This window comes from Panicum virgatum, chromosome 9N (genome assembly GCF_016808335.1).
Source record: "Panicum virgatum strain AP13 chromosome 9N, P.virgatum_v5, whole genome shotgun sequence".
NCBI lineage: Eukaryota > Viridiplantae > Streptophyta > Magnoliopsida > Poales > Poaceae > Panicum > Panicum virgatum.
In genome coordinates, this window is record NC_053153.1 from 63,172,448 (window position 1) to 63,238,833 (window position 66,386).

At 43.1% G+C, this 66,386-nt stretch overlaps 6 protein-coding genes, 1 long non-coding RNA gene and 1 pseudogene across 13 annotated transcripts in view; 6 read left to right on the plus strand and 2 right to left on the minus strand.

The window, feature by feature from the left end:
- Positions 1-2,494, plus strand: part of LOC120689504 (branched-chain-amino-acid aminotransferase-like protein 1) — a 7,967-nt gene extending 5,473 nt beyond the window's left edge. For 3 of the 4 annotated variants that reach the window (XM_039971782.1, XM_039971783.1, XM_039971786.1), the window contains 6 exons: positions 94-147; positions 276-359; positions 447-518; positions 1,247-1,327; positions 1,614-1,649; positions 2,087-2,494. In XM_039971782.1, coding sequence (XP_039827716.1) covers positions 94-147; positions 276-359; positions 447-518; positions 1,247-1,327; positions 1,614-1,649; positions 2,087-2,215 — 456 coding nt within the window. In that variant the 3' untranslated portion in view covers positions 2,216-2,494. Of the gene's footprint in view, positions 1-93; positions 148-275; positions 360-446; positions 519-1,246; positions 1,328-1,594; positions 1,650-2,086 lie in introns of all 4 variants that reach the window. The other variant, XM_039971785.1, reaches the window with a different exon arrangement.
- A 13,500-nt stretch (positions 2,495-15,994) lies between these two features.
- LOC120688368 lies at positions 15,995-28,869 on the plus strand. 2 transcript variants are annotated; one of them, XM_039970667.1, is made up of 14 exons: positions 15,995-16,197; positions 17,096-17,177; positions 17,879-17,982; positions 18,145-18,271; positions 18,690-18,784; positions 19,284-19,407; positions 20,300-20,380; positions 21,191-21,289; positions 21,366-21,521; positions 21,594-21,648; positions 21,723-21,796; positions 22,116-22,166; positions 27,235-27,402; positions 28,064-28,869. In XM_039970667.1, the coding sequence occupies exons 1-14, from the start codon at positions 16,160-16,162 to the stop codon at positions 28,514-28,516; spliced, it is 1,707 nt and encodes a 568-aa protein (XP_039826601.1). In that variant the 5' UTR covers positions 15,995-16,159; the 3' UTR covers positions 28,517-28,869. The 2 variants fall into 2 exon arrangements, with proteins under 2 accessions (XP_039826601.1, XP_039826602.1); XM_039970668.1 differs by having other exon boundaries at positions 15,996-16,197; positions 18,225-18,271.
- An 849-nt stretch (positions 28,870-29,718) lies between these two features.
- LOC120687879 (rhomboid-like protein 19) lies at positions 29,719-33,804 on the plus strand. The gene is made up of 8 exons (XM_039969957.1): positions 29,719-30,042; positions 30,455-30,579; positions 30,961-31,021; positions 31,381-31,547; positions 31,924-32,035; positions 32,136-32,338; positions 32,897-33,031; positions 33,253-33,804. The coding sequence occupies exons 1-8, from the start codon at positions 30,010-30,012 to the stop codon at positions 33,380-33,382; spliced, it is 966 nt and encodes a 321-aa protein (XP_039825891.1). The 5' UTR covers positions 29,719-30,009; the 3' UTR covers positions 33,383-33,804.
- Positions 33,805-34,085: 281 nt separating this feature from the next.
- Positions 34,086-36,787, minus strand: LOC120687881 (probable glutathione peroxidase 4). The gene is made up of 6 exons (XM_039969959.1): positions 36,602-36,787; positions 36,384-36,460; positions 36,221-36,282; positions 35,052-35,170; positions 34,509-34,676; positions 34,086-34,410 (listed from the first exon to the last, which is right to left on the minus strand). The coding sequence occupies exons 1-6, from the start codon at positions 36,653-36,655 to the stop codon at positions 34,381-34,383; spliced, it is 510 nt and encodes a 169-aa protein (XP_039825893.1). The 5' UTR covers positions 36,656-36,787; the 3' UTR covers positions 34,086-34,380.
- A 904-nt stretch (positions 36,788-37,691) lies between these two features.
- On the plus strand, positions 37,692-39,016 carry LOC120687882. Its single transcript, XR_005680901.1, has 2 exons — positions 37,692-38,307; positions 38,449-39,016. It is a non-coding gene; the product is annotated as an uncharacterized LOC120687882 (long non-coding RNA).
- Positions 39,017-41,237: 2,221 nt separating this feature from the next.
- LOC120687878 (protein HUA2-LIKE 3-like) lies at positions 41,238-54,781 on the plus strand. Of its 3 annotated transcripts, none has more exons than XR_005680900.1 (12): positions 41,238-41,773; positions 44,515-44,591; positions 46,257-48,314; positions 49,437-49,881; positions 50,425-50,533; positions 50,741-50,853; positions 50,943-51,124; positions 52,072-52,540; positions 52,627-53,242; positions 53,678-53,858; positions 54,339-54,384; positions 54,458-54,781. XR_005680900.1 is itself a non-coding variant. In XM_039969955.1 (12 exons), exons 1-11 carry the CDS (start codon positions 41,648-41,650, stop codon positions 54,362-54,364), a joined length of 4,392 nt encoding a protein of 1,463 aa, XP_039825889.1. In that variant the 5' UTR covers positions 41,240-41,647; the 3' UTR covers positions 54,365-54,384; positions 54,458-54,781. The 3 variants fall into 3 exon arrangements, 2 of the variants coding, with proteins under 2 accessions (XP_039825889.1, XP_039825890.1); XM_039969955.1 differs by having other exon boundaries at positions 41,240-41,773; positions 53,688-53,858; XM_039969956.1 differs by lacking the exon at positions 41,238-41,773 and adding an exon at positions 45,366-45,524 and having other exon boundaries at positions 44,545-44,591; positions 53,688-53,858.
- A 304-nt stretch (positions 54,782-55,085) lies between these two features.
- On the plus strand, positions 55,086-56,607 carry LOC120687880 (coiled-coil domain-containing protein 1-like). Its single transcript, XM_039969958.1, has one exon. It carries the CDS (start codon positions 55,460-55,462, stop codon positions 56,303-56,305), a length of 846 nt encoding a protein of 281 aa, XP_039825892.1. The 5' UTR covers positions 55,086-55,459; the 3' UTR covers positions 56,306-56,607.
- A 630-nt stretch (positions 56,608-57,237) lies between these two features.
- LOC120692598 lies at positions 57,238-59,845 on the minus strand (annotated as a pseudogene).
- Positions 59,846-66,386: the final 6,541 nt, after the last annotated feature.

The following is a 66,386-nucleotide window of genomic DNA, read 5'->3' on the forward strand; positions in this document are numbered from 1 at the left end:
ATCTGACTCTGATTCAACATCAATTCAAATATTACTCTGTCCTTTGAATTAACAATTATGCATGACCAATGTTATTCTTGTGACTTGTTTCAGAGTATAGATTCCAAGATACATCACAACAATCTTATCAACAATATTCTGGCAAAGGTTCTTTTTCCTTACGATTTGACCTCTTCCATAGTTAGCTCCCTGTGTCTACCTTAACTAAAGTGGTACCTTTTATATCTTTTTGATATTATTACTATTAGTGCTCAGTTATTCATCGTCTTATGCAGATAGAAGGTAATTTTGCCCAGGCTGAGGATGCCATTATGCTAGACAAGGATGGTTTTGTATCAGAGACAAATGCAACAAACATTGTAAGCATACCTTCAGCCCTTCAGCATATCTACAAATAGACATTTATCATGTGATTGTTCTTATACTGCCACTGTGTTTAACTGCAGTTCATGGTTAAGAAGGGAACTGTATTGACTCCTCATGCTGACTATTGCCTTCCAGGAATTACACGCGTGACTGTAAGTATAATTGGATTCCAGCTGGAACAACTGGGGCCAGTCTATACAAGTGCCTACTTTCAATTTAGAGCACACAAAAAACTGTATTTTTTTAAAGATATTTTTGTTGTATTTGGGCACCAATACTCTTTCCAAGGCTCAAGTGGTTTCACAGTATTCAAATTCTCTTGACGGTCAATACTACTAGATATTCATATAAAATATTTTTTTCTTAAAATGCAGGAATGGTTCTTTCTGCTTTCATTTGATATAGGGATTTTGACATAATAGGAAGTTGGGTTGGTTCCTTTAATCCATTATTTTATATGTTCGAATTATTGGATTAGATGTTCTAACTATCATCATGGTGAAATGTAATATATTTGAAATACAGAAGTAAAAAGTCCTCAGTAGCCTTACTATGTTCCTCTGGGTACTGCTCATTTGCAGTATTTGGAGGATCGAAGTATAGAACACTAAAAGTAGTTCTGTTTTCTGTGTTAAACAAAGAAGAGAAACTACAAGTAACATATGTTTGCATCTGGAAAAATATTCTGATTTATGAATATGTTGTGTTACTGTGTCCTTGTGGCATTTCCAGTTCTGTATATTGGCTTTAGCTATCAGAAAGTGCTACATTAATGCATCAATATGGAAATATGCACAATTCTTGTTATTTGAAACAGTGTGTTTACTAAGTTGAACATGTATCTTTCTAATATTGCTCTTAAAAAATATAAAAACAACAGGTCATGGATCTTGTGGTAAAAGAAAACTTCGTATTACATGAACGACGCATCAGTCTGTCAGAATTTCATGCTGCAGATGAGGTATGGTACTTTACTTACAGATATCAGTTATGTATTTTCTTAAAGTTACGTGCAAATTTTTGTGCCAACTTATATGATCTTTTAACTAGAGGACTCTTAGTCGTAACTTCCTGTTGATGAACATGACAAGATGTAGTGTACTTTCTCAGATTTTCCCTATCGAGAGGCTTCCATGTAGGATTTGCCCTGCACATAAAACTTGATTTTTAGAATTATGCCTGTATTAGCATTAGTCTGCCACACCCATGATATGCTGAGCTCTTACAGCTGTCGTTGTCACATGCAGGTGTGGACCACCGGAACAATGGGTGAAATTACACCGGTGAGTTGACTTTGTTTTGCTACAGTCATGTTTGTGTTTTTCCTAGTCAGTCGATTGTATGGCTGTCAAATGGTTCTGAATTCTGATAAGCTTGAAAAGTGAAGTTGGATTAGGTGAATGATAGTGTGCAGAAACACTTGCATATATTCTCTTCCGAGGAACATTATTTGCTCATTCTTATTGGTTATCAAAGAAGGTTTGGCCACCCTAAATAGATGGCCCTCCATTCTTTTACATGCTGACAAGTGACATCAAGTATTACTACGCCTGAACTTGTAAAGTGCTTTTTTCAGCAACTCCCCTTTTGCTACTTTCATATATGAGCATGAATGTTCTGATATGATTTTTTTTCCCAACAACTGTTCTGAGATGAGTTGTTGCCATTGTTGGCATATCCTATAGCTGCTTTGTTGCTCATACGTTCTGCTCTGATATAGGTTGTAATGATTGACGGGCGTGAAATTGGTGATGGGAAAATAGGTCCAGTCACAAGACAAATCCAGAAGGCATACAAAATCCTGACAGCAGGGCAAGGGGTACCAATACCCAGAAACGATGTGGCATAATCGTCACTGGGGCATTCCTTATCTAGTTATCTACCATGAGGACCAACCCTCAGGGAGCCTGATGGCATTCATCTAGAACACCAATAAAGTAATAACTGCCATATGGCGAATTGGCGATGCACCAGCACCATGCGTCATTGTTGTACCAAACAGGATACTGTGTATTATTATCTACAGCTGAAGATCATGTTATTCAATGAGTCATGGCATTGGCATGCGCTTGTATGTGTCTAAGATGGTTAATAGTAGGTTGCCAACTCAATTTGTTTTTGCTGTTCTTATTTCTGATCCGATTTATCATCATTTTCACTGCATACTTGGTAACATTCCAATGCTAATACAAATTTATAAACTTCTGAACCTGAAAACTTGTAGTGGGAAGCTATGGCAAATATTGGCAACAAAATGAGTCAATGACTAAAATTGTTTTGCGCCAGACACATAGTTGGTCAAATGTTGCTTCCTAAGATGTGACAAGCTGCGACTATGAACAAAACAGGCAAACACGCGCTCATCAAAAGAAAAAGGATTAAGTTCGTTAATAATTTGAAAATTGTGTATACCGGATGGGTTCCCTTGTGATTAATTTAAAATAATAGATAAGGAGAAGTCAAAACACATAATCCATCTGCTCTTCGCTAAACTACTCTGTTGCCCGCCGTAATGAGACTGAAACAAGCTAGGGAATACTCCATGTCTACTTGATTGTTCCATCTCTTAGGCTATCTCCAACCATTCTCCCTCTCCAACTCCTCCAAAACGTACTATTTACTATATTTTACTACCTCCCTCTAAAAGATTTCTCCCCCCTATAACTCCTTCTCTCCAACCATTCCCCCCATATCTATTCCCTCTATATATTATCACTCATTAACTAACTATTTATTTATCGTTTTTTAATTTAAAAAATCATACAGTATTTGTACTGTCATAATACGCATTATCATCATGTTACGGGGCTCAAACGGGATTAATATCGTGAAGAAACGGTGTGATTAGAATATAAGGGGAGTTAAAACCCACCCTATATATGAGGGGAGTTTCAACTCCCCCCGTATATAGGGGGAGCTTTGGGGTCCCCCCCAAAGCTCCCCCTACGTAGGGTGGGGGGCGGTTCCCAGGGAACCGTTGGAGCAAGCCTTAGGGTGCATTTAGATGTCCATATTTGCGGGCTTAGTATTGAATTGGGTCCAATACCAATTCGGCCATGGTATTCAAATGACCACAATTCGAATTCTATTATTTGGATGACTATTGCATTCCCTTTTGGAACTGTTAGAAACAGTCAATTCAATTCACTTTTGGATGTGCAAAAGGAAGATATTGGAATTTCTCATCCATCTGACACTCTGCTCGGTCAAGCTGAAGCTTGACGCGCCACTCATCCTTGAGCTCCTTCCACCGTCCATGGAGAGAGGGGAGCGGTGCGACTGTTGAAGGGAGGATGCCAGTTTGGTGGCGGAGGGAAGCGGTGCCGATCCTCCATCCATGGAGCAGACGGAGGGCGTGGCCCGCTAGTGGAGGTAAGGGGAGGCGGTGTGCCTCACCGTCGGAGGGAGGGGGAGGGCGGCGCGGCCCGCAGATGTTAGGGAGGGAGGGGACAGAGGTGTAGCCCGTCAGCGGAGAGAGGGGAGGGTGGCGGTGCCCTCACTGGGGAAGGAGATGATAGATGCAAGGGAGAGGCGAGGTACAGACCAATAATAACGAATACTGAGGGATTCGGCTGGGCATTGAGGATGAGAGCATCTCCAGCAATACTCCACAAACTAGACCTTTTATTTGGCATGTTGGGCTCTTCCCATATTTTGAGGAGCTGATTTTTTTCCTTCAACTCCAGCAAGAGTCTCTATATCTCAGCCTCTACTTCCTCCTAACATGTGGAGCCCATTTGTTAGTCTCCTTTCTTGGTTTGTCTCTCCTTTCTTCTTCCCCATTGTGCTGGAGCTCAGTAACACGAGCGTCGGCAAGAGGGGCGGTGAGAGCTCAGTCCTGGCGCCGAGGCCGGCGGCTTGCGCGGCACTTGCCCGCCGGAGCTTGGCCCGACGCACTGATGAGCGGAGGGCGATGCCTCGCACGTTGCGGTGGCAGGGCCCGACCAGAGTTCGGCCTGGTGCACCGACACACGGAGGGCGGCGCCCCGCGCGGCATCGGCGGGGAAGGTCCGGCCGGAACTTGGCCTGGAGCACCAACATGCAGAGGTCGGCGCGGCACCGGTGGGAAGGGGCCGGTCAGATCTAATCCCAGCACACGACGCGCGGAGGGCGGCGGCTCACGCGGCGCCGACGATTAAGGGTCGGCCGGAGCTCGGCCCGTGCACGGACGCACGGAGGGCAGCGTTTTGCGCGGCGCCGGTGGGTAGAGGAGGTGTTGGACGGGAGTAGGAACGGAGCATGGGCATGGAGGGAGAAAGAAGAAGCAGTTGTGGGTGGGACCCACGAATAGAGGGCTCCCTAGAGACCCCCAGGTCTAGAGGGTGGAGGGGGAGGAGATTTGGAGGCCTCCTTATTTTAGGGACTCAGGTAGAGGGTCTGCTGGAGTTAAATTTTTGGACTTCACTCTCTAAATTTGGAGTAGGGGGCTTAATAGAGGGTCTGCTGGAGTTGCTCTCAGAGAGGGTGAGACTAATAATGGTTGGTATTGGTGTTGATTTTCAATTCGAAATTCCAGAACATCCAAACAGTCCGCATTAGGAGCTACCAATGCCAATTCCGATTTCCACGCCTGAATGTCTACATCCAAACGGACCCTTATAAAAATAGACTATGCATCTGGCAAAAGAAGCCGGGCTTCTTCGGCAGGAAACATGAATCCATGGACCCTTATCTACATTCAAGCCAATCAAAAGATGCAACACCAGAAGTCCAGCTCCAAATTATGTATTATGTTCGTGCATCACACAATATATTTAGACGAACAAATGAAGACACATACAGAGCATAACAGTAGTACGGAGAGGATACCAGAGCTACGTAGCTCAAGCAAAGAAACAGTTCATGAAATTAGTACTACCATACTGCAATGAAAGCATTAGTTACGATAACAATGTAGCCTCAATGGACTGCAATGACAACGTCATTGGTAACTCTCTCGAATATGTCCCGCTCCAGAAACAGCAATAAGCAGTCACCGATCCACTGGTTGCAGAGTTCTTTCATCATCGTGCCGTCTATGAACTTCAATGCAGAGGATGCTGTCTTGGCGGTGGCTGGTGTCCCGGGAAGGATGAGAGCAAGCTTCAGGAGCAGATAGACCAGTGGATAGACGGTGTTCTTACTAGTCTCCACCATCTGAACAAAAAGATCGTTGAGAGCATTCATTTCACGAAATCTTGCATCAGAGCGTACGTCCATTATGAAGGCTGTGAGTTGCAGATCAAGTGTTGCGATCGCAGTATCAGAGAACTCGGATGGGTAGAGCCGAGCATACCCAATGAGCTTTTCCTTATCAAAAGCTTGGAAAGAATTCTGTGGACTAAGGCATGACGGAAGAAGAAATAATGCCGAGCTTTGCTCACTGAAACTCCTGTCAAGCTCGTTGAGGTGAATATTGATAACCTTCTCAAAGAAATTAACATGGCAATGTTCCAGGTTTGTCATTGTTGTAGCTGCATCCCTCCACCTCGGCCGGGGATCGAATATTTCTCCCATGTTGGGCATAGAAATTTCATTATCACTGCAGAACATGCCGATTTTGTTAAGAAAAAAGAAAAGATGTCCATCCTTCGTCCCTCATTACCTGCAGCTGCCTCCTCACCTCCTGGAGGAGCGCAATATAATTCCCTGTGTCCACGTATTTCCCATCCAGGGCCAGTGACAGCTCATTTGTACTGCTCAGTACATCTTGCATCAACAGCAGTCCAAAGGCAAAGTTATAGGACAATCCTTCAAGTACTTTGTATGCCAGATATGATTGATCATTGTTTTTGTGTAAGAGCATCTAGGTCCTGATGGGTTTTGGTGTATTGATTGACAACTTGATTAAAAGGACTAATGATATTGTTGAAGTTTTCATGAGTAGGAATTTATTTACAAATCAATCATTGTCATTGGCTAATGTGATAAAGAATCAAACAAAAGGCAAATATTGTTGAAAGTCAAGCATGTTGTGAAGGAAAATAGAAACAAGTGTTCATGCATTGATCAAAGAAGGTTTCTAATGATGGCTTGACATAATGAAGAGTTATTTGTCTAAAAGATCAAAAGTTCATGATTACAACATAAAGACAATGATACGAAGACAAATAGTGAAATTCATTGTTGATGTGCAAAACTTAACTCAATATGGCATGGGTAAGTGGTGAAGAAACCAACCGAGATGACTAGTGCGAAGGACTATGCAAGCTTTGGTGAAGCGACGGCTTACCATGGGCAAATTGCTAGGGTGAAGTTGCTAGTATCCGTGGGGTTTTCGAAGTATCATATCTAAGTCTTGTTGGGAGAAGCAATGCAATGCATCAAATATATTATGGAGTGGCTTGGATTCAAGGACACATTCTCCTAACATTCTCCTAAGTGATGGAATTCCTAAGTCACTAGCTCAAGCGTGGATTTCCTCAAGATAAAATGCAATGTTCAAGCCCCAAGGTTGAGAAAGTTAAAGTATGGCAAGACTGAAGTGATTCAAGGCTCAAGTGGTGAAAATCTTGAGTATAGGTATGTCGTACTATCAAGAGAGATGCAACATTGATTATTTGACTTAGTCAAAAGTCCTCATCGGTCACCCTAGTGGGAACCCTAAGACAAAAACCATGTGAACTAACTCTGTGCTACGGCGACATCCAAAGATCCTTTCATTTTGACGACATCTCTCACAAAGTAAAGTGCTTCACAAATTGGATCAAAGTAAGTACCAAATTTCACGAGTGCCTCGTAGTATGAACCCCAACGTGTTTCACTAGGCTTGTTAAGACCATTGTCCAGATTCACCCCTCCCTCTTGGATTAGCGCACAAACCTTTTCCGTGAACTGGGGACAGTCTTGGATTAGATTTGACAATGCATCGACTGTTTGGAAGAGCTGGTAAACATCAAATTGGCCATGGGAAGAGCATACAAGATATGAATGCAGCTGGCAGACATATGGATGAACGTAGTACTCCAATGCATTTTTGCTAGTGGTTGATGTCTTTAGTTCGGTGAAAATTTCATCACTGTAACCAAACAAGCCATAGCCTTGGCCACGAAGCTTTGACAAACTCAATCCAGCTTAAGAAAGCATTGAACCAACCGCCACTTTGAGAGATGAACCATGGGCTGATGGCTCTGGCATGATACCAAGAAGCCTCTCCACAGCGTCACCCTTGCCATTGATATAGCGTGCAAACAGAACCATATAGGAGATGAACTTGCTAGGTATGTAAATCACATCAACATATATCCCATAGAAATCTCCCTGGAGCTCACAGGCAATACCTTTTCTCGTTTTCTTCGCAAACGCGTGAGCAATATCCTTGTCAAGGGTAGGCGTTATCGTCCTCATTTGATGCGGACCACTCCACTGGGGAATACCAGGATCCTAAAACAGCATGTTGACCATGAAGCCTGACATGTCCACAATAATCCTTTTGGCGAAACATCTCCCCGAACCATTGTCCAGAAAAGGCATCCCTTCTCTGAAGACAAACCTCAGGAGATCATCTGCCCGATCAATGTCGACCTTCTTAGGAGACGAACTTTCCTGACGCTCCTCCATAACGACATCATCTGCATCTGCGTCTGAACATTTTACCTTCCTCTTACGAGATGGGCCTTGCTGAAGCTCCTCCACGAGCACATTAGCTGCAGATGTGCCTGAAGATTCATCCGAGTGAATGCGGGCACCAACATCTTGCTTACAAGATTGATTAATTGACGGCTCCATATCCTAAGTTCTTAACCACCTAGGTAAACCACAATCAGTTCCAATAATGAGCATAAATTTACGGGAACCAGAAGCCTGGAGTTCTATAATTCTGAACCTAATAAGTGGAATCATAACAACAGAACAACGAATTTGTTAGACTAGACTAGATCACTAGATACATGGGAACATATCTAAACATGAATCGTAGGTATATATCAGGAATCAGAACAACTTATGATTTATGAATGCCATTCATCAAGGTCGCTTACCCTTTGCAAAACCTAAAACCCTACCAAAACGCACGATCTACCGTCTCGGACTCGGAGCGAAACCTTAGAATACACAAATAACCTCTAAAAAATTCCCCCCTTTTCCATTCGCTGCACAATCGAAATTGGAGAATAGGCGGACAATTCCGAAGTAAGATTTAACGTCAGAAAGAAACCTAGATATATTTGGGGTGGTCACATTTGGCACAGCAGCAGGTCAGCAGCTTATATGGGTTTAGCATAAACACGATCATGGAGGGACATGACTTTGGCGATCAGGAAATGGTACCTCGGACTCGGGGGAGGATGAGGCGGCCAGCGGCAAGAAAGCGAAGCGACGCGTCTCTGTGCGCTGCTCTCCTCTTTCACACTCTGCAAAGTGCTTTGCAAACCTAGCGTCCGAGGATCTTACGTCTCCATGGGATTAATAAGGGGTCGATTATTATTATTACTAGCATAGACGCATGTGTAGCACGCACGTAATTTAACAATCTACTTAAATTTAATTTAAAGTATATTGAATCAAATATTATTTAAATTAATATTTAAAATAATTTTTAAAAACATGTATCATGATAAACATATGCTATCTCATAGCTTAGCTCGACACAAGTTCACTATGCCGACGCTATGTACCCATTATTCACATCCAAACCTATATCCGCGTTGTTTGGGTAGGGTACAGATTACCCATCTAAATATAGATAATCCTCATTTTACATATATTCACTCTCAAAATAAAAGGATCCCTCAAAATAAATAAAAAAATGTGACCAACGTCTCATCTCTTCCTCTCGTCTTCAACCTCCCGATTCCTTCTCCCCCTCCCTCCTCTCTCTCTCCAGCTTTGCATCCATCATTGCCATGCACAACCAGGAGCAAATCTGATCCCCTTCCTCCCTCTCTTTCTTTATCCTCCTCTAACCACGATTGATGAGTGCATTGGAAAATGGGATGTAAAAAATGGGCATAATGGACATTTTTAAAGGGAAGTGAAGTGTGTGTCAAAAGAAAGTAATACACATGTACAAGAGGTGGGTATAGAAAATTGCTAATGTAAAAAGTATTAACTTTTCAGTAGAAACATTTTCCTTCCATCAAAAAAATGAACTCTTATAGAAACAGACCATGCATCTGGCAAAAGAAGCCGGGCTTCTTCGACAAGAAATATGAATCCATGGACCCTTATCTACATTCAAGCCAATCAAAAGATGCAACACCAGAAGTCCAACCCCAAATTATGTATTATGTTCGTGCGTCACACACTTCGCTCTACTCAGCTGGCTGTGGCTGGTAGCTCTGTAGATGGTGCTAATTTGTTATCAGAGAAAAGTACTGGTGGCTGGTGGCTGGTGGCTGATGCTGATGCTGATTTGGTGTGGGAGAAAATCATTGCTAGTTGGCTGGCTGACAAGCCAGCTGAACAGAGCGATATATTTAGACGAACAAATGAAGACACATACAGAGCATAACAATGGTACGGAAAGGATACCAGAGCTGCGGAGCTCACGCAAAGAAATAGTTCATGAAATTGGTACTACCATACTGCAACAAAAGCATTAGTTATGATAACAATGTAGCCTCAAAGGACTGCAATGACAACGTCATTGGTAACTCTCTCGAATATGTCGCGCTCCAGGAACAACAATAAGCAGTCACTGATCCACTGGTTGCAGGGTTCTTTCATCATCGTGCCGTCTATGAACTTCAAAGCAGAGGAGCAGATAGACCAGTGGATAGACGGTGTTCTTGCCGGTCTCTACCATCTTAACATAAAGATCGCAGAGAGCATTCATTTCACAAAATCTTGCATCAGAGCGTATGTCCATTATGAAGGTTGTGAGTTGCAGATCAAGTGCGCAGTATTAGAGAACTCGAATGGGTAGAGCCGGGCATACCGAGTGAACTTTTCCTTATCGAAAGCTTGGAAATAATTCCGTGGACTAAGGCATGACGAAAGAAGAAATAATGCCGAGCTTTGCTCACTGAAACGCTTGTCAAGCAGTTACATTACATGAAAGTGTCGACCCGAAGTAGCATGTCCCTTCGGCACCTCTCCCCATTGGACTTGTATATAAATAGAAATCTCCATCAGTGGAAACAATCAATCACTTTCGTTCAATCCATTCTCTCTTCTACTTCAACAAGTTGGGCGATCAGTTGAACGCACACTCCAAAGCAGTCTTGTGCCAAGTGGTATTAGTAAATATCAGAGAGAAGAAAAGTGAGATGATGGATTGGTGGGTATACATAATATAAACTATTTATTAGATTGGCTGGAGATACTCTCTCCATTTACATATGATAGTCTTATTTCAAAATCTAGAAATTTCAAAATTGATAGTCTTATTTGAGCTCATCCACTTATTGTCCCTCGTGCCCATTAACTGGATAGGAGTAACTTTGTGCCTCAGGAAACGAAGCAACATGATAAAAATTTGTTTGCATATTGGGGGAGCATTAAAGATCATTTGTTTTCACGAGGTTTAAGTATTAAAGATTGCTTTTTTAACTAGGTAAGTAGGATTGATTAAGTAAAGTTTTTGTTCTCGGTCATTGTGCCCACCCCAAATAAGACTATCATCTGTGAATGGAGGGAGTAAGTAAAAGACTATTTATATAACTTGTATATTCCATTGTTGATGTGTTTAGAACAGTCTTATTGCACAATTATCAAGATTGAGAACTAAGTAACTGGATCGGCTGAGCTTCATAGGATGAAACTTCTCTCATCTTATAAATTGAATGACATGAAACTCCCTCTGAAACCATCATTGAGACTGGTCTTAGTCTTATAGACAAGTGCTTGGCTGAATAACAAATATGCTCTAATAGCTACTCCCTCTACCAAAGTTGTTGTTTAGAAAATTTTAGACACATTACTAGTAGTGAGAAATAACATTGTTACCCTAATTAATTATAGCAGTTGTGATTGAAAACGGCGTTGTTTACTTGTTCTCAAGTTCTTTAATAAATGTAAATGCATCAAATAGAAAATAACATCTATTTAATTATTTGATTGGTTTCACATACTTTTCTCTATGGAATAGTTTCTTGGTATTTGACATTATTTTAATTAGATGAACCTCGTTAGAATTTAAATAAACAGACTTTATGGGATAAATTTTAAAGGCTGGATGAGAAGTCTTTGTGGGACGGAGGGAGTAGAAAGCCAGCTATAGAGGAGTTGTAGAGTACTAATCAAGTGATACTCTCTCCATTTTCTTTTAAAAGTTCTATCTATATATATATATATACTATACAGATATTACCCACTAGAGTTATTAACTCTATTTCTCTTAATATATAAGGTATTCACGCCATATAAGAACCCACTATATAAGACATCATATCACCATCTACTAGAATCATCTATTTATAGGCCTCGTTTGGTTCGCGCGCTAGGATTCTAGCGCGCCTCTTCTGGTCTCCGCATGAAAGACCAAATGAAGTCTATTTGTAAAACCTTTTCAGGGATGGATGTAACTTTTCGTGACGAATTTAGTGACGGTAATTAATCGATAATTTGCTACAGTGATGCTACAGTAACCATCCTCAAACCGCGCGGTCAAAGGTCTCATTAGATTCTTCAGGGTTACTAGCGCGGGGGTTCTGAAGTTGGTTTTGTAAACTGACTTTGTTTGACACCATAATTAGCGGTCAAACTGTCACTATTCACTTTCACCGATTTTTTACAACTAATAGCATCCATTCAAAAAATTGTTGCAATATAATCACCTTAGTGTTTCTACTTTCAAATTTTATCTTGAAATTTTGTTTAAAAAATCCCGCAGCAATGTGTGGGGTTTCACCTAGTTCCATCTTGGTACATAAGAAATACTTTGCTTATCGTCTCATTAATTATAAGATAATTATAACCTCTTGGTTTTGATGTTATTATATTCATATGCCATATGCTTTTTTTTATAGAGAAGTTATCCTGCACGGGAATCGAATGGCCACCATATCATTTTCAATAAGTCAACCCAAATGGAATTATCAAAAGAAAATAATTTAATTCTGAAAATAAAACTACCAAATGAGAATCAAGAGAGTATTAACTTAATAACCTTGGGCTAATTATGACGATTATTACGGACAACATCTCATCTGACGCGATCCGGATCCCGGCCGTCCATCTCCGAGAACGGAAGCCTAGGCAAAACCGCAAAAGGCACGAGCGCCGGTGCTCGGAGCCTCGGAGTCGGAGGGCCCGGACCGCGGCACCGAGACGATTGGTGGCCTCGTATGGTTCGCGCGCTAGCATTTTAGCGTGCGTCTTCTGATCTCCGCATAAAAAATTAAATAAAGTTTATTTGTAATTTTTTTTAAGGATGGTATAATTTTTCACGACGAATTTAATGACAATAATTAATCAATAATTTGCTATAGAATCGCGCAGTCAAAGATCTCATTAGATTCTTCAGAGTTACTCACGCGGGATTTTGAAGTTGATTTTGTAAATTGATTTTATTTGACACCGTAATTAACGGTCACACTATCACACAGTACAAACCAAAAGGGCCACGCGCCGAGTCCAACGGAGCAGGTCCCGGACAACGAGGAGTCAACCGCATCGGTCAAAGCGGCCGGCCCAGCAGAAGCCGCAGCGCTGCTGCCTGCCAGGCGCGCCAGCAGGCAAAAAAGCGCGCGTCGTGGCCCCGCTACCCCGTTCCCGTGGGCCCCCAAGAGAATCGGACCCGCCCCGGCCACCGGGCCGGCGGCGACCGGACGGAGGGAGTATGTTTATGGGTCGAGGTCGCTGACGGGCGGGCCCCTGCCCGTTTCTGCTGTGCAGCTGGCGGTTTCCACTTGCGCGCCAGTGCGTGGCCCAATCATGCCGCGCACGTGCCGCGCCTGCATGGCTAGTTGGCTACCGGCAAACAGTACGACCTTTGGCCCTATTTAGTTCCTAAATTTTTTCTAAAAAAACCGTCAAATCGAATCTTCAGACATATGCATGGAGCATTAAATGCAGTTAAAAAAATAATTAATTATACAGTTCAACTGTAAATGACGAGATGAATTTTTTAAGCCTAATTATTCCATAATTGGATATTAATTGTCAAATAACAACAAAAGTGCTACAGTACCCAAATCCAAAAATTTTCACAAACTAAACACAGCCTTTGTTTGCATAAATTTTTTTAAGCTCCTGTCACATAAAAAATCCTACCATCTAGAGTATCAAATAAAATTTATTATTTATAAAATCTTTTACACGGTGCTAATTCGCGAGATGAATCTAATAAACCTGATTAACCCATACTTTGCTACAGTGATACTACAGTGACCATCCACTAATTATGAATTAATATACCTAATTAGATTCATCTTGCAGTTTAGCACCGGGGTTCTGCAGTTAGTTTTGTAATGAAACTTTATTTAATACTTATAAATACCGAGATTGTTTTTTATGTGATATAGTCTAAAATTTAGTCCCTGAATCCAAACAACCTCTACGTCTTTGCAGATGAGGCCTCCGCGCTCTTGTATTTGACACAAATATATTAAATATTATGCATTCTATTAGCCTATTCCTACGTTAATTTCTATTTAATATGCTTTGAGGCATTTTAGGGAAATAAAACACATGTGGTTTACAAAAATATGACTAGCAATCATATTAGTTCCTAGAATGTGCAAATTCTATAAGTTCTTTATGGAGAGATTTATTAAATTTGTACAGTAGAACGCCATCTAAATAGGGAGTTTCCTATTGCCAAAAGGATGCATTGATGTTTATGTGTGGGCAAGGTCCCTTCTTTTTCCCCTTGCTACAGTAAGGAGAAGGCGGAAAGGGCGACTCCGAGGCGACTGTCTTTGCTGGCGCCGACTCCGGTGATCCTCCTCCACTCCGGCGGCCGTTCCGGCGTCAGAGAGGGGGATGGATCATCGAATCGTCGCTCGGCTGTATATAGGTTAGGTAGGTTTCTTCTTAGACCTAGGTTTTGCACCTCGTCGACCGTCGGCGAGGGTGCTAGGGTTAGCCCACCGGCTGCCATCGGTGGTGCTTCTTCTGCCGGAGGTGACGGTTCACTTCGTCGGCAAATGAAGTTCTTCGCTGGAGGCGCCGCCAGCGACTGGAATCCTGGCGGGTTTGGCACAAATCTCTGGCGATTTGAAGCTTTTGTTCCTCTCCTCTTCTCTGATGGTGCGGCTGCTGCTGGTGTCCTCGGAGTTGGCGAATTGAGGTTAGGTTTGGTCCTTCTTCTTGTGAAGGGGTGGGATCTTCTTTGCTCCTTTGTGAGCTTTCCTCTCCGGGTCGGTGATGCCATCGGCAGCGGAGTTCTTTTCCGGTCACTGGATTCGTTTCTGGTGATGGTGGATCGATGGCTTTCTTCGAATGCTTCGTTGCTGTTGTTTCTGTGTGAGCTTGTGCTGCGCCCTGGTTCTTGCGGAGGTGGATGCTTCTCATCCATGGCGGAAGTTGGTGGTAGAGGGGTCGATTCGATGTGGCCGACCACTGCTGTTCTTTCACCGAGTATCTCTAGCAGTTCAACCATGTTTGGTGTCCGCCAATCGTTTTGGATAGGTTTGTTGGGTGGATGCAAGATCTGGGGGATTGGCAGGCGAGCTCAGAGATTACGGTGCCGATCTGTTCGGAGAAGGTTCCTCCTCCAACACCGTGACGATGACGGCCGATGTGCGCCATTTGCTGGATGTCTTGCGGCGGAAATAGCTAGAGGTCTCGGCGGGTGTTGGTGGAGCTCTTTGCGTCAAGATCCAAGGACTGTTCTTTCAAATTTGATGTTTCCCAGGGTCTTGTATGCTTTTTCTTATCTCTGGGGTGGTGTGGACTTCTTTGTAAATCTTCCCTCCTCCAGGGTCCCTGATGTAAGAATCGCTGTGTTTTAATATAGGGAAAATTCGATTCATGCCACCACAACTCCGTGAAATTGGGTGTCATGTTGAAAATCATGCCACTCAATGGCATGATTTTCAACATGAGATCCAATTTCAAGAAATTGGAGTGGCATGGATCCAACTGACCCTTTAATATATGGGTTCCAGCCCCTTCGCAAAAAAAAATTCTAAATGTATACTAGTTGGGAGCCATAAATGAGTGCAAATATCCTCTGGTGCACACGTGGTGGTGCCAAAATCATTACCCATTTAATATCCATATCCATGATATAAACGAAAGCATGAAAGTAGGTGAAAGTTTTTAAGTTTTTTTTTGTTCAGGTCAGATGTCTTTTGAGCATTTGTGTGTTCTTGCAAAGTTGTTTGAAAAGTGAAATGTAAGAGCATGATCTCATTTTCCTAAAGTTCTATAAAAAAACATCAAGTTCTACTTGTTCAGTTTCTGCTGGTCACGTGCCGCTGCTGCTCACCATCCGGTGGCGGATGCGGCTCAGCAATGGGAAGATGGCGAGAGGAGGAAGAAGAAGACATGTGAGGCCCGCGAGTCAGTGATATGAGAGAGGGTTTTCATTGCAATATACGTATTTATATACATCTGCAGTTGGGCCCAGGTTGTCTTCATACGTATTCTGTGTCATTTTTGCGAGAAGCAAAAAATTATAATGCTATGTTTCGAATTAGACGAATAGTAATGTCGTTTCTCCAAACTTTGAAAATTATAATGGTATGGATAAAAAAAACTTTTGCTTTCCGGCTATCCCTTCCCAGCCTGCCGCTGCCGCTGTCGCCGTCTGGCGTCTGACGTCTGACGAGGCCGAGCCCCCCCTCCCCGCAGCCAAAGCAATTAAAAAGCCAGTCGGAGGAGGCGAAGCGGAGGTGGGGGAGGAAATCGGAAGCGATCAGAGCGAGAGAGCAAGCTTGCTTGCTTACCCGAATCCCCAATCCCCATCCTCCCTCTCTCCCCAACGATGGACCAGCTCGTCAATTTCATCATCCGCCCGCCCAGGTGAGCTCCCTCCCCGTGCCGTGGCGCCTTTCGTTTCCGCCGCGCCGCCGGGATTCGGGTGTTCTGGGTTTGGATCTGGGTCGCGCCGCGCCGGCTCGGGGGATCTCTGCTGGGGTGGGTGGACGGATGCCGCTGCCTGGGGTTGGTTCGCGGAGTTGTACGGCCCCGGGAGTCGAATCGGATTCACTGGTGGTAGCCTGCTGCTTGGGCTTGACACCGCGAAATTGAGGTGGATTCGTGGTTGGTCTTAGGTTTACGCGTGATGGTGGTAGTGTGTATCTATGAGGGACTAGCAATTCGGTTCCTCAGGCCTCAGGGTGGTCGTAGCTTGGTATTGCTCCAAGTCTCTGAAATTGGGATGCTCTCGTAAACCTGAGTGTTTTTGTATCTGCTCAGCTCAGTAGTGATTTGCTGGACCAGTAGGATATCTGTGTTCTTTATGATTGTATTGTTTGTAATTTTCGGAAATGAGAGGGAGTGCCTGCTGTTTTGGTGAATTTGATGAAGTTAAAATATCATGTACATATCGAGCATGCGAGAGTTGGTCCGATGTGTATTTTGCGTTGAGAACATATGAATGAGGTTGGCGTATATATATGCTAGTAATGTGAGCTGGCAGGGTGCTTATTACTCATGGTCAAATCTTAGAGGTTGCAAATGTTCCTGTCTTTATGACATTTCTTTCATGTCCTTATTGGTCTGTTGGTTTCATTAATACATCCATTTTAACAACATAAACTGCTGTACTCAAATTGAAGTACTGGAATTTTCTTTTACCACTAATATACAAGTTACTGCCCTGTAACTTTCAATTGCCTTACAATGCACTGTTATGATCCTTTGAGCAACTCATTGTTACTGGAATCACTGACTGGTCTGCTATTTCATTGCATGACAGAGCTGACTACAGTCCTAATGACGATCTGTTAGAACAGGAGTTTATGCTGAAGGGGAGATGGTTCCAGAGGAAGGACTTGGAGGTAATATGATTTTTATATACTGCAATATGATGATAAACAGACTAAAATCAGGCTGTGAACCTCTAAATCTCTTGGCACTGTACTAGTAATTTTGCACAATTTTTGGGGAAAAGGGTGCCCTGTAAACGAGGTGACCTGCTAGACGAACAATAAAGATGTTGCCAATGCAGGACTAACTTAGGATATCAATACACTTGCTTTTCAGCATATCCAGTAATAATGCATATTGTTTGAGGGATAATAAAATGTATGGATTCATACATTAAAATATTACGTAAATGAGTAGTGATATAGATCCATATGAGATATTTCTGTTTTACTTGTTTACTCACTGAAACTGCTTGACTGATACTAAGTTCTTTATGTGCTTTCCACTTTTTTTAACTGTTGAATTTCGAATATATGATACGGACATACGGTGGTTAGTGGATGAGAACTATACATAATAGTTACTTTCTTTATTTGTTCTTCTATTTAAGTGCCTCATAACATCCATTCCAGCTTTCAATATATCTGTTACCATTTTTCACTTGCTGTTTTCCTGCTATACAGTAATATATAACAAAACTGATTTACAGCCATTCGAAATTTAATAGGGTAGATTATTTGCCCACAATGGACAAAAGTAATCGGGTTAAACTCCTGCAGTTTTGCCAAGATTTTATCTGTATGATTAAATATGCTTACTATTTCTTTTTCAGGTCAAAAATGGCCTGGGCAAGAAATTGCAATGTAGTCATTATATGCCTGTTGTGATTCCTGAAGGAAATGCTCTCCCATGTGTCATATATTGTCATGGTAACAGGTAAGGCCGCGTGTATGTTCATAATAACGTGAATCAGATTTTTAGTCGAAATGTCTTCCCACCTATAACAAACACAAAGCTCAGTCCTTACACATAGTATTTATTACGATATTCTATCTGTGTTGTCTTGGCATTAATTGATCTGCATTATTTATTTTCCAGTGGGTGCAGAGCTGATGCTAGTGAAGCCGCAATTATTCTTCTACCATCAAACATTACAGTGTTTACACTGGACTTTTCAGGGTCTGGACTCTCTGAAGGAGAACATGTCACTTTAGGCTGGAATGAGGTGAATTCTTGTGCTTACAGAAGATATAGATTAAACTTGTTCTTGTTCTGAAATAGTTTTTACATTCCGTGCTGCGTGTTAGTAGAGTTATGGCCAGACAACCTAAGAAATGAATTATACGAAATATCTTGGTACTTATCCTATGTTTTCTATTCAGGAAAATGTATCTTGAAAGTTGAAACATCATAAATTTTTTGCATCCAAGACTAATCAAAGCTATGGGCATTTTAGCATGCAATTATACTTGTTCTCCATCTGAGTATCTGACTGATTAGCATGTAGAAACCTCCCTTGAGGCCTTGACCCCTTTGTCTCTCGCTCTGTTCTGAAATAACATGTCTTAGCCACGGCATATTCTCATTATTAGTTTCCTTGTCATCGAAGGGCGCCTGCTGATGAACTGTTTCTTGTTTAACAGAAAGAAGATCTGAAAGCTGTTGTTAACTATTTGCGTACAGATGGAAATGTATCTTGCATAGCTTTATGGGGTCGCTCAATGGGTGCTGTCACAAGGTAAATTCCTTATGTTTCAATGAATGTGGTCCTGAATGAGTAAATTACTATAGCACATCACTCAGCTTAAGCTTAATAGAGCAATAAGATTATTGATTTGAGCCAGTTGTTATAGGTGGTAAATCTAATTGGCATGTTAGGCAGAAGTGCCTTGTTGGTTGGGAATCAAAATATGACCTGGCCACATTCCTAAAAAGGAGCATTTTCTTACTACCATGGGAAAAAAGTGCAAGGGGGAACTATTGAACTTTGTCTCCACAGTTCAGTTTTGTTGCCGCTGGCAAAAGGCACATTTGGTACATTGGTGGCCAGCTCATGCCGTCTTAGCTGGTGGTGTGAAAAAGACCACTTGCCTTTTTAAAGTTTGTACCTGGCATTTGTCTTTAGAAACATTTATATGTTGTGTGCCCCTCTCCTTGTGTGTTTACTAACCCTCCCATACATCTTTCTTACCATTAAAGCCTATTCACCCTTTAACTTTTATCTTTACCATTTTTAGTCTAATGTATGGAGCGGAGGACCCATCAATTGCTGGAATGGTTCTTGATAGTCCATTCTCCAACTTGGTTGACTTGATGATGGAGCTAGTGGACACGTACAAATATCCACTGCCAAAATTCACGGTAAGCTCTCTGATGATAAGTACCCCGCCACTTGTTAGTTTTTACTGTTGATGTGTCAATGACCTTGTTTATCCAAGCAGTTGTGGTCGTTACTGTGTGCTTTTACTTTACAATGTTGTTAGTGTCATTGGCTTACTCATACACCTTATTTCGATGCATGTGCATAGTCCTGCCGCAGTTAGGATACGGCACGAATAGATCAAAGCAAGAGGTGCATGGACAAGACAAGAAGAGCTAGACAAAATTGCAACTCATAATTTCCTTCTAGTATTCTCCAATAGTAGTAAGTAATTTTGATTATGATCTGAACTGTGGGAAAGTAGGATGCGTATAATGTGGTCGATGTATTGCATTGAGCCCCTTGGGCGGTATATATAGAGTACAGAGACTTGGGGGGTAAGCCACCTCCCCGATACATATGGCAGTCCAGGATTACATATCCTAACCTACCAAATATACTCTAACATGAACTATCAAAATATGAAAAGTCTTCCCATATATAGACCAGGCAAGGCCAAGATAAAAGTTATGCACTTAATATTCAGACCATTAAGCTTCTTAGCCAAACAATTACTAAGACTATAGACTCAAACCTCCTATTGGACTCATGTGTGACCTCTGCATTTTCAGACACCAATTTCTGTGCCCAGTATGAACTTGTATTAGTTACAGTGCTGTATGCTTGCATATACTATTGCTGTCGGTCCTTCTGTTTACTACCCAGATTCGTACTTTTGACTTACCTTTTTATTTGTAATTATAATTGTACTTCAGTTTCTTTTGACTGCTATATTATTTTTCCTTTTTACAGTATGTATAATTGCAGTGTTTTCACATACTTTCATACAGTGCTTACATTTCGTTTATTGCGGTGCTTATGCTTGTTGATTAGGTCAAACTTGCAATACAACATATGCGAAAGATTGTCAAGAGGAAAGCTAATTTTGACATCATGGATCTTGATACTATTCAGGTTTGTTATATCTTTGTATAGAGCTATTTACTTGTATTAAATGTTGATATTCAAGTTATGAGCCAGATTGGGTGATCTTTAAGCATTGAAATTCCTGCTGGGGCCCTGTATTCACTTTCCTTTTTAGACTTTTAGAGATTTTTTTTAAAAAAAACCTTATTTCACTTTAACTTTCCTAGATTATTATCACAAAACGTTAACATTTGGGTCAGTCTGTTTCACTTTTTTTCTTTATTCGAACTTGGTACATCCAAGTTTTACGTTTGTTGATTTTCTGCTCTTTCTCAAATAATGTGAGTTGCTATTAGCTGCTAGGAGATTTCTGAAATCCCTATTCATTTATCTGTTCACTTTAACAGTAGAATATTTCCTACACTGCTAGGTTGGCAACTTGCCATCATATACATATGTTTTCTTCAATCCCCCCCCCCCCCCCCCCCCCCGTTGTTTCCTCCCCACCTTGACTAAACAACGGAATTATGCAAGCCTTTTCTCAGAAAATGTTTTTTTTGCACTAACTGCCTATTAAACTATGCTGCCACATCATTGGAAACTTGTAGGGTGTTCAACTTTGAGGAATGGAATGGTGATAGATCTTCCGAACTTGTCTACTAACCTAACCTTCTTGTTTTACTTTGAGGAATGAAATGGGTTGATCCATCACCACCTCCTCCCTCACAAGCATAAGGAATAGTGTCATCCCCAAAAAAAGGGGTGACCTCATAATGGATCATCTCACAACCCATTATTTCTGTCTCTGATTTGATGGCAAACAAGTATGTATTTACTGCTGGAAATGTAACCTTGCAGGTAGCAAAATGTTGTTTCGTTCCTGCTTTGTTTGGGCATGCAACTGAGGATGATTTTATACTTCCCCACCATTCAGACAAGATATATGAATCATATATGGTAACCTTCCATCTTTCCTGTCAATGTATTGACCTTTTGTCTGCCAAGTTAGTTATGGTTGTTTCAAATTCTGCAGGGCGACAAAAACATCATAAAATTTGATGGGGATCACAATTCACCACGTCCTCAATTTTACTTTGACTCAATTACAATATTTTTCCATAATGTGCTAAACCCTCCCGAAGTGGCTGAGGATCATTATTTCATGACACCACATGGCAGCCTTGGTCAGGTAGTATAGAACAATATTCTTCAAAGCCTATTGAAATATGTTGGTTTTACTTACCTTAGGTTCTGCTGACAGGGTCGTTGGGATACAGAGCATGACATAGAATATAGGTTCGCTCAATCACCCACAGGTATCATTTGCAAACTTTGATCTTCACTTGGATTTGGTATATGAATTACAGCACAACCTGTGTTTTTTTTTCAGGAACAGCCCATGCAACTACCACTGAAGATGCCATTGCGCAGTTGCGTTCTAGAAGGCTTATGAGTAGAATGGAGGTCGGTGTTCAACTGGTTGATACTCTAAATGATTTCTTAAATAAACGCATATAACTAGGAAGTCACTACTTGTACAAAATGTGACCAGAATATCCCCAAATTAACAAAAATATGTGGTGGACAATAGAGGAGTGAAAGAGTTAAGATGGCCATTGTGGGACAATCCACAGAAATTGCAAATCCCAAACATTGTGAACATAGCTTTTAGTCAAAAGTTTCAACATCTGAAGACGGGTGTAACCCGATATTTGCCTTAGCATTGTTGTATTTCATAATGGGTAGCAATCATAGTTCCAGCTTCTCATGGTTGTTTTTTCAGGTCCCATCTGGTGCCAGTGCCACCACAGAAGATAGGGCCGACCGAACTGAGGTGCTTCTTTGTTTTGTTTCTTTTGTTCTGTAGCACTGAAGTTTGTAACTTGATCGTGTCCTCTTCCAAACTGTGACATTTAGTTGTACAAAAAGCAAATCTCCTTATGTCAATTCTACAGCAACTGCATTTTTCTAGGTCCCTAAACTCTCGAAATGCATTTTTAGATCCCTAAACTTGTCAGGAGGTGTCATTCGGGTCCCTAAACTCTAAGATGCATATTCAGGTCCCCAAACTTGTCTCAATATGTCATTTCGGACCCTAAACTCTCAAGGTGAATTTTCATATCCCTGAAAATTGTCATTAATGAATTGTAGAAATCTTACCACTAACAACAACAACAACAACAACAACATAGCCTTTTTTCCCAAGCAAGTTGGGGTAGGCTAGAGATGAAACCCGAAAGAAATAAGTTCAAAGTTCAGGCACATTGATAGCTAGTCTCCAAGCGCTCCTATCCAAAGCTATCTCTTTAGAGATATTCCAATCCTTAAGGTCTCTCTTAACCGACTCATCCCACGTCAGTTTAGGTCTACCTCTACCCCTCTTTACATTATCGACCCGCTCAAGAACCCCATTACGCACCGGCGCCTCAGGAGGCCTTCGTTGGACATGTCCAAACCATCTCAGCCGATGCTGGATAAATTTCTCCTCAATTGGTGCCACCCCGACCCTATCCCGAATAACTTCGTTCCGGACTCTATCCCTCCTTGTGTGCCCGCAAAACCACCGCAACATCCGCATCTCCGCTACACTCAGTTGCTGGACATGTCGCCTTTTTGTAGGCCAACATTCAACACCGTATAACATCGCCGGACGAATTGATGTCCTATAGAATTTGACTTTTAGCTTTTGTGGCACCCTTGTGTCACAAAGGATGTCAGAAGCTTGTCGTCATTTCAACCAGCCAGCTGAAATTCTATGCCTAACATCTTCATCAATGTCGCCATTCTTTTGTAGCACCGATCTTAAATACCAAAAAGTATCCTTCTGGACCACCACTTGCCCATCTAGACTAACGTCTCCCCCCTCATGCCCAGTCGCGCTGAAATCGCACATCATGTACTCGGTCTTGGTCCTACTAAGTTTGAACCCTTTCGACTCTAACGTGCGTCTCCACAGCTAACTTCCTATTAACCCCTGTCCTACTCTCGTCAACTAGCACCACATCATCGGCAAAGAGCATACACCAAGAGATCTCACCTTGTATATCCCTTGTGACCTCATCCATCACTAAAGCAAATAAATAAGGGCTCAATGCTGACCCCTGGTGTAGGTCTGTTAATAGGAAAGTCAATGGTGTTGCCATCACATGTTCGGACAAACGTCGCATCCTTGTACATATCCTTAATGAGGGTAATGTACTTAGTTGGGACTTTGTGCTTCTCCAAAGCCCACCACATGACATTTCTCGGTACTTTGCCATATGCCTTCTCAAGGTTAATGAAGACCATGTGCAAGTCCTTCTTCTGCTCCCTATATCTCTCCATCAATTGTCGTATTAAGAAAATCGCCTCCATGGTTGACCTTCCAGGCATGAACCCAAATTGGTTTTGGGTCACACTTGTCACTCTTCTTAGGCGATTCTCGATAACCCTCTCCCAAAGCTTCATCGTATGGCTCATCAGCTTAATCCCACGGTAGTTAGTACAACTTTGAACATCGCCCTTGTTTTTGAAGATAGGTACTAATATACTTCTCCATTCTTCCGGCATCTTGTTTGACCGAAAAAATGAGATTAAAAAGCTTAGTTAACCATACTATTGCTCTATCTCCTAGGCATCTCCACACCTCAATGGGAATACCATCAGGACCCATCGCTTTACCTCCCTTCATCCTCTTCAAAGCCTCCCCGATCTCTACCTCCTGAATTCTCCTCACAAAACGTCTGTTGGTATTGTCAAAAGAGTCATCTAACTCAAGGGTAGGGCTCTCACTCTCCCAATTAAACAACTTGTCGAAGTACTCTCTCCATCTATCCATGATCTCATCTTTCACTAGCAGTCGATTTGTCCCATCCTTAATGCATTTGATTTGGTTGATGTCCCTTGTCTTCCGCTCGCGGATCCTAGCCATCCTATAAATGTCATTCTCCCCTTCTTTCGTGCCTAGCCGCTGATACAGGTCATCATACGCCTTACCCTTTGCTACACTCACAGCTCGATTTGCAACCTTCTTCGCTAATTTATAGCCCTCGATGTTGGCTGCACTCTTGTCAAGGTGGAGGCGCTTGAAACACTCCTCCTTAATAGTCCTTTGCACCTCGTCATTCCACCACCAGGTGTCTTTCCCCTCCTCTTTGCCTCCCCTACTCATGCCAAACACCTCTGAGGCCACCTTCCGAACACATGTTGCCATCTTTAGCCACATGTCATCTGCATCTTCTCCTTCTTCCCAAGGCCCCTCACCTAGCATTTTTTCCTTAAACGCTTGTGCCGCTTCCCCTCTAAGCTTCCACCACTTTGTTCTCGCAATCTTGGCACGTTTGTCCCGGTGGACACGTACCCGAAGACGAAAGGCCGCCACCACAAGCTTGTGTTGAGGGACAACACACTCTCCAGGTATCACCTTACAATCTAAGCAATCACGTCTATCCTCCCTCCTAGCAAGGATAAAGTCGATCTGGCTCGAGTGTTGTCCACTACGAAACGTCACAAGATGAGATTTCCTCTTCTTAAACACGGTATTCGCTATCAACAAGTCGTAGGCTAACGCGAAGTTCAGCACATCCTCCCCCTCTTGACTCCTGCTACCATACCCAAAATCCCCATGCACTCGCTCGAACCCTACATTAGTCGCACCCACATGGCCGTTGAGATCTCCTCCTATGAAGAGTTTCTCGCTGGTAGGCACGGTACTAACCATGCTATCTAGATCTTCCCAGAACTGCATCTTGGTGCTCTCACTAAGGCCTACCTGAGGGGCATAGGCACTGATCACATTCAAAACCGAATCTCCAACTACCAACCGGATTAGGATAATCCGGTCGCCTTGCCTTCTAACCTCTACGACTCCATTCTTAAGGCTCCTATCAATCAAGATGCCTACACCATTCCTACCCGGAGTTGCTCCCGTGTACCAAAGCTTGAAGCCAGTATCCTCAACCTCCTTCACCTTCTGGCCCTTCCATTTAGTCTCCTGAACGCATAGAATATTTACACGCCTCCTAATTGCTGCATCAACTAGCTCTCGCAACTTACCCGTTAGTGACCCTACGTTCCAGCTACCTATACGAATCCTAGTTGGCTCGGCTAGCTTCCTTACCCTTCGCACCCGTCGAGGGAAGTGCGAAGACCCTTGCTCATTTTTCACTACACCCGGACGTAGATGTAGCGCGCCATTCAGGTGACGACCCGATCCTTGCTCACTTATCATCGTACCCAGGTCACGATACGACGCGCCCTTGGGGGGATGGCGACCCGGCCCTTGCCCATTTATCACCACACCCGGGTTCCGATGTAGCGCGTCGCTAAGAGGGTTATTAATCTTACCACTAAGACCATTTTAATTCTAAATTAGCTGCTTATTAATCATACATCATGGGTTAATCTAGATCATTTGATATCAAAGGTGGATATTATAGTTTTCTCGTTTAACATGGAGATATCAATGCTAATCCTGAATATTTCTTACTAACTATTTATATTTTGCATACGGTTTGTATAATTTTTTTTCTCGAAAGCGCAGGAGAACTATGCTTCATTATATTAAGAAGAAAGATAGGGACCCCCCCCCCCCCCCCCGGGTTACAGATACGAAGGGACTGTAACACTCCCTAGAGTACAAAAAACTCTCTCTACTCTACTAAAGAACACAGAGGGACCAAAACTAGACTAGACCCCCATAATTAGGAGATCTAGGGGAACTACGCTTTGTATAAATTTATTAAGATAATTTGTTCCCATTCTCAATAAAAATCAAAATAGCAATTTTGTTAAATTTGAAGTAGCAAAAGAATTCTCATTAACTTAAAGTAGCAAAACAACATTTATATTAACTTAAAAATAGCATATTGAGAGTTTAGGGACCTGCATGACACCGTGGGACAAGTTTATGGAATATGGACCTAAAAATGCATTTTGAGAGGATATGGACCTATGTGACATCTTGGAACAAGTTCAGGGATCTGAAAATGCATTTTAAGAGTTTAGGGACCTAGATGACACTTGACACACCAGAACAGGTTTAGGGACCGCTGGTGTACTTTTAAGTATAACATGGTTATTTGCCATCAATTACTGGCATACTGGCTCTGATAGGATGTTACAGAAAATATTCGGCCCAGGGCATATCATGACTTCACAACTTGTACTATATACTGGAGTATTTAGGGCAGTTATGAGGTTGATGTGTTCAAGTTGGTAAATTATGTATGTAAACTTGTAAAGGATACATAGCAAATTGCAGTTAATATATTTTATCCAATGATTAAAATTATTTGGTGTGCTTTCCACCATATTTACTGACCACGTCATAACCATAATACCAGCTCCCTTTGCCATATCTACCTTTTTTTGTTCTGTTCCTTGCTGACAGGCCTGAACTTAATATGTTCCTAGAACCATGCACTTGAGTAGCCAAAGTTTACTGTATGAATACGTTGTATAATGAGTATTGAGTGCAGTCCATGTAAAATTTGAACCTTAACATAGAATTTCAGATGTTGCTTGCTTCAGGGTTGTAGTTGGGGATGCAAGTGGTGACACCACTGGGTATTAGTGGGTCAGCTAGCTAGTTCATTTTTATCCCACTTCCCTGCCTTGGAATCTGTATTAATTTATTCATTTTAATAAGTTTTGTGTCAACCCAATGACCCAGAGAATTTTTTCCCTAGTTGTAGTTGTAATCACAATGAGTTTTAGACCTCATCTGACTTGGTTACTGCTATGCCAAGTATGTATTGTTCAAAAACATGTGTGGACCTGTTTGATACCTCATTTTGAATATATTTTGCAGATAAATTTCAGTCATATGTTTGAATGCTAATCTTAGCAAAGCTTACAGAAATTTACACCTATTAAGTATGAGCATGACCATACAGATTCTTACTTGCATGCTGTCTGAACAGGGATTGGATAGCGATGTTGGTCCCTCCTCATCTAGCGTATCAACAGCAACCCCTCCCAATGGCCGCAACGGAAGGCTGCTCACTCCAACCTCTGATGATGGCGAGTATGTGGAGTACTCGTTTGATAGCTTATCAGATATGCCTTACACCGTGGAAGATGAAGATAGAGTAAGTTATAGCTCAAATTCCTCCAGCTTTCGGAGTTATAGTTATGACGTTATGTTGCACTATCTTCTGTAAGAATAGTGTCCTGCAAAGCTTCTCGCGATGGACTGGTTTGACCATTGAACTCTGGGAGTCAGACCTGGATCCCCCCACCCCCCACCACCCACCACCCCCCCCCCCCCTCCCCAACCCCAGTTTTGAAGCACGGCACCTTCCGAGAACAGGGGAAGCCCCCTCCCCTCTATTGGTTGAGCTTACAGTTGTAGTGTCTTACGACCTTTATGTAGTTCTACAGAGGGTGCAAATGGGTTCTGGAGCTGGGTGCCTGGATCATTGATTATAAGATTGTGGTGATAAGTTCAAAATAATATTTGGTTGTTGAGTGGTGAGACTACACCTCTTAAGGACTCTTGGTGCAGATGACCACTCCAAATGAACACTAACTTGAAATGGGAATCTTAACAACTTGAACTGGACTGACCTGTTAGGTATGTAGAGAAATTTGATGGTAGCGCTTTTGTCGTGGTACCATGTCTCATGCATGTAGTTATGCAAATCAATGTCTTAAGGAATGTTGAACACACTTCTATTTTGTAAGTTGCATCCCTTTTTATGTTGTTGAGTTTCTCAGTGGTGAATTTTGTGTTGCTTTACTGAAATGCAGATGCTGATGCAAGCAATTCTTGAATCACTGAAGGACTATGAACAGTCAAATACAAAAAATGCGCAATCAGCTGCATCTGATGCTGCACCCAAAGAGAATAATAATACTGTAAAAGATTGCAATGGTGTGGCAGATGCAGCACTGGAGCCAGATGCTCCTGGCAAGCATACTACTGTCTGCAACAGTGGAGCAAAAGCTGGTGCAGAGCAAAGTGCAGATAGCCACGCTGTAGACAACACTTCTTCTGTCAATGCCTCTGGCTCTTCAGAGACCCTGGCGTCAACACAGATTACCAATGGGAAGCCTATCTCATCGGAATCCAAGAAAACAACTCAGAATGTCAATGGAGAGGATGGCACAAGAGCTACTCTTGTAGTTCAGAAGAGCCGGAGCAGTGGCCTGATAGATGGTTTGACACAAAAATGGGGTTCCTTCTTCAAGAACAATGACTGAGATGAGCAAAGTACACGAATAACCCCCTTGACAATACGTGTTCCAGTGTGTTAATAGACATAGAGTTGCCTTTGGCTGATGTCCAACTTGATTCGTTTTACGTGTAAAATGGAAAGGAAACAGATGGTTTCAGGATGTTCGTGTATATATAGAACTAGGAATTGTAGCTCCCCAATTGATTGTGTATCATGTGTCAAAACACTCACTACTTTGGTTCTGGTGAATTGGCAAGCCCTTTCTTGCTGATGGGTTGTAACATAATTGGAAAGCTCATTATTTTGTAGTCGTATTTGACTATTTGTGGTTTTTTATTTCTTTATTAAAGGATAGTGTCGCAATGTGGATTTGAATTCTGTCGTAGGTTTCATGTTAATTTTTTGTATTGTATTTGTGCCAGCGTTCCCAAAAAAATCTTTTAAATATTTGTGAAATTTACTATGATCTCTCCTCTACTTATGTCTGTTTTGCTCTAGCAATTTTCAACAAGATTAATTTAAAAAATGCATAAAAATGATGAGAGGCCTAATAATTTCATTATGTTGTTAAGCTGTAAGTCGGACTCTGCGGGTTCCAGCTCAAGGATCTTTACTATGCTGCTCTGCTACATTCAGTTAATCCCCTTTCGAGTCTTGAGGCAATGAAATTGAAAGCGATCGCCGTTCGGCCCCATCTAGCTCCCTACGACGCGAAGGGTACGTGGAGTCTAGGTCTAGCTGCGTCACCGACACGACGGTGGACGTCGGAGCACGGAGGTGGGAATGGGGGGCAATGGGCTGCTTCCAATCACTCTGGGGCACAGCATGGGGCAGCGGGCAGGGCACTGCCGCGCTGAGGCATGGCCGCATGGCATGATCAGCCACAGCCAGCAGGCCCGTGCCGCGCTCCCCACCCTTTTTCCTCGCCCGGCTGTCTGCAGCGACGGACGTGCTCCGGCCGGTCGATGGCAGGCCGGCGCGCAGGCGGCACCGCGCTGCATCGGCAGCATTCACATCTCGCCCATCCAACGGCGGATGCAATGTTAGGCTCGAGCCACGCTCGGGCGCGGTGGGGGCGCACGCACTCTCGCCGGCGAGGAGGATTCGGACCGAACCGAATCCCCCAACGAACGGGACCCGCCCGCTGCGGCTCTGCGAGTGGGACGGGCCGGCCCATGCCCACCATCACCACCACGGCACCACTTCACCAGGGGGGCGTCCCCCACTCCCCACCCCAGTCGAATCACACACACCCGCCCGGCGCCCTCGCCCGCCGCTTAAAACCCGCGGGCCGCGGCTCGACTCCGTCCCCACTCACCGGCGAGGCGACGACGACAAAGCCGTGGAGTCTACCCGCTCCCATTGCCGTGGCCCGTGAGGTCCTCGCCGCGCAGCTGGTCGCCGGCAGCGAATCCTTCCCGAGCCCGGAGCCCCCGCCGCCGCCCTGCGACGAGCGTCGGTGACCCTCGGGTTCCGCGGGGAAACGAGGTTCGCGTTCGCTGCCCGACTGCAGACGCGATGAGCGCCTCCGCCACCCTGAACCCCGCAGCGGTACGGCTCCTCCACTGCCACACGCACTCTCTCTCTCTCTCTCTCTCTCTCTCTCTCTCTCTCTCTCTCTCTCTCTCTCTCTCTCTCTCTCTCTCTCTCTCTCTCTCTCTCTCTCTCTCGCTCTTCCTCGTTCCCCGCTAGCCGAGTTCTCGTGCCCGTGCGCGTGAACCCGTCACCGGTGCGCGCGCTTCATCCGCCTTCGGATCGAGTCGACCCGGTTCGAATTGCTCGCCGCTCGTGTGCCATTTCCAACGAGGTGACCGGATTCTGCCTTGCTATCGAGTTCCACGGGTTTCACAATGGGGGATCACCCGTTCCCGGAGTACCAGACTTGTAGTTGGGCTTGGGCAGGACCGATTCACTTTGCCGTCCTAGTGCATTGATGCGTATCTGATTGATCTCGCTGATGCAGGGAGGGAAATCCTTCACGGGGTTCACCAATCTGTGCAAGGGCCTCGCCGTCATCCTGTTCCTCGCCCACATTTTGGTCCAGCTCTTCCCTTCGGCCGCCGGCTACCTCGCGCTGATACCGGCCAGGTACCCGCTGGATTCCTGAACCCACCTGGTTAACTTAGCTGCTGTTCTTCTCTGTACAAGATAATGTGATTTGGACTCCCATTAAGCTCCTGCTGCGTTGTGTTTAAATGTAATCTTACTGATTTGCTTGCATTCAGTTACTGTTCAGCTGCTTTTGATTCAAATGAGGAAAAATATTGTCTGAGTGTTCTGGTAAGAGTGAGGTGGTAGTTACTTCTCATTGTGTTTCATCCAAATCTGGTGTGCATTTGGATTTTAATTTCTACCCATATATAACTACATCTATCTACTACTAAGATCCTTATTGTACCATTTTTTCACAGTAGATTATCTGACAACTGTTCCTTTGTGATTAACTAACTAGATCTGATTTCTGCACAGGACGATCCCATTTGCTTGGAACCTGGTAACAGCTGGTTATGTTGAGCAAACAGTTCCAGGGGTATGTTTTTCTCGAAACATAATACACCATTCTATGATTATGCTGACCAAACATCGAGACAAAAGATTGACTCTTATCACGTCAGAAAATTGTTAGGCATGCTATGATATTGCAATATGGTTTCTGTTTTTCGTAAAATTTTCTGAGGACATATGGTGCTTGATGTGTACATTAATTTGAAATCGTGTTACCCTGTTTTATGTTGGCCTTAAGTTCTCTAGGAAATCTATTTCTCCCTAGTTAATTTCTTCATTACGCTCTCTTGCCATTACTGCAGCACAGCATGATGTCTTGAAGGCTCATTTTTTTGTTACATTAGGCAATGACAACCATTTCTGACATGGGTTATGTGCTTCCAGGTGATTGTTAGCATAGTTGGTCTCCTTCTGTTTGGGAAGGTGCTGGAGCCTCTATGGGGTGCTAAGGAGTTGCTCAAGTTCATTTTTATTGTTAATCTGTTAACTTCAGCGTGTGTCTTCGTAACTACTATTGTTTTGTACTACATAACACAGGAGGAGAGCTACCTGTAAGTGTCACATTTCTTCAATAGCGTAATAGTCAAATGATTTTTCTGTTACGTATTAAATGGGTACTCTGTTATATAGTGAACTCGCAAAGTTATTGTTGAACAGGCAACCTGCGGGCTCAGCCTTGTCCGCTAGTTGTCTCGTAAACTTTGAAATGGGTTGCTGAGCTCGCTCATTTAAAAACTGAAATGACATTTCTATCTCCCAATTTTGATCAAAATATCACTAGCTGATAAGAAAGAACTAGATTTAGCTCGTTGGAGGAGATGCAGCAGCATGTTCTTTTTCTGATTCTTTTAAAGATTTCCATGCTATTTCAACATGACCTAGTTGTACTTCGCCATGAAAATTGATGTTATATGTGTCATTTTGCAGGTATACACCTCTTTCTGGGTTTTATGGAGTTCTTTCAGGACTACTGGTGGGCATCAAACAAATTTTACCTGATCAGGAGCTTAATCTTTTTGTGCTCAAGATTAGTGCAAAGGTGTTTGTTTACTTCTAAAATGAAATCTATCCAAATTCATACTCAGTTTTGATTCTCTTCCGAGGTTTCCTGACAATTTATTTTTTTCCTATTTATTCAGTGGGTTCCATCTATGGTTGCATTTGTCTCAGTTGTTGTAAGCTTCTTCCTGAAGGAATCAATGGCATATCTTCCAACCATATTACTTGGTATCTATGTGAGTTGGATTTACCTGCGATACTTCCAGAAGAGACTAGAAGTGGGCCTAAGAGGAGATCCAAGTGATGAATTTTCATTTTCGAGCTTCTTCCCTGGATTTTTGAGGTACCGATTTTCCTGAGTGATCTTGCTGTAACAAAGTAGGGAATGATATATAATAATTCTGCAAAGCGCGAGTATTCAAAACATTTCAGAGTACCCCTTACAGTAATCTGTTGATCATTCTGTAACCCCTTACCCTTGCAATGACTCTACCTCCAAAACTATGTATAAAGAAAAAAAACTACAAAAAATTAGTTGTAGAGAAAAAGGTGCTCAGCCAACCTGCTGTCCAGCAAGTTAGAGGCGACTCCTAGCTCCAGGCAATCAATCAGAAATCTGCACAACAATTTCATGTTCCTTTTCAGAGTTCTACCTCTAGGGTTCTGCAAATAGTTCTTCATTTTTTGTGAAAGTTATGATTGCTAAACATGTTTGAACTGTCTATGTAGGACTCAACAATGCTAGAAAGAAATAGATCCAAACTTTACTTTTTGTTTCACAAGTTTATAAGATGTCTTTCCGTCATGTAATCCTATTGTTGTCAGAATGCTTTGGACTTTTTAACCTGACTGTCTTATACATGTAGATAAGTTCTTGCTGCTGATACATCAACATGTGCAGGCCAATTTTGGACCCTATAGCTTCTATCTTCCACAAACTTTTCTGTGGGCGATCTGCAAGATCTGAAGGCACCGGCCAGGCACTGGATGGCTCACAGTTCCCTGGTTCAGGCTCCATTGAGGCGAACAGGAGGAGGTGCGGATCCCTTTCTCTCATCGTCCTAGGATCATCATTGAAACCATTTGGATCGTCAAGCACATGCTGTTTGCTTTCCTACCCTTTGAGCACCATCACGAACATGATTTCTACCCATTGATTAGCTTGATGTTCAGTGGAGCTTGAGCCCCCTAACTGTCCAGTGATACCGTCTTCAATTGTCCATCACATTTGATCTGACCATTGTCCATTCCTTGCAGAGAAAGGGGTCAGAGAGCGCTGGAGCAGAGACTGGCAGAGAAGCTGGCCGCAGTCAGGAGCGCGGAAGGCAAGGCCCCGCCATCACCACCGACCCAGCAGCTGGAGGATGATGCTTCTGATAAAGTCTGAGCCCTCGTTTCGGTTAGTGGAATTCGAGCCTGCATTGTGCATTTGCTGACTGTTTTTGCGCAAGCCGTCGTGTGAGCGAGACTCTGGAAAGTGGAGTAGCTCACAGGCATGACAAGAGTCATGTGTAGTCAGTCTTTGTGAGTATTGTAGCGAAGGGAGACGTGCAAGAAGGCAAATGCGCGGGAGCCAATCATTGCAAGACAGCGAGCAGTTTTTTTTCTTTTTTTTGTACCGGTGCTTCGTGTGCAGTTGTCATTTGCCAAGCCTTTTCTTAAAGGAAAAATATGACCCAGCTAAATCGTTGGACACTAAGTTGTCAAGCCTTGCAAAACACTATGTTTCATGTGCGATCTGACTGAATGCTAAGCGCCAAACAACCCTGTATCTTGTGCTGCCGTGCCTAATACTCCTTCCATCCTAAATTATGTCGTTTTGGTTTTTCTAGATGTATAATTTTTTATATACATCTAGATATATATTATGTGCATAGAAATTTTTTTGTATTTGGAAAAGTTAAAACAACTAATAATTTAGGATAAAGAGAGTATGGTATTTAATTCATCTGAGTTCCTTGTGCAATCCTGTCTAAAAACGTCTCGACAAGAGATGCTGAAAGATTCGCTAATCTATGGGTTGGGCGATCTGGGCAGGAATATCTATTAACTGACATGGCACAGTCATCAAGCGTAATCTGGAGCGGAACAAGCATAAACACAAACCTTGAACTACAATGCTTCACCAGTGTTGCATAGTTTGCATCCATGAAAAAAAAAACTGCAAGAGAGCAGGATGGAGAAGATGATGGCTAGTCAAATACAAGATCTACTTACACAACAGGAAACAAAGGCACGACGAGCATGAAGGTGAAGATCAGGGGTAATAATACAGAAATGTACTACAGAAAGCAAAGGCATCTAAATGTTGCTACAATGGAATATATTTTTTGCAAGCGCCTACTTCTGCAAGTGGGTGATGGATGAGATTAGAGGACATGAGATCTATTCCTCAAGGGCCTTCTGGATGTCCTTCTGCAAATTCAAACGAACACCAACCATAAATAAATAATGAGAGAGAGAGAGGGAGTGAGGGAAGGAGGGACTGGGAGGGGAGGGAGGGAGAGAGAGACCTCAATTGACATTGGAGCAGTCGAAGTTGCATATCTTTCAATGACCTTCCCATTTTTGTCGACGAGAAACTTAGTAAAATTCCATTTGATTCTTGACCCAAACAAACCAGGCTTGCTCGCTTTCAGAAACTTGTAGACCGGCGCAGCATCTGGACCATTTACACGCACCTGCAAACCAGTTTGAAAACGTAATCACCCTCTTGATAGAAATAATAAATGGTTTGCCTGCTGATTTCAAGTTTATTCAAAATATGCCTTTACAAAAAAGAATCAACACATCTATTGGCTGTATTTTACTCAGTGAGACAGCTGCAGACTTCATCTCTAAACAAATTTGTGCAAAGCCAACTTAAACTTCTCTGATTATGCCAACAAAAACCAAGAACAAAATGCCTCATCATGTTTTGTTTCTACTGCATGAAGTTAGTTTCCAAATTGATGTACTCTACCATGTGACATATAGACACCATGGCATCATCTGGAAATTAGGAAACTGATCAAAAGCTTCTGAACAAGTAAGCAAGTTCAAAAAACAGTTCTTACCTTCTGAAAAACTGGGTATTCTGCTTTAAATCTGGTGCAAGCAAAGTCTTTTGCCTGCTCAGCAGTCCCTGGCTCTTGCCGCAAGAACTGATTGCAGGGGAATGCTAATATCTCAAAGTCTGGTAATTTTAGAAGTGAAACAGTTTCGGTTAGATCCAGAGAATAAAGACAGAACAGTTCAATGGAATATCACCCACAAATTAATTTTGATGTAAGGTTGCATAAGATAATTGGTTTGATAGCCACCCGCAATAAAGTTATTTCGATGCAAATGCGTAACAGGATACAGTATTTGATGCATAAGTAACAACATATAAATATCGTTGACTTTTAGGTATCATTTGAACTCCTTGCAGTTTTGATTTAATTCCACTGAACGCTGCCCATAATTTGATGCTTGGTGGCTGGTAACTAAGTGTGATGCTTTCTTTCAATTTATGGAGTTGTTCAACAAATTTGGTGAAATAATCCTCATGGAAGCAAATATCTTCATTGGAAAACAGAGTTCCCATTGCCTTCTTTCAGAACTTTTTTTGTTCGCCTTCGTCAGGTGTCTGTAAGTTAGTATCACTATCCAAATGGTCCCTGAAACTGTGTTTAGATTGAAATTACTAGTCTATAGTCTTAAAAGAAAATTGAACAAATTGATCCTTACTCCTTAGATTTTTTCAAGTCTAATCCTCTTAAAATGGTTCCAATACAAAGAGAGGCTATGAAAGTTGACAAGATTAATGACTATTAAATGCATTTAGAGCAACAGCACTCCATAAACCAAAAGATCGCCACTCCTATTTGATAAGCTAACTCTACGAAATTGAATGAATCATGTACCAACCACATATCTAAGAACACAATATTTGCAAGCAGTCCCAGGTGCTAAACGATGCCTTTGGTATCAGTGCTGTCAGCCAAACGATGCAAAATCTCTGTAGACTAGTCATGCACTCTTTTTCAGGTGGCCAATTAGGTAGTTTTTTTTTGTTATTCCACTTCAAATAGAAGACTACAATACATCCACTATTCAAGCAAGCATCAACGTGCCACAACTCCAATTCCAACTAGAACCCTTCTTGAATCACTTGTACAGGCCAGCATCCACAAAGGTTCATAATTCAGACCATGAATAAGCACATAAATTGGTCAAGAACAGCAGCAAGCAAAGCTCTGACCTTTGTCCCTGTACTTCTGATAAAGCTCCGTCAGCTGCGTGTAATTGGTCTCCGTGAACCCACTGGCGGCATCAAGAACACCCACCGTTTCAGCATCTCCCAAACCAAGACACCACCCAAAAAAAGAACAATTCTATCAACTGCCAGGGGGAAGAGATGATACCATTTGGAGGCGACGTTGACAACGAGGAGGACCTTCCCCTTGTAGGTCTCCAGGCTCACTTCCTTGCCGTTGCAATCCTGCTCCGACAAAAAAAAAATCCCCAATTTTTTTTGTTCGTCCAGAACCAGCGACATAAAATTTTAAAACGCAAACAGGATCACCGAAAGAGGAACTTGATTTCGGGAGGGGGGGGGGGGGGGGGGGGGGGGTCGCCGCACCTTGATGGTGAATTCGTGTATGGAGGTCTCCGGCACGGACTCGACCGCCCCCATCCCGCCTCGGCACCTCCTCGCTCCTCCCCTTCGCCTCCTCTTCCCTTCCCTACCGGGCGGAGCTCTCTCGAATCTCCGTCTCCTGATTTGATTTTTCTCGTGTAACCTTTTTCTAGCATGGAGAGAGAATGGAGCGGAGAAGCGCGTGTTTATTTATAGCGGTATCAGATCATCAGAGCTCCGGCGTGTGGGGCCCGCGGATCAGTGGCACAGGCTGTCAGGCTGGTCTCAGACCTGGCGCGGAAAATGTGAACGACTTTTGCGGCCTCTGGGCCCACCAACAGCATTTATGTGACGGCAAGAGCGGCTTCTCTATCGGTGTACCAGGTTACATGGATGAGGATGATCCATGTCCGGGTGCATCGGTGGTTGCGGTTGCGATTGCGCGAGTTGTGCAAGTGTAGCAGGGGCAAAAGTTGAAAATTACGTAAAAGGAACTTTTCCAAAATGCTACTCTCCGTTTATATTTTCTTATTAGATGTAGTTTGACTGTTTCAAATCAATCTTTGACTGCAATTATCTTTTAGTGATATTTAAAATCATGATCAGTGGTAAATATATTTACAATGTTGTATCAATTTTGTGGCGCACAGCTCGTATAATTGGAGTATTAGACCATGTCTTATAACAATAATGAATTAATGAGAGTAATTGTGAAGCATACATACGTTATTCTTGGCAATTGTGTTATTCTTGGCAATTGTTCATTGCTAAAATATAGTGTGTATTTCGATCCAAAATCGAAAAATTGTCTCCATGCGCATATGTAGAGGTTAAGCTATATTTTGTTTCCTCCTCCATGCAAAACAAATCCTCGGTTTCCTCCCAAATCCCAATGCACACCATGAAAAGTATCACGTGAAAGAATCATGAGTTATATATCAAGAAGGCACAATCTGAATAATATCAGTAGAAAATATGCCTCTTGTGCATATGTCTAAGCGTGAATGAAATGCATATTGCAATCAGCTCTCCCAGCGAAGATAAAAGTCAACAACAACCGAAATTATATTACAAACGTAAAAGTTAATTCTTCAGCTTTGTAATGTACAAATTTGCTATTTAGTTAATTTATATAACTCCAATTTGATATTAAACCTTAGAAAAAAAGTTCCTCATATATATTAGTTGTAATCTAGTATATGCCTCATAAATTGCAACCAACTAGCGAATTTACTATGCAATCCCTACCCTCAGAATATATAAGACTTGTAGAGATCCCACTACAACACAAGTCACACGAAATACGCAAATACATATTCATCGGATACAACGCATAGATATTAAAGCATCTCCAAGAGCTCTTGTATTTATGAGTAGCTAAAATTCCAATTTAGCTATTATGTAAAACAAAATATCTAGCCAAAAAAATGATAAAATCCAATAGCTTCTCTAAATCTAACCACAAGCACACCTCTCTTCCTCTTCTGCCTCCTTCTCTCCCTTGCACGCTCACCAAATGCCGCCTCCTATGCTCGCCGGCGACGGCCGCGACACCGGCCACCTCGGCGTGGATGAGGGGGCCTTGGCCTGGTGGAGATGGCGGCGCAGAACCAGCATTTGGCGCACGATCCACTAAGCCCGCCTGCATCGATGAGCTGCTACCCTTGTGAGATCCTGAAGTCAACCTCTGATTGAACTACGAGCTACGCGTAAGTTTCTTCCGTCGATCTGCTCTTTTTGTTGATTGATTTTATTTTTCCCTTCTGATCCACATATCAGTGCCTTTCCCATCCCAATTTCACTCTTGAACTGTTCGTCCACCTTCTGTTTTGTCCTGCAATCATGAGCAGATGGTAGGGCTGATCCACCAGCAAAAAGGATCAGCGGAGCATGACCCTCTTCGATCAAGCACCCGCAGGTCTGACTTCCTCCCATCTCAATTCTTCGCCGAGACGCCCAGGCCGAGCTGCGCCACGTCCGACACGGGGAGCGAGATCTCCTTCCTCTGGACCGCCGGCACGACCGACCTCGCCGGTGACGAATCGGACTCCACCAGCCCGAGCAAGAGGAAGGAGAAAAGGAGTTCGCGCCGGTGGAGCCAGAGCTGCGGGTCGCGGGTTGGGGCCAGGGCGCCAGGCCGTGCAGGCGGGATACAAGAGCTGATGAACTCGGTATTTTTGCCCTGCGGCACCCTCTAGATACAAAAAGAAGGATAGAAGAGGAAGTAGATAGAATATCTGTTAGATGGAAGTTTTTTTTGTCTTTTTTTTAGCCAACTTACCCAAAATACAAGATCTATTGGAGATGCTCTTGCACCAATCAGTCAATCACGATGGCCTGAGTTTTCCAAAAAAAAAAATGTATCCCTCGCTATACTATTGCCATCGATCTTAATCTCACCATTCCACTTCTAAAGAATCTACTACCACGAGTATCTTTCTTAGTGAACCGTTGGAAATAAATCCTGATACTATAATACATGTGTAATAAACACAGCTACATCTCTGATCTTGACTATAGTTAGAACCTAATTTGCCTTATCATCAGTTTTCATAATCAACTAACACTATTGATATATATTAGATTAAAGATGCAATTGTGGGGAAATTAACAGAAATGGAAGATATGCATTAAATGCTAGTGCTGAGTTGGTTCCAATCTCGTGTCACCTATTGGTGCTGTGTTATATCTTTGTGCAGGAACGTTAAAAAATGAAAGATATGCATAGAAGGCTGGCGTTCGGATGCTTTTCAGTCTTTTGCCATCTATAAGTGGTGTAGTATATCTTCTCACAAAAAAAATGCATAAAAAGATGGTGTTCGGCTAGTTTCCAGTCTACACACTATCTTTCAAATTTTATATGTATTTTAACAGCATAGTACACTATAATAATAATCCTACCATGTCTGCATATTTACATGGATCTTTGGTGGAGTTCCAAATCTAGAAAATTTGTGGATTGCTTCAAGGTAGCTAGGTAGTGGTAACTTCCAATATTCTGGATCTGGAGTTAAATGTATGCTAGAAACATTTAGATGAATTATTATACTTAAGTTTTGACTAAATATAAATATTTAAACTACTTTTAATCTGATCTATGAACTGTAGTTTTAATCTAGGATCTCAAAACTGGAGCTGCGTAAACATCCTTATAAAAAAGCATTATTTGGACCTGCTCGATTTGATGATTTAATTATTGCTAGACTTAACAGCTATGCATAGTCGGCTTACACTAACAGTCTAACACCAGGTGCAAAGAAAACACTCAATCACAGCTGGGTGGGAGTAGAGAAAGAAAACCAACCGGTCTGGCGATTCACGATTTGTGCAAAAATAAAAAAGAAAAACCCTCCTCACTGGTCTCACCCAAAGCACTTAGAGAAAGAAAACCAACCGATCTGGAGTTCGATTCACTATTTGTGCAAAAATAAAAAAGAAAAATCCTCCTCACTGGTCCCACCCAAAGCACTGGACATGACACGGCCCAATCTCACATGATCTTTGCGCCGTTGTGTAAAGGTGGGGCGGGAGTTCCGAGAATTTCTCGATCTCCATGAGAAGCCATTTTCTTAAGTAGGGCTGGACATTCGGTTCTAACCGATCTGATTGGCTCGGTTCCTCGGTTCTTTCAAATATTCAATTCCCAAAAAAGTAGAAATTGATTGGTTCTTCTCACACACGTAGGAACCTACAAATTTCGGTTTCGGTTCTTTCGGTTCGGTTCTTTCGGTTCGGTTCCGGTTCTAACCGAGGGAAACAAAATTTTACTGGATGAAAAAGAAAAAAAAAACAAATCTAGCTTCAGCATCGCGAGCGGCGCATTCGACGAGCAGGCGGTGGAACTCGACCTCGAGGATGTCTAGGATGTTAGCCCACCGTCAGGCGCCTTGAGCCTGCCAAGCACGACCCCGAGGTCAGCGAGGAAGCGCGGGCACCGAGGTGCTCGGCGATGTTGGTGAGTCACCGCTCGATGAGCCCGCAGTTGCCGGCGAGGAAGCGCCGCGCCTCCTTGGGCTGAGCCAGGATGGTGAGGTAGGTCCTTCCCGCGCGCCAGCAAGCGCCATTCAATAGCGGTCCGAGGGCCAGGGGCCAGGGCGCTGGGCGGCAGTGGCCGGGACGCGATTGAGCGCGGAGGCCGAATACAGGGGCGGTCGATGGAGTGGGCTAGTGCGGTCGGGAACTCGGGTGGGACGGGGTATGAGACCAAGGGCGGCTAATAGGTGGGAAGATCGGGAGCTACGGGGTGTGTGGCAGGAGTTGCTCTAGGGTTTGCAATCTGGTGTGGTGTGGCCAGTTAAACTGTTGCTTCATGGGCTTATAATGAATTAATGGGTTGAATGTTAAGCAGTTTTGGTTCTCTCAATTAATTTAGAACAGAACCGAATTAAATTCAGTTCTTAAGAAATAGGACCCGAATTATCGGGTTGTTTCAGTTTCAATTCTCAACTCTTTCGGTCCGGTTCTCCGTTTGCCGACCCGATTCTTAAGTACAATGCTGGGGGCTGTCATACCGCAGGTCCAAAAACTGAGGTCACGGGCAAACCCACAGGACCGATATGGAGATGGGCATGCGGCGGCAAGCCACTCTGTCCACATAACCGTGGCCGCCTCCCTCACGCGCACCGCCACTTCCACCACTTCGCCCCTCCCACGCCCTCGCCTTCCTTCCTTCCCCACCGAACTACCAACCCTCCCTCCCTCCTCTCCTCCCTCCCAAAACAGCACAGGCGCAGTCGCACGATCGAGTAAACTACTAAAACCGCGCAGAAAATAATACCGAGAGAGGAGGAAAAATAAAAATAAAAATCCCCAAAGCCACTTCTCCTCCTGCTCCCCCCTCCCATGCCTCCTCCCCTCGCCGCCGCCACCGCCGCAGCCGTCCAGAGAAGTAGGACCACCGGCGAGCGGAGCCGTGGCTTCCCCCGGAGCCGCCGCTGCTCCACGGGTGCAGGCGGTAGCCGACGCGGAGGCGCCTTGTGACCTGTGACCCCTGATCGGTAGCGGGCGGGGGCGGCGGGCCGGTGGACGGGTGGGGCGTGGGTGCGGGCGATGGCGCCGGCCAAGAGGAAGCGGGCGGCGGCAGCGGCCGCCGCGGCGGCCGCAGCCGCGGCCAAGTGGAAGGTGGGCGACCTCGTGCTCGCCAAGATGAAGGGCTTCCCGGCTTGGCCGGCCATGGTGAGTGCGTCCTCTAGCTCCTCTTACTGCCCTGCTCGCTGATCTGCGGCCTCCTGCTGGCCTGGGTAGCCTGGAGTCCGGGGATTCTGGCCTCCTGGGCCATGGGCGGGGGGTTTTTCGCTTAGGGTTTCCTGGGGGGTTGGAGAACCGGGACTTGGGGCTGCGCTTCGGCCGGTTCTGTCAAATCTTATGTTTGCCCACGGTCTTCCTGCCCCGATTTGGCCATCTTAGCTGCTAATCTGTGCTAATTTTGTCGTCCTGTTGCTGCATGGCACAGGGGCTTTGTGCAGCTAGGATTTCGGTTACCACATGTTCAATAAAGATAGGATCTTTAATAAAAACAAGCTCCTTTCTGTTACTTTCTGCTGAGGAGGGTGTAGGGGCTAATTTCTACTGCAATTTTTGACCTAGCTTGGTTCAATTATTGGTGATTTGCTTGTTGCTTTCTTTTGGTCCAGATTTGGTGTTGCTGTTGATTTATGGCAGGGGGATTGGGTAGGATTTGGGTGAGTAGGGGCTACCTTTCCTGTGTTTGGATGTGTCAGTAAGACTTCGCCCCAGTTCGATCTATGGATTTCATTACTTAGCAGTTACAGATAAGGATTTTGTTCTTAGTGATTTGCTCTTAGCGCTTGCCTGGTTCAAACTTACTAGTACAAAAGCAAGATGCTCGTGTCATTTGTGACAGAGTTGACAGGTTTCCTTGGTAGGTTCCACATGTAAAATTACTGATTGCCTGATGCCTTCAAGGGAAAGGATGTTTTCTAGGGTAGATGCCGGTACTTTGGCATCTTGATTTTTTTTTCATTCCTAAATTTAGCATCTGATGATTTCATTTTTTTTCTATCTATACTCTGTGTAGTACTCCTTCCGTTCCAAATTGTAGGTCGTTTTGGCAAATCTAGATACATAATTTTTTTGCTATGTATCTAGACATAATGTTTATCTAAGTGCATAGCAAAGCTATGTATCTAGATTTGCCAAAACAACCTACAATTTGGAATGGAGGGAGTAGATATCAGTAGCTTCCTTTTTGTTGGTACTAAAGAGCGTTTTGCAACTAAAATGAGTCTTAAATGTTCTCTCACGTTTTGTTTTAAGTTCAGGTCAAGGCATGGTTGATGAACTAATGAAAGGTGGCCTCTCCTTATGTTAGGAGTCCCACAAGTAGTGCCATGTGCTTAGTAACTTGATTTATCTGCTTCAGAGTTCGTAGAATTCTTCTGACTCCTCTATTGTGCTAGCACTCTATTGAGGTTTCTCTAGTTTTTGCTGCCGCTTTCTGTATAATGTCTTCATTCACTTCAACACTCTTCTCATTTTCATCACATTCGTTGAACCACTGCACATGTATTCTCATTCCTGGTAGGTACAGTACTGTAGTTGAACATATAAAGTTTATATGTCTTCTGTTTAGTTCCTGTGATGGAATGCTTGATAATGTGCCATTCCTGTATTCCATTCCATTGTATGAAGAGTATGCAATTGTTTTCATTAAACAGATTAATTTTTGAAGTTAATTTAAAGAAAAAAATCTGGCAAGCCATGTGTTTTGTTTAAATTGGCCACTACTTTTGCACATGTCAAAATACTGCACATCCAGGATTTTAGAAGACTACAAAAGCTGGTCCTGCATGTACTATTCTTCAATGTTCAAGAAAACGATAGTTGCTAGGCAGGCGCTAGCCTATTGACTAGCGCCTAGGAAGGTTAAACGTAGATTAAACTTAGGTTAAACATAGACGTTATGCCTCCATTTAGCGTTTAATCTCGATTAAATGAAGTTTAATAACGTTTTTTTAACCTTCCTACTCTTTATTATTTGCTTGAAGAGTAAGAGAAAATGTAGGGCCCATAATGCTTTTACTTGGATGTACGCTTTTGGTTTGAAATGTGTTTGCAGAGAGGTCAGTAGGCCATAACTTGGGAGAACATTGGTAATTCTTAGGTTCCATGTCCATGTGTGATGTTTTTGGGCCATTGGCAGTCTCTCATTGGTTGGTACAGGAATGTTGGGGGATGTATTTAAGCCATTGTGGCATTGTTTGCTGAAATGGTCGGTATTTGGATGGAATCAAGTGCATTGACTTCGGCCTGTGTTGCGTTGGAAAATGCAGCTCCCAAAATTCCTTACCTGAACAAATAGAATGGATTGAGAACCTTGGTTGAGCATCTATAGTTGCTGTATGTTGGCCATTTTATGATTGATAGCGTACTACTCATGATTTTGGACCATAAAATACTTACAAATACAATATTCTTCACTGCTGATTTGATATTTTGTTATTTCTTGTTTGTGTTTTGCCCCCAATTGGCTAAAATGCTTAGGGTGTCTAGGTGCTTCCTGTCAGAACTCCTGTTACATTGATATCCTTGCAAATTTCTCATCCTGTATTCTTTTATAGGCATACTGTTAACTTTTTGTCTGCTCTTTGGCTGATGTAGACATTTTCCTAAGAGTGATTAGGGTTCCGAATAAATCCATTTTGCCTGAGGTTTTATTTTTGACTTTAGCTAGTATAGCGGACTTATTCTTTCTATTTCCCCATACTTTAGGTCTGGCTACCCTAGTAGGGAGCAGGTGTTCATGTCAGAATGACCGCATGAGATATTTGCTTGTATCAATTTTGATTTTGCACTTTCATAAGTTACCTTTTTCGCATTCGAGAAAAATAAGTTACCTTTCTCTTGAGGAAATATGGAGAAGTATTCTCATTTTGTGAATTTTCATACTGTTGCAGATAAGTGAACCAGAGCAGTGGGGCCAGTCTTCTGCTAAAAAGAAGCCACTGGTCTATTTTTATGGTACTAAACAGATGTAAGGGCTCCCCCCCCCACACACACCCACCCACCCCGAACCATTCTCATTTTTATTTGAGTTTATGAGTTACTTTGTATCTTCTGAACATCATGTTCAGGGTTATTAAAACGATAAAACGACGAAACGAATAGAGGGTAGATTTTAACGAAACGATGGACGTTTTATCGTTTAAACGTCGATTTCACAAGAACGTTTTCTCGTGAAAACGTCGTTTTCACGACGTTTAAACGTCGTTTTAATAACCAGGATCATGTTTTAGAAACATCCAAGTTATTAGCTTATATTCGTACTTTTTTTGGTAGTTCTTCCTCAAATACTGATAATCAAGTGTTTGGTTCTTTTATGAGTGGATCAAACATGATCTGTTTATTTGTAATTGCTTTCTTGGGATATTATGTAGTTGTATGCATATACGTCTTTCTTGAAATAAATTAAGTTGTTAATAAGCTACAGTTACAAATCAGACACCATTTGGGATGGTTAATGTGAATATTAAGGTTTAGTGTTTTGTTCCCTTACCTGTGATTGGCATGTAAACTGTGTAGTATTCTTGCTCCATGCCTTATATGCACATTTTATATGTGTGTTGGTTTTTTTTTTTGGGGGGGGGGGTGTAGGTAGGGTTGCTATCTTCCTAGCTACGCGCTATGTGGGCCAATGAGGTTTGCTGCACAATTTATGTTGGGTACCAGTATTCCAAACAGGGCTTATAATTATCTCCCTCTAAACAAACACACTGACCTGTTCTATTTTTCATTTAAATTATGAAAGTGCCCTAGTTAATTGCCACATCAAAGTCCCTGATCCTAAGGTGAAAGGTTTCTTGGGAGAGTTGACTTGGGCTATTTGGAAATGCTGATCAAATCAAGTGTTGAAGCTAATCGAGTTCGCCCACTTCTGGCTTTGGAGATTCCATTTTCCACAAATAGGGTAAACAAACTGCCTAAAAGTCCACTTTCTTGTGTTGGTTCATTGACAAATTGAAGTACTATATTGTGTATTGAGGGAACCTGGTAAAGTAATTCGTTGCCTGTATATGGTCCTTGCTACCTGCTGAGTGCTGAGAACCAACAAGTTTGGTTGAACTTGAAGATGTCCCCTGAACTAGCAGTATGATTAAGCGAAGGCAAAATTGCTCTTCAAGTAGGTAGGAAACCTAAAAAATGTTCATCATAAAGATATTCCCTGGAATGACCTCATTATTACGCAATAATGATAGTGCTTCAGAGGTGGCAGTGCTTGGGGGCTACAAATTGAATACACACTAACACAACTATTTGAAACTGTGATTGTGGGGCTATTGCTCTATGGAACTCCCGACTGTCGAGGCCCTATATCATTATGGTTCAGCAATATCTGTTTTTTTTTTGTTATTATTATTCCTCTAACGCGCATGAGAGTGAGTGCTATTTCATCAAAGAGAAGTATGTTGTACAACACGAAATTCACCCACATAGTTATATTTTTCTTTTTGGCGAGACTAAGTATGCAGAGGGACAATATTACTGCAAGCAATCATTGTTCTCTCAGTCTCTCCCTCCGTCACCTCTCCCTGTTGGCTGTGGTCTGCATGCTGCTGTGCACAAAATTTGTAGCATGGAACTAAATTACCTTATGGAGAAGTCTGCACTTATGCATGACTCTTACTTTCTTCTTTTGCAGTGCTTTCTGCAATTACACTGATCTTGAGGCATTCACGGAAGAGAAAAAAAGGTCCCTACTTGCTAAGCGACATGGTAAAGGGGCTGATTTTCTGAGAGCAGTTGATGAAATAATTGAAGTTTATGATTCTTTAAAAGAGAGAGATAATAATAAGCTTGAATTGGCTGCTGATGAAGTAAAGCCAGTTGTAGAAAAGCTTGCTGAAAATAATAGCTGCTTAGATACTGAAAATCAGGTCAATGGATCCAATACGCATAGTGGTAAAATGATAGAAGATCATTCTATCACTACCAGGAATCCTGACATGGTCAATTCTGATGGGCCTTCTGTCACTGTAAAGGGTGACGAGCCCTGTGTTGTAAATTCTGCTCCTTATGAGCCTACTGAAAATGTAACCATCCTTGATGAAATGAGGGATATTCCTTTGTGTCCTAATGCATTTTCAAACAAACCAAGGGATGCACAGCCGCAGAATTGCTATACACGTAGTAGGGTTCCATCGCTGCGGAAGTCAAGAAGTTCAATAAGTGTTGAATCAAGAAAAGCTCAAGGTTCTGGTAAACTTTTGGATTGTCAAAGTCACACAGAGGATGACAAAGCCAACTCAGGTGCTATTTCTACATCAGATACTGTTTTGTTGCATTCTAGTATAGGCACCTTCAACAAATCTGTAGCTTTGGAGACTATTAGCAGCAAGAGAAAGTTGAACTCTCCTGTTAAGGTGGATAGTACCTGTAACAGTGAAGCATCTGAAAACGGAGCTTCAGAGACAGAATTGAAATCAAATGGTACATCTAATCTTCCAATGGACAATTCAGTATTTAAGAGAAAAAGAAAAGCAGACAGAAAGCCTCTTACACATTATAAAGATTGTACACCACCAAACAAAGGTGAAGAATTGCAGGCTGAATACAGTGAAATCCTTCCAGATTCTCCAAATTCGAAGAATGAAGTGAATAAGTCAGATGGAGATGAGCACTTGCCACTGGTCAAAAGGGCAAGGGTCCGAATGGGAAGGTCTCAATTGGAGGATTCACCAATTGATGATATTGATGTTTCTAATAAAAAGCTAGAGATCGCTATAACTGCAGACAAATGCGATACACATTATACACCTGCATTACCTATCAAAGATTATTCAGCTGATCAGGTTGCGGCAGTGGTAAATACTGTTTCTAATCCATCATCCAAATTTGATATGCCTTTCCTATCAAGGGAGGGTCATCCTTCTTGGAAGAACAAAGAATACCATCCAAAGATTTTGGCATTGGATGTTGAAGCTGCTTTACCTCCATCAAAACGTCTTCATCGAGCCTTAGAAGCAATGTCTGCTAATGTTGCTGAAACTAACAATAGTATACCTGAAGTTACAGGGCACAGTGACATGGTTCTAGATGGTTCTTTGTCAATGGGAAACAACCATTCTAATATATCTGCTGATGCAGTAGTCACTGTATCTAATAAACCTGGAATAGTTCAAAGCCCTGGACCTTCTTTGGACACAGAGTTTGTGCATAGTCCATCTGGCAAATATACCTCTGAATCAATTTTTCAAAATAATGCTGTTTCTTATTCTGCTTCAGTTCCTTCAAAAGCAAACAATCATGACAATCATATCATGACAAAAGGCGATATATGTGAAGAAACCCATATGGATAGCAAAGCTGTCAATTGTTCCTTGGTTTGTAATGAACTGGATAATGATGTCTGTGGGAAAACTTCAGCCCTTTGTATGAAATCGAATGAGCCTGCTCTTGATGCTACACAAACCACATCTGTACCTGACCGGTTATCTTCATCTTTGGAGAAAGCTAGTGAAAATGTGGTGACAATCCATGTCAAAGAGACAAGAGCCTTTGGCTCAGCTGCCTGTGATGTTGACGGAACTGATAAGCCAGTTGACCATGCAAGCAACAATGTGATCACCAATGCTATATGCCATGGTGAGATTGTTATAGCGGAATCCGTAAACAATGTGGGTGATACGGCAAGCAACTCTTCGTTGGCTACTAAATCATCCAGTATACAATCCGATGCAGACACCCGGACATCTGAAGTGTAAGATCTTGATTTTTATGCTTATGTTACCATTTATTTGTTTGTTTACCATGATGTATTTTCTATGCACGTGTCCGTCATTGCTCTTGTACAATTTAGTGCTTATGCTATTTCTGTTTTCAACATGCTTTTCCAAAGTTTCTTTTTAATACCTTCTACCTTTTTTCTGTAATAGTCTCTTTTTTGTGTTTCACTACCGTCGCCCACTCTGGCCCAAGGTGTGTGATTGGTTGTTGTAATTGGCCAATTCTCTCTTCTTAATACAAAGATACACAGCTCTCCTGCGTGTTCGAGAAAAACATGCTTTTCCAAAGTTTTATTACAGTGGGCCTTTTCATTTTTTTTATTAATGTTAAAGTTGATTATTTTGCTGTAGATGTCTACATTTGAAATTGCATTTGCAAAAATAGGTCTATGTGATGGTTAACCTAGGAGAGTACCAAATATTCTTCATCAGTCTGCTGGCATGTAGGTAGGGTAACCTATGTATTCACATGGTTCTATGAAATAGTATTTCTTCTGTATTACATATTGGATCGGTTCCACTTGTAAAAAAAAATCAAAATTTTATCCTAAAAGTGTGTGTTGTATCTTCTGTCCAAATCCGAAATGTGTATTGACCCAGAAACTATAAATATAGGATTTTTTTATTAAAAACACAAAATTCCTATTAGATGATGGGTGCTATCAACCTACATGCTTTTGTCACAGCATAAAAGCAGGGGTTGGGAGTGAAAATAGTGCAATTATTGCACTTTCATTTTTAAAAGCTACACTCATCCCACTTATGGACATACATTTTGAAATGTTGCTTCCCAAGAAAGAAGGGCAAATATTGCGAAATAAATGGAACATGTTTGTTTTCCCCACTTCAATCATGCTGTGAAGCAGAAGTAAGGCTGATGTTCTCTTATGTGAATTCTGAATGCAAGGTCTACAGTTTTTATGGAATATTTGTTAATATTGTAGATTAGGTAGAGCACAGTGTTGTCTTGCTTTAATATTGTAGATTAGGTAGAGCACAGTGTTGTCTTGCTGTTCGGATCTTCCTACGTTGGTGTTTAAATTCACAAGGCAACCTTTTGAGATGGCATGACTTTCCTTATTTTTTTTTTCTTGCAGGCATATGTTCTCATCTTTGGCATTAAAAGAACTGAACCACAGAAATCTAAAGGACAAGAGCACTTCCCCAGATTCAATGCCAATGAAAGAACTTATAGCTGTTGCACAAGCTAGAAGGTTCTCACGATCAACTTCCTTTCCAGATAACTTCTTAAATGCCAAGTATATTCCTGAAACATCAGTAAATACACCTCCGAAGGAAGGATCGCACAGTCAGTTGTCACCTTCAAATCGGATTATCAGGTCCACCACTGCAAATGATAATGTTCATTCTAGGAGTCCCTTTAATAGCATTCAACAGAAGAAATTAGCAGGGCATGATGAAGCCAATGTGGCAAGAAGGTCTTTCAAAGATTTCCTTGCTACAATGACGAGAACAAAAGAAAGTATTGCACGTGCGACACGTCTTGCTATCGAGTGTGCTAAATTTGGCATTGCTGGTGAGGTTAGACCTTGCATCTCCTCTTTTGTTGCTATTGACTATTGTTTACAGAGAACACTTTTTTGTTGTGATTCCTTCATCCATGTTTGTAGCTAGGTTTTTCTTTCAAATTGTCTTTATTTTTTGCTTCTGGAGTTATGATATGTAATTCTTTAATTGGTATACTGGATTATTGGTGGACTGATTAGCATATATTTGTTTTCTTATTCTGTTGGTGATTTGATGTTCTTTATGCCAACCGCTAGCTCGAGGAGCAAGCTTATCATTTTCATGAATGTAGCTAATTCCCAAAGTGAGCCATCTACGATAGTTCTCACTTTCTTAGACATGATATGAGAAGACTTACCATAAACTTGAGGATTTGGAAATAACAAGTGATAATCCTTCCAGACATAGCACTTCTGAACTCTAATTTACTTTGTGAAATTTATGTAAACATGTATGCACATTCCGCTTACCATGAGAAACACATGGCCTTTCATTTCATCCACCAAAAGTGCCATCTATCAACATTTTCTGATGCCTTTTCTTTGTTTGACTGTCTAGGCAATTGACATTATCGTTGAACATCTGGAGAAGGAATCAAATTTATATAAGAGGGTGGACCTCTTCTTTCTTGTAGATTCAATAACACAATGCTCTCGCAACCAGAAAGGCATGTGTATAGTCTTCCCAAATTTGGCTTTTTTTTTGTTACAATGGTATTTATTCTACCGGGTTTCATCTTATTGTTTCATCTCTCGCAACCTTGAACTTATTTCTTTCGGGTTTCATCTCTAGCCTACCCCAACTTGCTTGGGAAAAAGGCTATGTTGTTGTTGTTGTGGTGGTGGTATTTATTCTACCGTTACAAATCATGTAGGTGGAGCTGGAGATGTATATCCCTCTCTTATTCAGGCAGTTCTACCTCGAATACTCTATGCTTCTGCGCCCCCTGGAAACTCAGCATGGGAGAATCGAAAGCAATGCCTCAAGGTAAGTGCCTTTGATGGTCCGGTAGAATAGATATCATGTGCAGCATTGTCATTCTTTTGCCTCATACAAGTTTGACATTTGATTATCAGGTTTTGAAACTTTGGCTCGAAAGAAAAACACTTTCAGAGTACGTCATCCGTCACCATATTAGGGAAATTGAGACTATCAATGAGGCGTCATTTGGAAGTTCTCACCGTCCTTCAAGAACAGAGAGAGCTCTAAATGACCCTTTGCGTGACAATGAAGGAATGCTTGTTGATGAGTATGGGAGGTATGGTGCTATCCCTTTTTTGTGTTACTGGAATGTAAATTTGTTTAATCTTTATGGAAGCGTGATAGTTTTACATGTTTGTGTTGTTTGCATGTTACAGTGCTATAAGCACTAACTTTTATTTGTTGTTTACCAATACATAAGGGAAACGAGGTATGGGGTTCAACCTCTTTCATGTATTGGATTGGATCATTGTTTTAAGTTATATGCTATAGTGTCATAAGTTTCCATTTTTTCTATTGTTTCTTGCTCTATGCGTATCAATTAACTATTAAGATGAGGACCATATGAATTGACTGGCCATAAAATGAGAACATGCACTAGCTCTGGTAAGCCTGATTAGGGTATCCCTAATTCCCTATCCCTATATCCTCATGTTCATGCATGAAAAGTGTTCCTTCTGTGATTTGGACCCATGGTCTCTCACGTTTTTTTTTTCTTAATGCATTCTTGTTGGGATTCTCTTGGTTCATGTTAAGCTGTGTACTATTGTGATTTGTGGGTAAATGGTACTAGCAAAGAATCAGCAAATATTTTCGGGAAACTTTTTTTTTTCCAACAATGTTAAATTGATTTGCTGCCTCGTTTTGCTATGATATCTGACTCTACATCAGCTAAACAAATGTAATAGAACTATCACTGGAATATAAGGGAGGACTTGGAAAGTTGCTTAAGACTAAACAATCACTAGTGAGCACCCTTTTATAATAGATATGGAAGACATGGTAGAAAAATATGTGATGATGTGTTCTGGTCCATGTGTGATACATGCAGTGTGGACATGCATCTGTTGCATCGTGGTGCCAACTGCCAAGGGCATTTGAATTTGACCTTATCAATTTAGCAAATCAGTTAGCATATAGAACATGCAACACCATCTATGGGCAAGTTTTTGCTATTTTCCTCTGATTTCCTCATGGTTTACGTGTTTCATTATTTTTCAACAGTAATGCTGGTTTTCAGCTACCCAACATAATCTGCACAAAAGTACTTGAAGAAGAAGATGGAAACTCCTCTGAAGATAGGAGCTTTGAAGCTGTTACACCTGAACAGGATGCTCCAGATAATGATGACAACGTGGAATCTCAAATGCCTTTGGAGAAGCATCGCCACATTCTCGAAGAAGTTGATGGTGAGCTTGAGATGGAGGATGTAGCTCCACCATCTGAAACTGAAGTTACCACCAAATGCCTACCAGAGCAAAGTGGCACTAATTGTACGCCATCTGATCAACACCCTTCAGATGTTGGTCCTCCCCTTCCTGTGGATAGGCCTCCATCACCTCCGCCATTGCCATCATCTCCTCCACCTGTGCCACCTCCGCCACCTGCCCCCATTCCCCAGAGTGCGCAGATGCAGCCAAAATTACAAACGACATCTGATCCCATTGGGCCGCATCCTCCAAGAGCTACATATGTATGTATATTTTGTTCCTGTGCAAGAGATTATCAGATTATGCAATCATAATATCATGTACTTAACAGGTGCTGCTTTTTTTTCAGAATATTCAAAATCAACAACCACATTCTATTGAGCACCCAGGTAACATGAATCCTTCTGTTGCACCATTGCCGCCTCCACCATTTAATAATTCAGGATATGGTGGGCAATCAAATCAGATTCCACCTCCCCCACCGATGGCACCACTCAATCCTCCTGGTCCCCATAGCAATTTCCCTGCACCCCCAGCACCATACCATGGAAATAACTATCATCGGCCTCCAACTACATCAATTCCTAATGAGGGATATCATATGCAACCACCACCCCCTCCGCCGCCTCCAAATCAATTCCCTCCTGTGCCACCAGAACACCAACAAAGGCCACACCACTGGGGTAATAACTGTCCTCCGTATCCTGAGAGATATCAGTACAATGGACATGATCGAGGTCATCCCAGACGTGACAGAAGGCAACACGGGCATGACAGACAACATCATTTTGATGATAGAGGTTACCACTACGATGATAGAGGATATCACTACGATGATAGAGGCCATTACTTTGATGATAGAAGACATCATTTTGATGATCGAGGACACCATTTTGATGATCGAGCTATTAGGGGGCCAATGCACCATGAGGCTGCTGACAGGGGAAGATATGCTTTTCCGCCAGGTACTCTTCTTGGCACTGTTGCGAACCTCTCTTTATTTATCATGGTCTTCATGCTGAAATGTGACCTAATAAAAATGTCTTCCATTGTCAATTACAGTTCCAATATTTGCCATGCTGTTGTAATGTTCGGAACTTCGGACTTGTGCAACCATTGTGTAAACTTGTTCTGTTCGTGCCATTGCTGTACCAATTTGAGTGGCATGAATTAACAAATTTTGCTACATGAATTGGTATGGCAGTGGCATAACGGAACATGGTTTCACAGTGGTGGCACGATTCTAAATATCACAAAAGCAATGTTGAATCTGTAATTGACAGTGGCGCAAAACACTTTTTATCCAAAATGGGATCTGCTAATGTTTTCTCATGAATCTACTGTTGTTTGTTGTATAATCGTCCACAATGAGCACTGAGTTGATTTGGTTTGTTGTTGAGTCATATGCAGGACCTCCTCCGATTCCAGACCACTTTGAAGGTCCACCAGCCCCAATGCACTATGGGCGACCATCGGATCCTCCACCAGGGCCTTGTGCAGGCTGGTCTAGGCCCCCTAGGATATCTAACTATTCTCCCTCCAGACATTCTATGGAGCCTCCAGTTTCACATGCAGCTGGTGGTATGTTACATGTTGCTTTGATATGTTTCCTAGTACAAGTTGCATCCATTTATATGATTTTTTTTTGGAGAATCTGGTTTACTTGTATGGAATTGCTATTATTTTGCTGTTATGGTAGAAATTTTCAGTTTAAATCAAAAGGTTCAGTTTAGAAAACAGACAGGGGAACACTTTAAATCACAAGCTTCTTGTTGATTCATCTTGGCCTACATTGCTTCAAAATTAGCTTACAGCAGCAGCCCACTACTTCTAATTCATGTTACTTAACAAAGATGCATTTATATCATTCGAATGTAGAATGTAAGCCTCCGTCAGCAGTCCACTTATTCTAATTCCTGTTACTTAACAAAGATGCATTCATATCATTTCCTTGGTATGAGATGCTAATATACTGTTGTGGGGCATTCGAAAAGAAAGTATCTTTAGATTCTCTTGGTGAATTAAAAACTGTGGATGCTAAATGTATCTGTCATATTGCAGGACATGGTGGCTGGAGACCACGATAACTTTTTGTGAAATTGAAATGGTATGCTATTTGCTCCATTGGCATTGCCTGATTGCCTTAGCCTTCTCTGCTTGATCTGACCTGTTTCTTTCAGATGCTGATGCTTTTCTTAGTATGGTTCCGGAAGACTGAGTTCACTCCACCTCAGGGTGGGGACGCCAGCGAGATCTCCAGGTTGTACATATGTATCTCAGGATTGCTCTCTGGATGAAGTCCGTATCTTGTATCAAGCGATTGTAGCCTTAGATTGTATTTGTTAGTGTCGCGGTCGTCGGTTTCATCTGGAGGGACTTCATTGTTGATGTCCATTTATAAATGCCTCCTGTCAGACAACATACAGCTACTCTGATGACTTACTGAAACTGTTTGATTACAGCGTACATAAAGGCAAAGAGTGAATACAAATCATTTTCCCCTAGCCCCTTGCACCAGCCGGAGACTCCGTAGTAGTCCTCATGCATCAGCTGAAGATCGTCGCATGCATTTGCTTGTCAAACCGCAGAAAACGGCATTCAAATGTTCCATTTGTACAGCTTCAGCTTTGATGCTCGGTTGAGCACAATTTTCGTGTATAGCAAGTATGTTACACACCTCCTGTCATCACAACTGTAGTTCCATTTATCTACTAAGGTCAAGTAGACTATTTTAACTGCAATGTCCAAGTAAACTGATATAAGCCCATAGGAGATTCCAAGAGCTGACATGCAATGCCAACTCTGACCTTTAGAATACCAGTATATTAAAAAACAATTGAGTTACATGCATCACCAAAGAGCCACTAACCTCTCACCAGCTACAAGTGCTGCTAACATCCATGTAAACAAGCAGGTGGCCATGGCTGAAGAAGGTGGTGGCCCTCGCTTGATGCATGCCACCGGCATGAAGCACCTAATTCAGACCATGCACCGATGACCCCGGTCACTCCTACTCGTCTAGTTGTGTACGAAGAACCTAATCCAGGCCGTGCAGGGGCTGACCCAACTACTACTTGAAATAACGGGCATCTTTATATATATATAAACATGTCGCACGCCGCCAGCGAACTAGAGAGGCCAGGCCACAACGGCGCCGAGTAGCAGCAGGCGGCTGGCCAGAGATGGCCGCCTCGGCGACCCACGCCGCGGTGCTCGCCGCCGCCCTCCTCCTCCTCCCGTCCCTCCTCGCGCCCGTCGCCGTGGCGCAGCCGGCCAAGGGCGCCAAGGCGTTCTGCATCAGCCAGTTCGCCATCGCCAGCCAGGCGTGCTCCATCCTGCCGCCAAGCCCTCCCGACGAGCATCACCACCACGATGATGATGACGACGACGACGACGATGATCACGAAGACGACGAGCGTCGCCGTGACCGCGACCGGCACCGTCGCGGCCACCGCGCGGCGGCGATCAGCCTCTCGGCCCTGATGGCGAGCAGTAATGGCAGCCAGCACGGCGCTGCCGTCGTCGCCGTGAACCGCACCGGCGGGCACCACCACGGCAACCGCACCCGTGGCGGGCACGGGCGCAGGCGCGGCCGGGGACGCGGCCGCCTGCGGGACGGCGACGACCAGCACGACACGGACGATCCCGACCACGACGATGACCACAGCGGCGACGATGACCACAGCGGCGATGACGACCACCACGACGCCGACGACCCCGATCACGACGACGAGCATGAGGACGACGACGACGACGACGCCCACCACCACGACACCGACGACCCCGACCACGACGATGACCACGACGATGAAGACGATGACGACGACGACGACGACGATGACGACGACCACCACGACGAGGAGCTCCGGGCGTACCGCGACTGCTGCCGGTGGCTCAAGGAGGTGCAGAAGGACTGCGTCTGCGAGGCGCTGCTGCGGCTGCCGCCGTTCCTCGTCAAGCCGCAGCACACGTACGTGGTCAGGGTGGGAAGGACGTGCAAGATCACCTACCGCTGCGGCGGCGTCTAGCTTAGCTAGCTAGCCCCATGCCGCCGCCGGCCATCCGCCGCTCGTGGCCGGAGTTCCATTAACTGCGGTCACGTGCGCCCGTGTTTCTTTTAAGATTACATGCTTGGTCATTTTGTTCACGTAGGGGATATATATATATATTAGGTACGGTAGTTTCTACTTGTGGGGTGTGTTTTGATCTACATATTTGTGGTTGCAATGTTGGCTGTCCATCAGTAGTTTTGAAGGATAATATGATGTAGTCCCAGCAAAATTTTTCTACTACATGTTAATAACGGCCGTCTGCCAGACACTGATTTATTTACCATATGCAATTTTGTATTTGATCGGACAGAGGTGCTCATAGAGGCAGTGCTATTTTGTATTTGATAGTCTGTACTGCATTCCATAAAAAATAAGACTAATTATTAACTGTTGGATTTTAGGCAATGCAAATTTCAGGTGGCTAATTGTAACAGCCTAGCTTTTCAAAATTTAGTAAAATTTTTTGCAAACTATTTTAGGTGTTTTGGATCTCTGAAGAATTATCTGAGTACTTACGAAATTTCGAGTTTTGACCAGCATATGCGTTAGAACTAGAAAAATAACATCTACTGAGTATTTGCTTGGTTCTATGTATTTTTCTATACAATATTTTCTTCATACTTGGTATTATTTTAATTAGATGTATCTCATTACAAACTAAAATAATACTCTTTGGAATGATGCCGCCATTATTCTCGCGTTTCCTTTTTAGATCAAAGATCCCCTCAAAATGTTCTCTCTCGGCCCGGCTGCATCTCCTCACAGCCCATCATTCCTCATGGTGGTACGGGCCGCACGTCGGACAACGCAGCAGGGCCCGGGAGAGGCATCATCTCCTCTCTTTTTTTTTTGTTTGAAAATTTGGCATGAGCACTCCCGAGTCATGTTTATTTTCTTGAGGATCGGAATGCAGCATAGATGCATACATACATACATAAAGCTTGAGAGTAAACACTACTCATGCTGTATAGTCAAAGATGGAATTATACTCTGGTAGTCATATTCGTGGACAAGTTTTTTTTTTAACTGTGCCATCCCTCACGATGTACGGTACAAGTGGTAGCTACTGCTCCAACTTCAATCTCTCTAGGTGCATCCTCCCATCAAGTTTAGCTGTGTAGAATTGCTTCAAGTAATCCTGATAATTGGTTGATCTGTAACGCACTTTATCGCCTTTCATGAACTCTGGCAGAGGACCAACCACCATATCCCCGCAAGGATGTTGGAACAGTGCCACAGAAATTCGCTGTTTGGTTGGGTGTATCACGGCCCTGTGCTCAACACTTTTGAATTTACCATTGCTCATGATCTAAGGTGAGATGAAGGATAACATCAGCAATTCAGCGTAGGAGACAACAAAAATATAGGACAAGACTGCTCATACTATCTCTGGCAACTAATATAGCCAAGAAATCATGACATCTTACTATTACTAATTGGAGACTCCTTTTGAAATCTCTACATGACGCCATTTAGGATCCAATATGAATATTTAAAAATAGAAAAAAAATTAAATTTTTTCATAAAAATCAGAAACATCCGAGCACAATTTGACGACTCAAGGCATAATTGTCATTGTATATGTTATTTTTCCTAATAAATTATCCACCTCTGCTATTATAAAAATAAAATAAAGTAACCCCCAAACATATAACTAAATTACCCACTTATGCTGTTATAAAAATAATGCAAATGATCCCCTAAATTTGCATATTTATTTAATTATATCATAATTAAAAGTTAAGTAACCCTAAATCTGAATCTAAATTATATAATTATAACAAAATATTAAAACACACCAATATAAATTCTAAATTGTTATTTCTATCATTATTAATGTATTATTTATGTTATTATTTATATAAAAATCTATCCATGATATGTGTCACCATGTTTTCTTGTATGATGGAAGAGATAATAGTATCAACTCACAAACACATGGTTCATATATCAAACACATATGGAGGTGTGATGCAAAATAAAATCAATTGCAACTAGATAATGATAAATATGCATTTTAAGTATCTATTAGAATATTTAATAGATAAAAGAGGATGTGAGATAGATAATTATAATTATTATCTATAAATCTTATTTTTTTATATTGATTCTAATTAGCCCGTGAAGATGCACGGGTTGATAGGCTAGTCATCTTAATTATGAATAAAACTTCTCACGAGTCCACGTAAGCATCACCTACCTCAAGGACGTCGCCGACGTTGACGATGAAGGCGCCTTCGCGAGCCTTGACGGCGAACCACTTGCCGTCCTTCTTGACCTGCAGTCCCTGCACGTCGTAGTTCTTTTGCCGCAGCAACGTCAGGCCACACGCGTCGGTGTGCGCCGTCAGGCCCAGCACCCGGTCAGCCTGCTGCCGGCACGGCGGGTAGTAGTTCACCCTCATGCCCTGGGTCTGCCCTTCGAACACGGCTCGCAGCGACGCCGGCTCGGCGCCGGCGCCCCTGGCCATGAACTCCAGCAGGCGATACGCTAGCTGCCTGGCCTCCGAGGAGTACACGTCTACTGAATGCCTGATGAATTTCATCAGATTTGAAATTGAGATCGGAAAGATATAAATAAACAGTGGATGCAAAAGTTTTAAACTCATGGAGAAAATTTGAACTCATTTAACTTTTTACGACATTGTTGGTTGGAAGAAGATCACCCGAAGGATGCAGGGCGAGTAGGCCAGAACCGCAGGTCCCTGGACTCGGTTAGATGGACCTGGAGGTAGAGCATGTCTGCCTAGTCCAGCTTCTGGTCGTCAGACACGACGAAGGCCTGGCCATAGCCTTCGAGGCTGCCGGCTTGCTGTGAGCATTCCTTCTTGTCTTGGAGCGGCTGCTTGAAGAACTCGTCCACGTCATTCATCAGGTTTCCAGTCACTTCCTCTGGGAGTCCATGGTTGATGAGCTACACGTATTCGTTCCATGGTTTGGTCACACTGTATATGCTGATCTTACAAAGCAAATGGACGATGCACCCACCTGGAAGAAGCCCCAGTTCAGACAGGCAGACGCCAGCTTGGCGCACTCCTCCTCCGACGACTGCGGGTCCTGCAGCTTGCGGAGGTCGATGACCGGAATCGCGCAAGCACCGTCGTCGCCGGCGACGACCTCCTCAGAGCTGGGATCCTTGCTGAGGTACCTCTCGGGCACCTGCTGCTGGACATCGACCTCGCCGTTGCAAGCCTCCGCGAGCACCTGCACGTTGGCCACCGGGAGAGACCCAGCTGTTCTTGCTTCCGCCATTGATACTCCCTCCGGAGCTCCGGCTGCCGCCGCCTCCTCCTCCTACTTCTCCTGGAGTTTTCTTTGACTTGCTGGATGCTGCGTTGAATTATAAAATGCGTGGTGTTTGTGATCGGCCGAAGCGGTGGTTGGTCCCGGACCAAGTATCAAGACGACCATGTGGGGAAGGCATGGTGATGGAGAGGAGTATCGGTAGTACTCTTCCGCTGTCTTCTGGATGTTGCTATGAGTATCGGTAGCACACGCAACTCATGCTGTCTCGATGGTTTGTTGGCGTGGCGTGGCCCAGAAACACCAGGCCCGACCATTCGCACACGGTGGCGTGGCGTAGAGGAAGGAAACCGTGGAAACCGGGGGCTCGCGCCTGCTGTTTCTGGGCCTTTATTATATTAGTTAGTCAGTGGTTTTCGTTTTTTTTCTTGTTTCCTTTAGTTTTTGAGCTAGGTTTTGTTTTAATTGTTTAGAAACACTTTGGTTTGTTTTGATGCGATGCTGTTTCAAGCTAATCGACGAATGTTTTAGCTGCTCTTTTTACTATTTCTTGATCTGAAATACTTTTGTTGCTACTTATTCTTTTTTGTAATATCTTAATTTATCCCCTACTCAAAATACTTTTTTTTTCGTTTTGATTGAAACATTTATCTGAATTATTTTTTTCTTCGTTTGGAACATTTCCCTTCACTCTCCAAGCTCTTTGTATTTTGGATTGAACATTTTTCCCCTTCGTTTAGAACATTTCTCACATAAAAGGAATCCACTCATCACAGTTAGGATTACCGGTTTTCATCATTGCATAAATAAACGGAGTAAATCAGAATTGCTGTGATACCGTTGCAGCGGAAGCGATTTGATTTGGGATCTACCTAAACGATGCTCACTGGAGATCACACACCACGCCAGAGACACGAGAAATTTGACAACGGAGTTCGGCCGAGGCTTACATCTCCGGCAACCACAGCAACACCGACCACTCCGAGCACCGGCCCAACTTGACCAGCGCCCCTAGCGAGTCTCTCACTCTGTGGATTCCCTTGTGGTGGTAGGGGTGCCTCTACTCAGCACACACCTGATTACATAGTGGCCCTCTCTATTTATAGAGAGGTCGGGTACAAGTCTACCACTAACTCAACCCTCTACTACTAATACACCATCAAGTCCATGTAACTCATTTAGTACAAAAAATATTTGACATGTTCCTAACAATCTCCACCTTGGCAAATATTTCACCATCTTGAAGCTTGTCATGTGCGAACTACCTTGTACTCCGGACTTGAGTAATCAACTTTGCCGCTTCACGAAGAGCAGCCCGACGTGTTTGACTTAGCCTCAAACCCGCCGCTTCAGGAAGCCTAGCTATTCTTGCAACATCGTCTCCAATGACTCCACCTGCAACAGTACACCACCGCAACTTGCAACGTTGCCAAACCATCCTCTCTACAGCTTAGAGAAGATTACTGTCATTGTCCAAGTCACCTACTGATGCTGCAACACTAGTACTTGCCTCCTTCTTTACTGGACACTCCTTTACATGTCCCCAATCTCCACACTAGGCTGCTAGGCTCACCACTGACCAGCAAACCTTCGGCTTGAGGTGCTTCCACTGCATTGTTCTTTCTCCTCAGTTCTCGAGCAAGCAACGCTGCGGCGATCTCAGTCTTGATTGATTATTTGCCATATGTCAGTGTAGTAACCACATGCTCATGGGAGGGTGGTCAAGACAACAAAAGAATTATTGCCTTATCCTCATCACCAATGGTAACCTTAAGTCATGCTAGATCAGCAACCATCTGATTGAAGATGTTCACGTGCTCCCACCAGATCTGACCCCTCTTACATCTTTAGCCCATATAGCTTCCGCTTCAGATACAACTTGATCGTCACTGTCGTAGACATGTGTTGACCAACCAGTTTATCCCAGATTTCTTTTGGAGAGGTTAGATCCACGTTATGGTACATGACCTGGTCGGATAAACACAGCTGGATTGTTGCAGCTGCCTGCATCTGCATCTCCTCCCCAGGGGCGTAGACAGGGGGGCGGGCAGGGGCCTGGCCCCCCTATGGCTCCCAAATTTACATTGAAAATTTGAATTTTGATTAAATTTTTATATAAATTAGCATGGTTGGCCCCCCTAATAATGAAAAAAATAAATTCATGGCTCCGCCCCTGCTCCTCCCAGTCACTATCCTCCATCTTCTCCGGCTTCTTCTTCTTCAGGCCCTTCAAAATCCCCCGCCGAGCCAACGAATCCTTGACTCTAGTCTGCCACAAAATGAAGTTGCGCTCCCATTGAACTTCTCCACCTCAAACTTGGAACCAGTCGGCGCCATCCTGCTGACCCACAGTCTGATCGACCTCTTGTCGCCGATCTCCCCGCCCAAACTGCCTGCCTTGTCAATTGGATTGATTGGCAGGCCGTCCTTCTCTTCATCCAGCCTGACTAGCTCGTCCTCCGCACTAGTCGCCAGACTTCTTGTCATTGTCAATGATCACTTGAGCACCGAGCACCTGGATAACCATCGAGCTAAACTTTCTAGCTCTCACCTGCACCACTCGAGCAGAACCACCAAGCTCACTACCAAGGACTCCTTGAATTTATCTGTCTGTGTACTTCTTGGTTCTTGCTCTTTCTTGTGCATCAGGAACCAGCGGCACTCTGCCTGTATTTATTTTTTCCCGCGAGAAGCACCTCTGTCCTCTTGGGCTCTTGCTGCCGTATTCACACACAGCTCCTTGCTTGCCAAGGCTAGTCCCAAAAGTCTTTGCGCACAACTTCCGACAGCACAACAGCCAACCTGCGCAAGTATTGACTCCCCTGGTGTCCCTGCTGCTTCTGATCAGCCAAGCCCTGCAGCCTTGTATGAACGGAAGACCACCCTGACCACAAAAGTCTTCACGAGTTACAAATTGTTGTCCCCTCTTTTCGTGTGCATCAGTAGATGCATGCACACAGGCTCCAACCCATGCTCCTTCGTGGCTCCTTGTCCTCCACACAAAACACCAGCATGCATGCAAACTATTGACCATGATGCCAACATAGCATGGATGCCGCTTACACCATGCCTCCCTTGCACACCACACCATGCCTCCCTTGCACACCACGCTTTCTTCAGTCTTGTGTTCACACACACAGCTCTGATACGACTTGTTGTGATACCATCGCATAATAGAAGCGGTTTGATTTGACCTAAGCGATGCTCACGAAAGATCACATACCACGCCAAAGACATGAGAAATTTGATAACGGAGTTCGACCGAGGCCTACATCTCCGGCAACCACAGCAACACCGGCCACTCCGGCCCAACTTGACCAGCACCCCCAGCGAGCCTGTCACTATGTGGCTTCCCTTGTGGTGGCATGGGTGCCTCTACTCAGCACACACCTGGTTACATAGTGGCCATCTCTGTATATAGAGAGGTTGGGTACAAGTCTACCACTAACTCAATCCTTTACCACTAATACAACATCAAGTCCATGTAACTCATTTTGAAAAAAAAAGATATTTGACATATTCCTAACAAGAATACTTGTGCTTTATACGTTGTTGACATAAATCATGCCTGGAAACTACATCAGACCAACAATAACCCACAGATCTACGGCATATTTGCAGCTTGAGGAGGAACCCAATGTAATAATCTGATCTCATTCAGAGGGAAAAGAATCTACAAGAGAACCCTGATCCAGATGAGGCCCGAGCTTCAACAGGAGTACAAGAAGCATCAGAATCAGGGAGGAATTCGAAATCACTACTTCTTCGGGAGGGGGAACAGGAAGACGAGCGAGGCAGGCTCACCTCAAGATTCATTAGGCGGATGCGGATCGGGTAGAGACGACCAACTCTTCATCAGCACAAGGTGGCGTCAGGGTTTACTAGACCAGCAAGAGCAGAGCAGGACGCGAGGATCAGGGTCCCTACTGTGTCGGTCTCGCATCATGAATCATAGGGGTGTCAATTAGTGATCTTTAGATGCACCTCCAACCCTCTTTAGTTCAAAATTTTGTACTATTTCTCCAAAATCAGATCTCATTTTAGAAAATTAGTACAAAACTTTGAACTAAAGAGGGTTAGAGGTACACCTAAGGGTCACCAATTTGCACCCCTAGTGGATCACGTCGCCGGATAAGCCATAAAGCGTAGGCGTACCACCGAGCGAGCGAGCCACGCGACGGCCGGCCTGCCGCCTGCCGCCTACGCCGCGCTATGGACTGTGGAGTGCACACAGCCCCCGTAGTGCAGGAAGACCCGGTCCAGCAAGGGAGAACCATGTGGCGGCCGCCACCGGCCTGCCGGTGCACAGTTGGCTGATGCTCATGCTCAACCTTACCTATATGAGCAGCTTCGAAGACACTTATTTTGTATCATTAATGTTATTATTTTTATATAACTTTAGTCAAAGTTCATATTGTTTGACTTATTGAAAAATGTGAGAATTACATTCTTCTGTGGACGGAGATAGTAGTTGCCAAGATAGTCCTCTATATTTCGGTTGTCTCAGTGGTGTCAACCAATTTGAACATTAGGTTTCTAAGAAGACAATTGATATGATGATTTGGTGTTTTGATAAGACCTTGCAAAAGGATGAAACACGAATGAAGAAGACTGAAAGTTAGTCTTCTAGTTTTTTTTGTTTTAGAGTTTTTTCTTGTATTTATGAAACCCTCTTTTGAGGTTTAGAGTCTAAGAACTCTTATAATCTTGGCTATATATATCCAACTCGTGAATATAGAGGCCGGTTAATCCTATATCTAAATACTATTAAGATCATACTTGTTGTGGACGACGCACAGTTTCTTGATTCTCACCACCTCCTGGATGATTTTTGCCGAATCCCTGGAAATAATAAGAAAAGCGACATCAGCAACTTATAGAACACAAGTACTCAAAGCTTGATTCTAAGTACGCTGACCGTTTGGGGTGCTATAATGTGTGTCCACAAGACTTCCTGTGAAGATGAATGGCTGAGTTAGGACACTCCGTTTGTGCAAAGAAAACTGTGATCCTAATCCTAACTCAAAGCAGTCAATCCTAACTGTGATGTGGTGGATTCCTTTGATGGCTTTGAGAGTCAAGGGAAATGTTCCAAAAAAAGTTGAGTCCAAAATATGAACGGCTTTGAGAATAATAAAGGGAAATGTTCCAAATGAAGGAATAAAATATTCACAGAAATGTTTCAATAAAAACATATTTTGAGTAAGAAATAATCCGTTCCAAGCAAATAATACAAAAGGAAAATAGTATATTTTTAAAAATACAAATTAGTTCAAAAGAAAATCTCTATCTCTATCTCTATCTCTACTATTTCTAAAGTAAGCAATGTTTTATTGGTCCGTCAATCGGAATCTTGATTGGACTTTGGACAAATCAATCCGAATCCAAATTAGCACCAAGACAAATCAATCGGAATCCCAATCAGAACACGGACAATCAATATCTCACACAATCACGATACAACCTTTACATGAAGTGAATGAATCCAAAGTTAACGATATTACATATGTATATTATATTATCCGTAGCAACGCATGAGTAATATGCTACTAACTAAAAATTTAGTAAACTATAAAAAATAAATAGCAACAAAAGTATAAAAAAATGCTCAGCTCAAGAAATAGTAAAAAGAGCAGCGAAAACATTCGGCCTTTAGCTTGAAACAGTTCCACACATCCCATCAAAACAAAGCAAGTTTTTTTTCTAAAACAATCTAAAGTTCAAAACACAACCTAGCTATAAAAAAACTAAAGGAAACACGAAATAAACGAAAGGAGGCCCGCTAACTATATAACTATTAAAGGCCCATAAACACCAGGTCCGAATTGAATTGTACAACATGATAGAATATTGAAAACCACACTTATCGCTAAAAACAGTCGAGTTTTGAATAGTGATGGTTAGGAATAGTGATGGTTAAGAATATTTTTCTTCCTAAAACAATCAAGTGACCTAGCTAAAACTAAAAGAAACAAGAAAAAAAAAATTCAGGCCGATTAACCAATTAATAAAGGCCCAGCAACTCCAGAATTCTATCTATCATTCTAGAATGTTGATAACTACAGTTATTGCTCCGATCCAGATTTGAGCTCTGACTTGACCGGAACTGGCCATTATATGATCCGCGCAGCTGTTGGAGATTTTGGGTGAAAAGAAATTGCCTGAGTTTACTGCCAGGCCAACAACCTCGGGCACCTTTCACGGTTTCCTCCTCTACGCCACCGTGAGAATGACCGGGCGTTCTCTGCGTCAACAAACCATCGAGACATTGAGTGGCGTGTACGCTGATAGCAACATGCACAGACAACGGAAGAGATCACGATGCCTTCCCCACATGGTCGTCTGGATAGTTCGTCAGGGCCACATCCACATGTAAGACGACGGAAGAGGGGATCCGCCACCGCTTCGGCGGATCAACAAACACCACACATTTTATACCTCAACGTGGCCATCAGCATCCCCAGAAAACAACAGGCGACGTATAGGAGGAGGAGAAGGAGCGGCAGCCGGAGCTCCGGAGGGAAAGTCACTACGTCAGAATACTCTAGATACTATACACAGTAGAGTGGATGTCCTGGGAGGGATTGAGCTTTTCCTGATCGACACGTGCCCTGGTAGGAGAAGGCCGACGCGAGCCGTGGATTTAGCGATTCCTGCCTTCGCGCGCTGCAGCCAACGCCTCGCTTCCGTGTGGGGTCGCTGGGCTCCACTGGGAAAGCTTCCACCACCTCGCGAGGAGGATCCGAGGGCGTGCGCGGCGGGGAGGATTCGAGGGCGTGCGCGGCGGCGGCGTGGCGTAGCGGCCAGCGGGGCTC

Coding starts and splice junctions, on each gene's coding strand:
- LOC120688368 (XM_039970667.1), top strand. CDS start 16,160: ATGGACCAGCTCGTCAATTTCATCATCCGCCCGCCCAG. Junction 20,381..21,190: donor TGGATCTTGATACTATTCAG/GTTTGTTATATC, acceptor GTAACCTTGCAG/GTAGCAAAATGTTGTTTCGT. Junction 21,797..22,115: donor GGCTTATGAGTAGAATGGAG/GTCGGTGTTCAA, acceptor TTGTTTTTTCAG/GTCCCATCTGGTGCCAGTGC.
- LOC120687879 (XM_039969957.1), top strand. CDS start 30,010: ATGAGCGCCTCCGCCACCCTGAACCCCGCAGCG. Junction 30,580..30,960: donor CTCGCGCTGATACCGGCCAG/GTACCCGCTGGA, acceptor ATTTCTGCACAG/GACGATCCCATTTGCTTGGA. Junction 33,032..33,252: donor ATTGAGGCGAACAGGAGGAG/GTGCGGATCCCT, acceptor CATTCCTTGCAG/AGAAAGGGGTCAGAGAGCGC.
- LOC120687881 (XM_039969959.1), bottom strand. CDS start 36,655: ATGGGGGCGGTCGAGTCCGTGCCGGAGACCTCCATACACGAATTCACC. Junction 35,171..36,220: donor TCAGAAGTACAGGGACAAAG/GTCAGAGCTTTG, acceptor TAAAATTACCAG/ACTTTGAGATATTAGCATTC. Junction 34,411..34,508: donor CTGCTCCAATGTCAATTGAG/GTCTCTCTCTCC, acceptor TTGAATTTGCAG/AAGGACATCCAGAAGGCCCT.
- LOC120687878 (XM_039969955.1), top strand. CDS start 41,648: ATGGCGCCGGCCAAGAGGAAGCGGGCGGCGGCAGCGGCCGCCGCGGCG. Junction 48,315..49,436: donor GACACCCGGACATCTGAAGT/GTAAGATCTTGA, acceptor TTTTTCTTGCAG/GCATATGTTCTCATCTTTGG. Junction 50,534..50,740: donor ATGCTCTCGCAACCAGAAAG/GCATGTGTATAG, acceptor CAAATCATGTAG/GTGGAGCTGGAGATGTATAT.
- LOC120687880 (XM_039969958.1), top strand. CDS start 55,460: ATGGCCGCCTCGGCGACCCACGCCGCGGTGCTCGCCGCCGCCCTCCTC.